Genomic DNA, 65,991 nt, shown 5'->3' on the forward strand with positions numbered 1-65,991 from the left:
CAGATGTGTCTGCAATTGCCAAGTGCCCCTTTCCCTCCTGGGACCTCTCCAGCCACCTTCCCTGGGAAGAGTGAGAGCCTGCTCATGCAGATGCTTTGTTAGAGGTGCAAGTCACAGCAACAGGGAATTGCCAAAGACTGATGCCTCTGGGAAGGGAAACACGTGCCCTGACCCTACTCAGCAGCTCAGACCGTGTTTGGGGCTGGCCGCTGGCCAGAGGTTGCTGCTGTGGTGTCTTCAAAACACTCAGAGAGCCAGGGACTTTCCAGGATCTTGCTGCCTTAGTGGGACACAGACTGGGTAAGGGAGGAATCTGGGCTCTGTGCTGGGACTGCAGAGCTCCCTGGGCTCCTTTGTGAGCACCCAGACCCTGCTGTCTGGGGAAGTTGCACAAGAAAGGGCTGGCAAGGCACTATAATACCAGCATGGCTCTCATTTTCTGCCCTGTGCTGATGCCACCAGTGCTTTGGGATTAGGGAGATGGGTGACAGCACACAGGATGCCTCTGGGAGCTCCTTCCCCATGCTGCCAAGTACCCTGGGGAGATGCACCTGCAGACAACCTGCTACTGCCCAACCTGCTGCCTGCCTCAGGCTCTGCTGCCCGGCACCACAGCAGCCTCTGTGCTGCACAAGCGTGTGGGGATTTGCCTCCCCCCATCTGGGCGCCCCCTGAACGGGATCTCCATGCACGAGGGATGGAGGAAGCCCCAGGAGTGCAGCCCTGGCACACTGCCCCACTGTCCCAGAGGAATGCTGCTCTCCTGGCAGTTGTTGGTGATCCATGACTCCAGCACTGCCTTCTCCCTGCTGAGGGGAGTGAGAGAGTGGGCACCTTACACAGCTCTGCTTTCTGCAGAGCTGCGACTTTGGGCTTCTCCCGGGCTGCTCATGGTCCTTGATGTCTGTTTGTCAGGGTCATTGACAGAAACTGGTGGAAGGTCCTGGTGTTACAGCCCAGCTCTCAGGCAGCAGGGCTCTCAAAGGGGTTTGATCCCCACTATCCTTGGTTAGACCCCATGAGGGCTGCCCATTCCATTGGGGCTCCTAGGACACAGCTGGCATGAGCACTGGGACAGGAGCTGTCCAAGGAGCTGGAGGTCAGCAAAGAGAGGCTATTAGCAGTGAGTGGTGAAGGATGGCAAGGGGGAATTCCTGCTGCTGGGGGTTGTCCAGGGGGGCTGGAGAGGTGCTGGGGCTCTGGAGCAGGGTGAGAGGCAGCCACACCAGACCCATCACAGGAAACTCCAATTAAACAGTGAGGGAAATGTTTTCAACTTGAGGACATATCAACCACTGAAACAGGTGGCCCAAAGCAGTTATGAAACCACCTTGGTCTCTTCCAGACCGTGCTCTGGTGATTACCTGAAAAATGTCTGACTGTCCTTTCCCCATAGCAGGACTGGTGTCACACTAGCTGCTCAGGGCTTGGTCCAGTAACAAAGGCCATCTCATTGAATGGGTTTTATCACCACAGGAATTTCCTGTGGGGTCCTGTTCAGCTCTCTGGGTTCATTTGTATGTGGTCCCCATCTGTCCAGCTATGTCCAGCTGCACAGGGCCGTGTCACGCTGCTGCGGGTTTTCACATCCTTGTCAGCACATTCCTTCAGCTACTCAAGGTCCCCACTCACCCCAGCTTCCCTCAATTTGATATCAGCATCAAAATACGATGGGCTGTGATGTTTTCCCCGGCCCCATTGCAGACTGGCCCTCACACATCCCAGCCCTACAGCTCTATTCAGCTTTGTTCAGCTGGATTCATCCCCAAGGCAGCCAGACACGGATGGGGGCTCAGGGGGAAGGGGTTTGGGCTCACCCTGAGCCACTTCTCACCTACTATTTGTGTTGGTGGTTGGCTTGGAAGCAAATCACCAAATGGGGGAGCAAACCAGGTTGACTTCTTGGTTTCTTTGAAGGCTTGGCCACCTTCCAGGATCCATTTCATGGGAATAAACACCCGACCCTCTGAGAGCAGGTAGTGGCAGGTTGTGAGACTGTGTAGGAAACTGAGCCCACAAACCCATCCAGCTGTGAAGGGAGTTGTGTCTCCAGCACGGCCCCTACCTGGCACCCCCCTGTGATGGGCAGCTGGGAACAAGACAGGATGTGTCTGTAAAGGGGGGCTTGCAGCTTCCAGGAATCCCCCACCCTCTACTCGCGCATCACCCAGCCCTTGGCCGGCTGGTGGGCTGCCTGCCAAGCTGTCCAAAAACGAAAGCAAGGAATGCACAGATAAATAGGAGCAGCCTCAGCACGAGGCAGCAGTGCGTGTCCTGCTCCCAAGCCTTGCCCTGCTCCCAAGCCTTGCCCTGCTCAGCGCCCCTGGCAGCACCATGGCTCTCCGCCCCTTCCTGCTGCTGCTGCTGCTGCTGGCTGCCTCCTTGCTCATTGCCCAGGCTCAAGGTGAGGGGCAGGGAGCCCTCCTGCCTGCCTCTGCTGGGATGGGGTGTGTGGGTCCTCACTGGGGTGTGCGCAGGGTGTGGGGTGGTGTTTGTAGGGCCCTGGGGTGTGCAGGTGTGTGTAGGGCTCTGTGTGTGTGTGTGCCTGTGGCATTGGCTGGCAGGGCTTGCTTGGCTTGGAGTGTGTCTGTGTGCATGTGCCTGGTGAAAAGAGCAGAATGATGTTCAGTACCTTTGCAAGGTGCTCATGTCTGCCTCAGTTTCCCCGCCACCACTCTCAGATGTGGTGTCTCATATTCCTGGGACCAGGTCTGACCTGGGCACTGGGGTTCAGAGCTTCAAACCCACAGGGCACTGGGGTTCACAGCTTCCAACCCCATGTGGTGCCTAGGATCTCCCTGATCCGTGACACCAAACAAGCCCCATGCTGTCAGCTCACATTCTGTGCTGAAGGTGTCCTGACTCACTGGCGATGCCAAATCCCACATGTCCTCCTTGCTCACAGGCATTGGAAGCTCAGCCTTGGACTGCTGCCTGAAGAACAGACCTTTGAAGAAGGAGATCCTTGGTGGGGTGGTGACATCCTACCGCCAACAGGGACCCGAGTCTGGCTGTTACCTCCGTTCTGTTGTGTGAGTACCCTGTGGTGGCCAGGACCGCTTGGAACAGTCTGGCTTCAGACAAACCCTTCCCTGTCCTCCCTCTGCTCCTCCCCCAGAAAATCTTTCTGCTGCTCCCCCAGGCTCATCACCAAGAGGAACAGGAAAATCTGTGCCTCTCCCACTGACGACACTGTCCTGAAGTTGATTCAGCAGCTGGACAAGAGGGCCAAGAATGACAAGAACAGGAAGAAGGGGCAGACCCAGCGTCCCAGGGGCAGACCCAAGAAGCAGAGGCGGCAGCGGGTCTAAGTCAGGCCTGAAGAGGTAGGTGACGGGGGTGAGTAGAGTGAGGGTGCTGCACCCCATTCTAGATCCTTCTCTGTGGGAGGGTGGGGTTCAGCTCCTGGTGCAAAGCCTGGGAGACCTGTCAGAGCCACGGCTGGAGCACAGAGGCATTTAGGGAACAACTCTTTCCTGGTTTGTGCTTGCCTTGAATTTAAATTTGTTTCTGGATCTGCTGGGATAAGGCAATGCTTGGGATGGGCAGGGTAGGTCACAGTAGGGAATGGCCCAGCTGGGGTGGATGATCTGGCTGAGCCCCTCTCCATCTCACCCCCTCCTGCTTGCCTCTGTCAGGACGGACGCCTTCCCCTGGTGACTGACCCACGGCAATGGCAATGGCAATGGCAAGGGATGCACACAAACCACACACCCACCCACCCGCCAGCCCCAGGGCGGGGATGGGGCAGGCTGAGGAGGATTCCCTCTGCCCCACCACCTCTTTGTTGCTGCTATGCCTGACACAGAGATGCCCCAGCACCTGCAGTGCCTGGGCGCTCTCAGCAAAGCAGGCACCCAGGTCTTCACTCGTCCCACGGCCAAGTAAGTGGGGACCTGGGCATGGGAGCTGAGCCATGGCTTCCAGAGGGAAGTGGACATGCTTCCCACTCAATGGGAGTTATTTAGCCTAGCAGGATGGATGCTTTTCCTATGACTTTTTTTTGGGGGATATTATACATTTGTATTTATATTTGAAAACTGTGCTTTCATTCAGTCTTCCTGAAAGGCTTTACTTCTCTCTCTTTACGCTTCACAAAGTAGCCTTTATGCTGCAGGCCGGATTTTCTGGAAGATTTCTCTTATTTTTCTACCAAATAAACCATGGCTGCATTTTATTTTCCTCTCATCTCTTTGCTCCATCTTGGCTTGCAAGGCATGGGGAAGCAGGCAGGTCCTACTTGAGCTGCTGGCTGGGTGCTTCTTTGCAGAGCAATTAATAGCAGCTGAGATGGAGAGTTTTGGGGTAACAGCGTGTCTGGACTGCTCTAATCTTTCAGGTTTTATGGCACACTGTTGCACTGTAGTTTGTATAAAGATAGCCACAATTTGTCCCTTTGGTTTTTTCATTTTCTTTTTTAGGTACAACATTTCCGTGAAATCAGAACTAATTGTTCAATTTAGTGGAATTATACCCTTTTAGCTCCCCTGGCTACAAAATTGCAATGAAATCAGAACAAATTGTTCGGTTTAGTGGAATTTCACCCTCTTCTTTCCCCTGGCTTTTCTTGTGTCACGGTTTCAGACACTAATAAGACAAATGCTTAGTTTTCTGGGGGGGGGGGGGGGGGGGAAGACCCAGCAACCCTCTAATACATATTTACCAAATCTGAAAAGCCCACATAGGGAAAAGCACATGTGAGACAGTGAAGGTGGGGGAATAGCAGATTTTGTAAATTTTACTATAGACATCCTGCAGCTATTTGAGACCAGCTCTATCCCAAACATTTAGTGAGAAGAGTCACTGAGTAGAGGACACCTTTAGGTGAGACTGCAAGTGGAGGTGGGAAAGATCCTTGGGAGAGGGGCTGGCAGGAAAATGGCATCTCCCTGTGCTTGCAATCCTCTCTCCTCTCTCCCTGGCTGAGAAGGAACAAATTAAACTGCTGCGCTAGAGCCACACTGCTTTTGGCTTGCAGAGATTTTGAACGTGGACTTTGGTCAGTAAAGGTCTATTAAATCATATAAATGCAATAATAGGATTTGCAGAGCTTAACAGTATCAGCACGGGCAGTGTGTTTGTTGGAGTAAAGCTTATAGCTGAGTGTTTCTACCAAGTATGTATCTGGCTTGATTGCTTTATTAATAGGGCATTTAGGTTTATCATTTTAAGGCTGTGCAAAGTAACTGTGAAGTCCAAGAGACTGGCCCCGAGCATGGGACAAGCGCTGAGCTGTCTCCTCCTCCACATTGAACACCCGGCCGTCTGCCAGACCGGCTTTTGGACAGGATGTGTGGCAATAAAATGTATTCTTTATAACCAAATTCATTTGTTCTGGCTGTTGTGATGGGCCTTGGTGGGGTGGGAAGGGCTGCATGGCGGGGTGTTCTCCTGCCCCATTAACCATCATCCCCCAGGTCCAGGCTTTTGCAGTGCTCCCATGTGATGCATCCCTGGGGTGCCTGGGCTGGAAGCTGCTGGCACAGGGGAGCAGTGCAAGTCCCCTCTCTTGTAGCTGTGTTTCCCAGCAAGGTGGAGACATTCTGGTTGCTCATCTGTCCCCAGTGAAGGGTTCTGAGGTGCCTCTGAGGTGCCAGAGAACATGGGCACAACACTGGTTTGGACACAGCATCTTTTCTCAGAGCCGAGCCGGTCCCTCTAACTCCGACCCATCCTGAGTGTGCACTGCTTGTTCGAAGCAGGGGCTCTGTGTTCCTTGCTGCTTTGGGATAACAGCAATAAAATAGGTTATTAATGAGGCTATGCTCTGCACTGGGCTTTGCTGGGAGCCTGGGAACTGATACCTGCACACAAGGAGTCAAATGGAGTGCCATGAGAGGGGTGGAGGCAGCCCTGTGTTTGATGAGGACACACTGCATCCAGTGGCCTTGCCTCTGATGAACTCCTTGTGCTGGTTGTGGTGTCAGAGGATTGTGAAATGGTTGCAAAAATTCCCAAGAAATGAGGTCTAGACAGATACATCTGAAACCACAAACAGCTAAGCATGAGAATATGGTAGGAGTGAGCCAGCATGTGAAATGTGCCCTGGTGTCTCTGTGGCTGTGGAAGAAAACACCACACAAGAGGGATTTTTCCCTTTAAATGCCAGGAGGGCATTAGGCTAAAACAGGTTAAAAAATATACCAGTGTTGCTGCTCTGATGTGCCGTAAAACTTACCAAAAAAACAGGGTCTGGAAGGACACAGGAGCTTGTCCCTTGCTCAGGAAGGCACATGTGAGCATGGGCACAGATGCACAAATGCAAGCCCACCTGTGCCTGTGCCTGCACACACACAGGTGTTTGCACTCTCCTTCCAGATTTATTGCTGAATGCTGCTCTCCAGGCAGACAAGGTGGCAGGGTTACTGGGAGCCTCTCCAGGCAGGTGTGAAACAGATGGTCACAGTGCTGCTACAGTGAGATGGCACCAGGAAAACACCTCCAAGGAGATTCCCTGTGAGAAGTAATGAGCTGCAACCTGTAGCACTCAGCGGGCACCAAAATTCCTTCTTCACAAAGGAGCTGAATCCATGGACTCCAGCTGGGACAAGAGACGTGAAGAAGAAGGTCTAAGGTGGTGCAGCAGTGAAGCAGCAGAAAGGAACTCACAGAGCTGTACCCCTGGGCAGGACAAGCCTGATGCTTTGTGCAAAGATAGGGCAGTGCTGATGAAGTATGTGCTGGGGTAGGAGGTGAGCAAGGGATATATAAAAGCTCACCTAGACATAGAATCAGTCTGCAGGGAAGGAAGCAAAGCTGAGCAGAGTTGGGATAGCTCGGCCCCTCTGGAGCAGAAAGGCTCCAGTGATGGCAAAGAGCAGCCGGGCGAGACAGAAAACAAGAGCAGCCAAGGAAGTCTTGAGCCCAGGCCAAATGATTAGCTCAAGTCATTAGCTGTGCAGAGCATGCTCCAGGGCTGTGCCAGCAGCAGAGTGCTCTGGGCTGTGATGCCAGGTGGAGCTCCAGCAAGGCTCACCTGCACACAGGCAGATCAGCTCCATCCCTCCATCCCAGGTCCTGGCCCAGCAGCAGCAGTGGGCAGAGCTGCAGCAGCCAAGTGTGGCCAAGGGCTGCTTCTGGGGCTGCACGGGTGTGAGAGGGGCTTTGGATTCCAAGCAAAGCTTGGAGGTGTTTTTTGGTGTTCTCTCCACCAACACTGCTCTCCTGAGGCCTGTTATGGTCTCGAGAGCAGAGAGGATGTGGGAAAGTGGCTGGTGGCCAAGAGGGACTCTCACCTTTCCTGTCCCAAGGTATTTCCCAGTCCTGGCCATCCCCTGGCATTCATGGTCTCCTAGAGGGCACAGCCCAGGGCTTTCTTTCACCCCATTTGTTGACTATGTGTAACTCCCAAGTGTCCTCCTTTCCCCACCTTCTCTTTTGCTGTCTGAAGACCCTTGGCTTTGGCGTATCCCATGCTGTTATTCCTCCTTCCATTTCCCCAGTACCCAAGGTCCCTCTGCTTGTGTCTCATCCTTGTCTCCCCATTGCAGACCTGCTCCTTGGCTGTGAAAAGCATCTGTCTGCTCTGAGGATGTCCTGTGCTGGGGCCAACGTAAGCCCTGCCCCAGAGCTGCAAGAAACCAAGAACTTCACAGTCTCCCCTGCCTGTTGTCAAAGAGCCCCCAAGGGTTTGCTCTGTCCCATTTTCTTGTAGATCTGTCCACAAGTGCACGGGGTGTGCAGCCTCACTGGGCATCCTTCTCTGCCAAGCCACACAGGGTGTGCCAAGGAAATTCCTGACTGGCTGCTTTTTGTACAGGTCTTTGAGCTGTCCCCAGACATCCCCTCTGAAATCCCTTTTCAGGAAGGGGTTGCAGAGAGGACAGGCAGAATGATGGCAGGGAGTCAGGGATGGGGACATCCCACCTGGCCACTGCCATCTCCGTGCTATTTGCAGGAAGCGCCTGGCTGGGAATCTGCAGCCCAAAGGTGATGCTGAGGGACACGTGTGCTGCAGGGATTTTGGGAGATGTTTGCTTGCCTAGGAATGTAGAGCAAGACACAGCTGAAGGTTTTTTTCGATCTACTGCTCATCATTCATGGTGACCACAACACCAGTGACACTGAAGACAGTGAGTATTAGAGGCAGAGCAGGAATTGGAACCTTTTGAGTTCTTCTGGACCAGATCCTCAGGATCATCTTTGCTTCTTCTGAGCAAAGCTGTGACTTGCTAGTTTTGCCCCCTTATCTCCATTTAATCAGATTGGTTGTGTTCACTCAGCTAAAGGAGATCCAGTGGGGCCCTGAGCCCCATGGCTGCTGTGGCCTCAGTCTCTGCACTGCACCAGGACTGGGAATGTGCTGGGAGCTGTGTGAGGCTGCCACGAGCTGGGTGTTGCAAGCGCAATTGAAGCAGCTGCAGTGCTTTCCCAGTATTTCCAAATGAAATGAACGCAGCCAGCCCAGATCCCACCCCCAGGGACTGGCAGTAGCTGGAATTTGCTGAAATTCCCCCTTTGCCCTTTCCAGCTCTGTAGCTCAGAGGTGGAAGGCAGACCACCACCAGACAGCCTGGGGAATAGCTGTCCTGGCAGCTCCCGTGGCTGCCAGGTCTCCCAGGTCTCCAGGAGGGCAGCAGCATGGTCAGTGCTCCTTGGGGAGAGCCCAGGGTTGAAGGTGATACCCACATGGTCAGTTTACATTTCAATGGGTTGGATTTCCCACAGGGATCATTAGTTCCTTCTGATTTCCACTTAAATTGACAACTGAATTATTGAGGTTTCGGCAGGAGTGAGTGCTCACGGATGCTTCATGCTGCATCCTGTGACGTCCTTGGGGCTGGAGCTCCAGTGCTCCCTAATTGCTCAGGAAGAGGCTTAAATGAGTCAGTGTGAGCAATGCTCTTTCCTCATCCCCACCAAGCCCCCTGCCTGTTTGTGCCTCTGGGGAGCCTAGACCCTGAAGACTCCTGTCTCCCTCCTCTGCACTGCCTCTTCTGGCCCCTGCGGCTCAGTCCTGCCAGGGGGATGGGTGACCTTCCTCATGGCACAGGGATGTGCTTCAGAGATGACCACACTTTTCTTAGAAATCTTACTGACCCCCAGTAAGAGGGGGGAAACCCACCACATTCCCCTTTCACAGTGCAAGTGGAAAGCCCCTTTCCTCACTCTGGTGTTCTTCCTGGGGAGCAGAGGCGTGTGAAGCTGCTGTGCTTTGACCCACTAGGCTCCCTGACAACTATCATGAGGAAGAGCAACCTCCCTTTCCTGCCCATGCTGTTGGCAGGGGCAGCTCAGGGCGTGGGGTTCCCCTGCAGCCAGAGGTGGTAAGAGGTTTAGTCCCACATGGATATATTCCCAGCTCAGCATGCTCCTTTTGGTGTAGAGCCAGTTGGGAGCCAGCAGGAGGTGGGAGAACCTTGTGCCAGGGAAGTGGTGGCTGAGGACACCCCTGCTTGCCATGGGGTGCAGGAGCCAGCAGTGCCTGGAGGAGAGTCCCGCAACTCAAGAGTCCCAGCACCACACACCCAGAACATGCAAGGAGGTAAGGGTTTGTTGCTGGGCAGCCCCCCCAGCACCCCCACCCCCCCAGTGTGTCAGGGTGCTGCTCTTGGGACCCACTCTTTGCAGAGAGATCCACACTGTCAGACCAAGCCCCAGCAAGGAGCTGGCTCTGGGCTGGGAGCAGTTCTGGCCACCAGCTACCAGGAGCTGTCATCCTCCCCGCTGTGACATCTCTCTGGCAGTGTCCTGAGGAGATTAAGCAGAGACCAGGTTGCAGAACCAGCCTACATCCCCAAACCTGCAGGGAGCCCAGGGCTGATGACGCTAATCCTTCACCACCTAAACTCAACTTCTGCTGGTTTGGGAGTGTCAGCAGGTGCTGACTGAAGTTAAGCTGACACATCCTGTTTGTGCTACTCCTGCTGGGGCACAGGAGCAGCCAGAGGCAATGCTTTCCTGATGGAGGAGATGCCCCCGCACATGAGGTTGGCGACAGTGCCAGTGCAGGGATTCAGCACCATGTCTGGTGACATGGCTGGAGTCTCCTCTTGCTTCTTAGCATGGGGTGGGTAAGGGGCAGAGCCTCTCCTACTGTTGAGAGGAGCGTGAAGGACTCCCTGAGGTGCCTGGGTCCCAGCTGTGTGCCTTGTGGCCGGGTGGAAGGGGCTCTGTACACTGCTCTCCACTTAGGTTTGAGAACAGTCCAAAGCTGGAGCAAGGGTAAAAGTGCAAGCATAGAGACTCTGCGGCAGGGTTTGCTTGCCCTTGCTGCAAAATAATTTTCTTTTTGTCAGTGGGAATTTATCTAGGTGCATCTGGTGCCTTTACGTTTGTCCTGTCCCTGGGCCCCTCAGAAAAAGCCCTGCCTCTGGCATCTCCAACTCCCTGCAAGGCAGATGCTGACAGCACTGAGCCTTCCGTCGTCCTTCCCCTTGGGCTGCACAACCCCGGTGATCCCTGCTTCCCACAGGGGACTGAAGCAGCCTGGTTTAAGGGACATCACTGGAGGTGGCACTGGTGCTGGCATGGTGGTGAGTCACCATACCAAGGAGAAGCAGCCCCCGTCCCTGTGCTCCTGTGAAGATTCAAAGCGGGAGCGCTGGTCCTCGCTCTCGGCAGTGCCCACGCAGCGGGTGAGATGCTGGCACCCTGCGCTGTGCACACAGCCTCTGTGGGGGATTTCTGCTCTTGCATGGAGAAAACCTGTTTACAGGAAGCTCTGTAGCTGCCTTTGGCCAAGAACCCATTTTCTGGGACACCTGGAAATCAGGTTGCCATCGTGGTCCTGGAGTGGAGTGGGTTCTCCTCTCTCTGCCAGCTTTGGATGTGCCCCCATGCAGACACTGGGGAGGGCAGGGGGGGAAAGCCAGGCTTCAGCAACCAGCCAGGGAGGCTCTGGGGGGGAGACAAACATCACTCCAGTACCAACATATACCCCAAAATTGAGGTTGAGGCAAGTTCTACCTCCCACAGCATCAGAGGATTGAGACTATGTGATACTTATTGTGAATGTCCCAGAGATGTCTCAGAGAAGAGCCTGGGAAATGTGTGGGGTGATGTTGTCTGATTGATAAATGACACAAAACTCGGATAAGTTTTGTTGGTGCTTTATTAAGGGCCCGGGGAGCTGGGGGACTCACGTCCCTAAAACTTGAGCCTCTAAATTCACATATGGGTGCTTCCCTCTTATACATGCGATTCATAACAAAGTCTCCAAGAAACAGTTCTCCGTTCCCCTTGCCTAGTCACAGACCCCTTGTAATACATTTTTTAGTTCACAAACAAGATCATTAATCTTCTGCTTATCTTATTCTAAGAGCATTGTATGCTGCTTCTAGACAAGTTAGCATTCTTACTTTCCTGCACTAGTTTAAATATTTATTAAATCTCTAAGACTACCTGCTAAGTTACACACAAAACCCAACACACTTTCAACGGCTACAAAACTACTTTTTAACAAACCAGTTCACACACAACTCACTATAATTAAACATTTTGCTAAATTTCATTTCTTTTCCAACAGTGAGAGCCCCCCAAGTGCTATCCCAGGGCTCTGGGGTGCTTTCACAAGGTAAAAGGACCCTGGATCTGCCTGGTCCTTCCCAGCAACATCTATGGCCTGAGTGCTGGCAGAGAAGGCAAAGGAGTTTTTGGCTATAGGATTCCAGAACAGCTGGCTGCAGGGAAAAGCAGCTGCTGGGATATTCGGGAACTGCACAAAGATTAAATCCAGGCTTTTACAATGTCCCAGCCTTCAAAGAAAGTGAAAGTCGTGAAGGATATATAAGCAGTGGGGAGCAGCAGCAGCAGGGCCCAGGGAAGCTGTGCAGAGCTCACCTCTCCTGCCTGGAGCTCCACTGCCTCCAGCCCATCCCCTGCCAGACTCAGCAGCAAAATGCAGCAGCTGCATCTTCTCTGCTTCAGTCTCCTGTTGCTGGGACATGTCCTGGATGGTAAGATGGGACCTCTCAGGCTGCCTTTCCTGGGGAAATTAGAGGATTCTATTTCTTCTCTTTTTTGCATTTCCAGCAAACTTTTAGAGGGACACATGGCTGCCGCTTCCTCTCAGCCCTCCTGCATTCTCTTCTTGTAACCTGTTCACAGGGACTTTGTCCTGCCCAAAGTTCAGACAGGAGCCTGCAGGGCTTTGGGGCTGGGAAGGTGTGTTTGGGAAAGGGCCATGGTGCAACCCTGCCTCCCCTTTTGGGAAAGGGCCATGGTGCAATCCTGCCTCCCAGTGCCCTAGCCCAGCTTGCACGCATTGGGCTGCGATTGTTTTGGTCCCATTCTCCCCAGTACAGCACCGAGGTGACATTCCTGTCGCCCTGTGGTGTAGGATGCCTGGGGGCAGGTGGCAGGGCTGGGAGCAAGAGGGAGGTTGTCTATTAGGGCAGGGCTGATGCTCGAGAGGCTGCTGGTGCTTGATGTGGCATTTGCACAGGTCACAGCTGTCTGGATGGGTGACATCAGAACCTCTACATGTGGTGGGGAGCTGGGGGGTCCAGATGTTCTGTGTTGTTGCATCACACCTTGCTGCTGAGGGTACAGACGTCCATGGGTGCTGCCAGCCTTGTCAGGCGTTAGCAGTGAGTACAGGATTTGCTGGGAGGGTGGCTCTGGATCTCCTTCCCTGCAGAGAAGCACTGTCAGCTATGTCCTTCAGCTGTCACAGGGATGATCCGTGTAGGGTGGGCTGGTGGTGGGGTAGCTGCCAAAGCTGTGATTGCTTCAGTAAATAAATCTGAAATCATCCCCAACCCCTCAGAAATGCGTGTCTGTATTGCAGCACCCTGAAGCAGGGTAAATAAGAACCCCTCTGTCCTGCCTTGCTAGCTGGGGTGCGTTGCCTTCTGCCTGTTTACTCTTCCCCATCTCTTTTGATTTCCGTGGGAAAGAGGCAAAGGGCTCTCAGCACTGGGGTGTGAGCGCAATAAAGCACCCAACAAAGCTGCCTGTGTGCCCGGGCAGGGCGGTGTGTGAGGGCATTCCTGCAGGCACCATCCTGCACAGCCCTGTCACTCCTCTGGGAGATGTGAGAGGTGAGCTGGGCTCACCTGCTTGCTTTGTTCCTCCACCAGTGTACAGCGGCAACAATGTCCTGGACTGCTGCCTGCGGACGAGCGAGGTGCCCATCCCGCGGCGGATCGTCAGGGATTACTGGCTACAGCTGGTGCAGGACGGCTGCGACATCCCTGCTGCCGTGTAAGAGCCCAGGGGCTGCTGGCTGAGGCACCCGTGATGGCCAAGGGATGGGCCTTGCACGGAGACAGGGTGGAAAGCAGAGCAGGATGGCAGAGGGATGTTGAGCGGGATTTGAGGGTGAAGGAATAGGGAGAGCTGTGGAAGAGATCCTGGAGATCCAGAGGCTCAGTGAGAGGAGAGAGCATGGGACAAAAACCAGGGAAGAAATTCATCCACAGGCAGAGATGGGGAGGGCACTGAGGTGGGGAGTGGGTGAGAGTTTGTGCTGCTCTTGGGCATCCATGGAGGGCCTGTCACTGCATCTTGGTTTTTTCCCTCATGGGCCTGGCAGATTCATCACCACAAAGGGCAAGCGGCTCTGTGCACCCCTCCATTCCCCGTGGGTGATTCGTCTCCAGGAGAGGCTGGATGCCAGCTCTGCCAAGAGGGTAAGAACATCCCTGTTCTCAGCCCAGGGAGTGGGTTTATCCACTGCCAGACAGGCTTTTCCCATTGTGACTGGGCTGCTGGGAAGACAAATTATCCAAGGCATGGATAATTTGTCTTGGTCTCCATCCCTCCTGCCTCCAACTGGGACTAATCTACCTTCTTGGTAGTCCCTTTTCACCCCAAATAAATGCAGCCCTGGGATTTTTGTCTATCCAGTGTCACTCTTGCCTGAGCCTGGTGTGTGCCATGGCAAATGCACTGGGAGCAAAATCACTTCTCACTTCTGCCCTGTAAGCTTGGGGTCTGCTGCTTGTGCATCTTCATGAAGAGGGCTTATCATGAGCTTGGTGGTGCTTTACAAGCCCTGACAGGTCCATCACTACCATGGCTTGTCCAGCAGGGGAAGGGACCCTGGGGGAAGCTCATAGCTCAAGGAGCACACCAGTATCAGTTGGGTTTTTCATTTCCCCAGGGCAAACCACAGGGCAAGTAGGTCCTGAAGAAGCCATGGCTTGTCCCAACAGCTGGAGAGGACCATCTCCCAGCTGTGAATCTGATGCTAACAGAGCCAACCTGCTTCCACCTCCAACCTCAGGGCTGACCCTCCCTGAGACTCATGCCAGTGTGTGGGATGGGGCCCACAGATAGACAGAGCCCTCTCTGTCCTGTCCTTTCCCCTCTGCCTCCAATGTGACCCAGCAGCCTGTGTCAGACTGAGCCAGGGGCTGCTGAACTCCATCACCTTTGCAGCCTGGAAGCTGTTTGATGGTCTGGTCTGTGAGCCGAGCTGGGGACTCTCAGACTTCCCATCAGCACAGCAGTTGTCACTTCCAGCTATAGTCTGATCCCTTTGGTTTCCATGGCCAGCCCCAGCCCAGAGTCCTCTTGCATCCCTGGGAAGGGCTGCCAGCACAGAACAGTGTGCGGCTGGAGGGGAGTGATGGAGATGTTCCACAAGGGCCACACATTGCACTGGTCCTTGCCAAGCACGACCCAGATGCCCTCAGAAAACGTGTAGCTGATGTGGTTCCTCTCTCTCTCCTGAATTTCCTGCACTGTTTCCCTCCTGCCCTTCCTTGCAAGGGTAGAAATAGAGCCATTAATGTGGAGCAGGCAGAGATGTGGCTCTTAGCCCTGCTCTCCTTGGGGATATTGCACCCTTTTCAGTCCCTCAGCCTGACACCAGTGTCCAACCCTGCCCCATGCCCGCACCTGGAGGTCGTGCTGCTCTCAGGTTATTTGCTGCTAGATCTGTTCATTGCAACAATTCCATGTGTATGCCTCTTTACTATCTCTTTTTTTAATTGTGCCGTGATTTTGTAAAATAAAAAGAAAAGCCAGCAGGTAGTTGTTGTGTCTCATGTTTGAGCCTGAAAGCCAGCGTGGAGTGTGCGGTGAGCAGGCAGCACTGGGCACAGCAGATGGGCTGCAGGTCTCTCCTGGGAAAACCATGGAAAACAGGCACCCTGCTCTGTGCTGCTCAGCCAGGCTGTGGGTGTGCAGGGATGGGGTAGGAGGGAGTGTGCCAGTGTTGCACCATCCAGCCCCAAACACTTCAATCCTGTCAGTGCAGATGCTGGATTGGATTTCCCCAGCTCTCAGCTTCCACAGGGGCAGAGGACATGGAGGAAGTGCTGCAGGAACGGGAGGTTTGTCCTTGCAGTAAAAGGAAACTGAGGCACAGTGTGGTTGATTCCTCTGGCAGGTCAGTACTTGCTGGCGGCTGGGGTGCAGATGAGTTCGAGGATAAGCTTTTGGGGCTCCTGAAGACACATTTTCCTGGGCACACCTATGGATAAGGCACAGATGGCAGCTCCCCAGCTCCTGCCACTCATCAACAGCAAGCTGAGAGTCTGTGGCCCTCTTGCTCCTGAGCCCCAGGTCTCCTGTGCACTCTGAATAAGGTCTTGCTGTCTCAAAGTGTCCTTTTGTCCCCTTTTGCCCAGGCCATGCGATGTCTGAACAAAGCTGCTCTGTCCAGCTGAAGCTCTGTGTGTCCAACAGGCAGGCACCATCCTCTCCTCACAGGCACTGCTGTGACTGCCTGCATCATCCACTTAGTCAGGTTTGGTGCTAGCCAGCATGCCTGGGCACAGGTTGGGAATGGAATGGCCCAGGACTGTTCCTGAGGGCAAGGGGAACAGCCCTTAGGGGATGGCATCAGTGGCTGGGCTGTCCAAGCACAACCTAATGGCTTTGTGCTGACATCTCTTGAACCCAGGCTTAACCCTGTCCCTTCTTCTCCCCTGGTCACCTGCCTCACTCAGCTGGCGCCTGGTTTCTCTTACAGCTGTTCTCCCCTCTGGGGTGCCCCTCCCTGTTATGTGCACATACAATGCCTGGGCTCAGATGTCTCTGAGTGTGACTCTCAGGGAGCACCAGCTCTGTCCCAGACCATTAACCACAGTGACAGCCCCAGCAATTCAATCCTGGGCAGAAGGAGGAAGAGAAGGAAGGCTGGTATGGGAAGAGGGGCCAAGATAAACAGTGTGAGTGGGAAATGAGGATAACTGGTGCTGGCTTGGACAGAAGCCTTCCTGCTGCTCGCTCAGTGACCTGTGAGGGGGCCGTGGCTGGGGAGGGGGAGGATGCTTGGCATGGATCTGCTCTGAGGCTGAGCTGCTGCAGCTGGAGCAGGTCCCTGCGAAGGGCAGGGACTGCCAGAGGGGCTTAGCCTGGGGTGGATTAGATTCATCCTTGGCTGCAGGCTACCGGGACAAGGAGAACAGTATCCTGGACCAGGGAAAATGAGGGAGAAAGGGCTTACACTGATCTCTTGGATGTTGGGAACAGGTTAATCAATTTCCATGAGAGTTTCAGGGATGTCTTAGCCAAACAGCCCTTAAGAGCATGGTTGCAGAGCCCGGGGTTCTCATCTCTCCTGGGAGCAGTAAATGTGTTCTCCTCAGAGCAGTGCAGCTGCACACCACAGATCCCTGCTAGCTCCTTGCCTGCTGTGGTTCTCAGGTGGATGGTGATCCTCATCCCAGCTCTGGCTGCAGGCTGCTTGCTCTTAGCCTCCCATCCAGGGAGGACAGGAAGAGATGCTGGCCTGGACCAGGTAAGAGTTCCTGGCTCCTGTCCCTCCTCAAGCCTTGCAGCAGCCTCTCCATCCACACCAGAGCCCAACTCCTCTTGGAAATCTGTCAAAAACCAGATTGGTTCAGTGCGTAGTAAACTAGGGAGTGAGTTTCTCTGATTCAAAATGTCAATGATCTCTTTAGAAGGAAGCAGCCACTTTCCTCAGGGAAAGTAGCTAGTCACTGCTGTGTCAAAAACCTTGGTTCCCAGCCCAAAGTAAGTTCCAGTAAGAAAGTCCTCCTGCTTTTCTCTCCCCATGTTTTCCTCGCTCTTTTCCTAACCTGACTGCATCCTCGAAGCAGAACCCATTGCAGTACAATGCAGACATGCCCTCAGCAGCTCAGGAGTCACATGCAGGGATCCCTCTGGCTCTGGAGCATAGGCTGAATCCCCTGTAGCCCTTTATTCAAGCCTGGGGACCTGTATTTCACACGTTGTGGAGCAACAAGGTGCTGCAGCTGCAAAGCTTTCACAAGGAGCTGACAGAACAGCCACTCTCCTGTGCACAAGACAGGAGATAAAGGACAAGGCTGCATCTATGCAAGCAACCTGAGCAGGCACTGGGTTGCTCCCTGGCTGCCAGCACTCTCAGCTGGGATCGTGAGGGCACTCGTGTGTCTGCCTGGGGTGGTGAAAGCAGCCTTGGACGGTGCCCAGGCTGAGTGCAAGGGGCACCAGACACAGCAAGCACAATCTGCTGCAGCCTCAAGGTCTGGCCTGGCACAGACATACCCAGCTGGGAGGTAGGATTGAAGGCTCCATGGCAGGAAACTCCCATTTGCTTCTCTGCCAGCAGGGCACCAAGGGAAATGCTATGTTGGTTTTCCTTGGTGCCATAATATCCTTTCCAGGAAGGGTATTTACTGGGACTGGTTTTGTCCCTTGTCTCAAGGGACCCAAGAGAGGGTGTACAGGGGCTTTTCCTGTCACCAGCATCCCCCACATGCTGCACATGCTGCTCCTGGAGTAACTGGGGAAGGACCAGCTGCATCCTCCCCGCATGGACCTGCAGGCAAGGTGAGTAGCACCACGGGCCAAAGGCTGTTCCCCCTCTCACAGCCTTCACACAGCTTCCTCACCTGACTCCCTGAAGCACAAGAGTTAACAGGAGGTGTGGACATGCCCTGGGCCCATTTGCCAGGGCAGGGGACAGCTGTTCCCTATCCTGGTGGTTTCCACCCCACGGTGCCAAGGCAAGGGGCTGCTCTTCCTTGGCACAGATGCCAGATCTAGCTGGCAGGGGCTCAGGGACCTGTCTGGGTTTATATGAAGAGATGGGATGTGTGGATGGCTGGGAAGGGTGGGAAGCCAGGTGAGGAAAAGCCCCTTTAGTCTTGTTCCATTGTGCTGTTTGCTCTTGCCTAAACAACGTGTGTGGGTGATGGAGAGGATCCAGAACTGGCATCCCTTATCCTCAGGCCCCTGCTTGCTCCCCCTTCATTTCCAGCCTGTCATCACCACTGCTGCTTGTCTGGACACTTCCTGCTGAGATTTGTCCGGTGGGAAGATGCCAGCACTCTTAGCCAGGCTGCATGGTTCCAACAAGGAGCTGGTGCCATTCCTGATATGCTGCTCCTGCAGCCGAACTCTCCCTGGTGGCAATGCCCAGCCTGCACCTCCAAGGTCTGGAGCATGAGACCAGGGTTGTTTGCCCTGCCCTGAGCTCCTGGAGTCAAATTGAGTCCAGAAGATGTCTTATATGGAGACCCTTGTGCCTGGACAGAACTTGACTCAGCTTTGTGTTCCTAGAAGTAGCAGAAACTGCAGGTCATTGCAGTGGGGGCTGAGCCACAAGACAGGCACAGCTCTGCCCAGGGCTCCCTTTGAAAAGGGAGGGAAACCCCTCCTGCCTGCCCTCAGATGCACCCATCTTCTTCAGATGCACAGAAGCACTAAAAACTGGACATAAAGACAAAACCAGGAGGCCAAGTGAAGAGAAGACTTACCCTGCTGAGAGAATGCTCTTGAAAATACCCGTTACCCATCCCTCCTGAACAAGAAGTAGGCAGTGAGAGCAGGCTTAGTGCCATTTCCATGGCCCTCTCCACCTCTTCCTCCTGTTTTCCTGCTTGCTGTGCCTCCAGGTAAGGCTTTTTTCTGCTTTCCAGCTGTGTGCCCAGCCACAGAAGGCTGGTGGAAACCTATCCCCCTTCCTTTCCTCAGTTGCTCTGCAACCACAGGAGAACGGCCTGGATACAGGGCAAAAAGGACTGAGACTGTGAGGAGGGGTCACCACCAGCTCAGATTGCAGGGATGGGGCTTGGAGGGGGCTGGCAAAGATCTGGCTAGCTCTGCTTGGGATGAGAGGGACAGCCATGGGGCAAGCAAAGAAGAGAAGGTTTTGGATGTTCTCATGGATTTGTGAAACTGGTGTGCAGCCTGAGGCTGGCTGGGATGCATTACACCCACAAACATGAGAAATCTTTCCTAGTGCATGGTGAAAAGGGAAAGCCAGCAGATTAAGTAAGGCACACCCAGGGGCTCTTCCTGCAATCTTTCTTTAGATCTAACAAGCACAAACCTTTAATCTTGGTGTCTCACTTTGTCTGCTTGGCCCCGTGCTGCCCAGTTTGTGCCCAGTTTCCTTGGAACCTTCTGCCTTAGTTGTATTTTACTGGTATTGTGGCTATTCTGTGTCTGTCCAACTGTGCTGTGTCAATGCAGATTTGCAAGGTGTGGTGTTTCACAAGCTTCCTGGCTTGGGAGGTTTACCTGCTGCAGCCTTTATTTGTTTCTTGCTCCAAACATATCTCATTCTTCCCCACTTTCCCACAGAAAGCAACATCTTCTCTCTTGCAGATGTCATGGCTGGGAAAGCCCCTTCTCTGCTGAGATGTGCACTGCAAGCCCACAACTCTGTTTACATGGACGCTCCTTAATCCTGTTTAAATTTTCAAGCTGTGACTTTCTGTTATCTGTGGGAGGGACAATTCTCCAGAAATGTGAGCTGCTGAGGTGGTCTTTGGTAAATAAATCAAGGGCTTTCCTTGAAAGTACTGCAATGTATAGTATCCTACCTTTTTATTTAGCTGACACAGCTTTTGGAAAGGCACCACTGTGTGTTTATGGTGATGGATGACAGCCACTGCTCTGCAAAGAGCAAAAGCAGAAGTGCCCTGGATACAGATACAGATTCAGTCTCTTCTCACAGTGCTCGGTTTCATTTCCCACCACTGCACTGTCCTCTGACCCTGACAAGGACAGCTACCCCAGGGAATTCCCAGCGTCAGAGCCAATAGAGCTGCGGGTTTCACTGTGTCCCTGGGGTGAAAGCAGGGATGATGTCTGCTGTGTGGAACCCAGCTGTTTCTGAGGGCTGTGTCTGCCCTGTGCAATGGCTCTTTGCTGAGCCTGTGGGATTAATTTGGCTTCAGGAGGGCAGCAGGTCCTGGAGCTGCTGTCACTCAGCTCAGCCCTTCTCACTTGAGGTGGGCAGGCTCTGTCCTGCTTGCACTGCCTGCCCCCCATCCCACTGCAGACACTTGGAGCAGCAGATATTTTGCAGTTTGACAGAGGATGGTAGGAGGGATGCTCTCTCTACCTTCATCTGGTTCCAGCTAAACTACTCACTGGTCCTGCTGCCAGAAAACCCAACACAGGTGGTTTGTTGCACCTTCTGGCATGCCTGTGTGCTGTAGAGCTGGTGTTTAAAATGGAGTTACTGCAGACTGAAGCAAAAAATCACCACAAAGAACCATTTGTGTCAGCCTCACACAGAGAGGTGTTCAGGTCTCCAGCCCAAATCAGCAGCTGGTGCAGTGCAAATAGGAGAAGTGGGGGTTGTGTTGGGATGAGGAAAAAGGGGTACACGTCCTGCAGCTTGCTGTCACTGCATCTAGCTGCTGTCCCCTTTCCTTTCAGCAGGGGTGGCTGCCTGGTTTATCTCTGAGATTTCTCTAGTGAGGATTATCAACATCACTCATGAGTGGTCCTGTAGGGCTTGAATTATAAAAATCAGTCTCGTTGGGAGGTGTGGTCCCGGATGGGACATCTGGACTCTGGAAAGGTGTGCACCCACTTGGAGCGCTGTGGAGGACAGGGGTGAGTTTGGTCAGAAGTGTGAATGATGTGGCCTCAAACAACAGGCTGAAGGAATTTGATTTAATCTTGCTTCCAGGAATGGATGACATTGTCTCCAAGTGCACAAAGGGACATAGCAAAGAGAAAGTGAAAAGAAGTACTGAGTTCAATTCTGATAAGTCAAGAAACCACAGGGGCCAGATTTGGGGGAAATTCCATTTAGCAGGAGGAGGCAAATGAAGAAATGTTGCATGTCCACTGCTGGAAAGTGCTCTTTTCCAGTGAGACCAGAGCCTGTCAGAAAACTGGGAGCAGTGCTGGCTCTGGCTCAGCACAGGATGGGTTAGACCACCCCAGGCAGTCCTTCCTAACTCTTTTTCCCCCCTGGTTACACTATCCTACCAGGTTCCTAGGGGGTGAGGTGGGCTTCCTCAGCCTCATGCTATTCTTCTGAGGGCTATGTGAAATCCTTCACTTCCCATGATCTTGGGAATCTCTCTGAAAGGTGGAGAAGGGAGGATGGAGTTACACTCTAAAGCCCCCATTTTCTGGCTGGGTGCTTGATGTGAGGCTGCCTGTGGTCACAGGAAACCCTTGCTCCTGGATGCAAATCCAGGATCTGACCTTGTGCCCCGATGATGAAGGGGCATCGGGAGCATGGGGAGAGCTTGCCATGCCAGACTGAAAGAAACAGATCTTGTGTTCTTCCATTAGAAGTGCCTTTGAAGCGGAGCAGGCTGTGCGGTGCTCACAGTGGAGTGTGAACCATCAGCAGTGAAAACCAGCATTCTTGTTGTCACCATCTGGGACACATGCTAGCGTGCTCCTGACGAGGGTCTTGGCAGGCTTGGCTCTGTTTCACCAGCATAATTTGAGTTTGGGCTTGAGGAAAAAAGGAAAGCAACCCAAAGAGATAACAGAAAAGAGCTCTTCAGGGGAACGTGAAGCCAACGAGTTTAGCATCAAACGCCTTTTGAAAGCAGCTGTGCAGCCTCGCTCAGGGATAAACAGAGGCTGGTTTGAAGCTGGAGAGCTAGCTGGCAGAACACACTGTTCCCATCTTGCCAAACACTTCCCAGACCACCTGTCCTTGCAGGGCTGGGCTCCCTGCAGAGCTCTCATGCTGCCACATGCTCTGGTGGAGTGGATGGGTGTATCGCCAGCATCCCGATGCTCAGCCCAGCTTGGAGCGCGGGCACAGCTCAGGCTCTCCTCGGGGGAAAGCCCTTGCAGGGTCCTTCATCTCTCTGAAGAGCTCAGAGAGACTGAGACCATTCCACCTCATGGTACATCCTCACCCTTGTGATGTTTCCAGGATTTGGAGTGGGAGGCAGCTGTGAGAGTTTGGCTGGCAGGAGATGTGTGCTGCCTGGCCCCAGGGCAGTGCCAAGCAGAGGCCATGGTTTGGGCTGGGGCAAGGTCTGAAGCATTGGAGTCAAGGGAGTTCTAATCAAAGCAGGCCCTCAAGTGTCTGCATTCAGTGCTCTAGCAGAATAAGGAAGGACTCAAGCAAAAAAAACCATCTGGAACAAGATCAGAAGCCAGACGCTCTCCTAAACAAAGGAGATGCATGGCCTTGGAGGGGAAAACAGACATGTAAATAGAGACGGAGGGGGCCAACAGAAGGTTGGGTTTCTCTGGATCTCATTTGTCTTCCTTGTGCTGCAGCTGTCTAAAGTACATGCTGGGGGGCTGTGGTGTGCTGGAACATGCTGGGGTCATTCGTCATGGGCTGTGCTGGCAGCTGGGACAAGCCCATGATGAGCAGAACCTTCCAGCTTTCCAGAGGGCTCTGCCTCACTTGCACCACTAGTTTGGAAGCTGCAGTCTTTCTTGTGCTGCAGGCAGGCAAAGGTAGGGAGGGAACAACTTCTTTCAAGAGGGCATTCACCCCTGTGAATGTGACCCTGAGGTGCTTTTTCACAAGGACTCTGGCTGGCCTTCAGGAGGGTCATTGCCCTCTCTGTTTCCAGAACCCCTTCAGTGTACTCTGGGAAGGAATTCCTCCTGGTCCAGATCTTGCCCCTCTCTGACTGTGTCTGGCTGTACTTACACAAAAGCCTCCTGGTCAGTACTTTCTAGTCTGAACAGCCTCAATCTGCTCAGCATTTCTCCTTCTCTTTCTGCTCTCCTGTTCTGGACAGTGTGGGCCAATGTGGAGGGCAGGTAGTTCTGCAGGGATTTGATCCGGAGCTGCTACAATGGGCTTTCTTTGACAGCCAGGAGATGGATTCTGGGCACGACTCTGTTGTGAAAAGAGTCTGCAGCTTCATGCCAAGCTTGCCTGGGCCATCAGGGACAGCACAGGCAAAAAGCAGAACATCAGAATTCCAAACTGAGACTTTTTCTCAGCAGCTTGCAAAAGTTGCTGGAGAAGGCCACAGTGGCTGGGATTTTGAGAGCTTCCCTGAGGAGCAAAGGGGCTGTACTACTCCAAAACAGCATAATCCTTCCCAGTTTTCCTGTGGGATACCCCTGTCCAAGGATTTCCAGGCAGAGGCTTATCAGGAACAGGAAAAATCCATCAAATAAAGTCAAGCTAAAGTCTCCTGAGACAGAACTGCTGAGAGTGCACAGGGGGAGCTAGGGGAGTTTCTGAAGCGTGTAAGATGTACTAGGCTGGTATTCCTAAAGCGGCACAGCAGCAAGGAATGGGAAGTCCCTGGCTGGCTCTTCTGTGCCTGATAAGGCAGACTGGCTCCATGCCCTGCTAAGGAAGGACTTGCTTGTGCATCCTTGCTTACCGGAAACAGAGGGGAGAGTCATCAAGATAACAGTCAGAAGGATGAGAAAAGAAAATGTGTCCCATTCCAAGCACAGTCATTGTGTTAGCCAAACTCCTAAACTTTTGGAAAGGAGCTATCAGAAACTGGGCAGCATTGAAAGCCACTGCGTCCCTGAGCTCCTCTCCCTTCTCACAAAGCTACCCCTGCAGCATTAGAAGCGCACTGATCCCCTGGAATCCTTAAAGGCCTTTTAAAGCCTCCTTCTTCTTCAGGGAGCCTGACCCAGGACCCCCAATCAAATTTGGTCAGAAACACCCTCTGCACAGCCCGCTGCAGCATTGCCAGGGTCCTGAACCCAAAGGCTCCTGTTCCATGTGCATTCCTGGAATGCTCAGGTCAAAGTTTAAAAACAACAGCAGTGCTCTTTTCACACTCTCTGTTAATAACCCACTGAACTCTCAGCAGAGGTGGGGCACAGCCGGGGTTAGACAAGTGCCCCACAGGTAAGTGCATGAGGTTCCCACACAAGGTGCACCTGGGCAAGCTCCTGCACTCAGGATGGCTCTGGATTCCTCTCTGTCTGCTGATTTCTCTCATGGACCTAGTGGTGGTTTCAGCTACCACTGAGACAGAAGAGACGGAAAAGAAGAGAGAGACAGAGTGAGGGAGCCTCTGTCCTGACCCAGCACTGCTGCTCTTGGGTTGTTTCCTTCAGCCCTTGCACTGTGAAATTTCATGTGATGCCTTTCACATCCTTTCATTCTTGTAAGGGGTAAATACTGCCACTCTCCTGAATGATCAGAGGCTCATTAACCTGTTCTCACCTTCCTTGGTGTCTTCTGACAAGCCCCACTGGGGCTGCTCTTTCTAAGCAGAAAGGGGTGAAGTGCTTGCTGAGGCACCCCTCACCCTACAGAGGCCTGGCTGGAATGAGGGGTACCAGCAGAGGTTCTTCCCTGTTGTTCATCCCCAAAAGATCTTTTCCTACCCAGCTTTTCTCACATCCTGAGGAAGTGGCTGCAGACAGAGGAGCTGCAAGTGCTGTCTGGGATGGAGCGTGCTGGTCCTTTGACCTCATGTGCTACGGGAACAGAGCGCTGCTGGTTCTCTGCCCTGCTCGAGCAATGCTTAATCCAATGTCCCTGACACCCTGAAAAATCCCGGCCAGCAGAACAAGGCAGCCGCCCGCTGGGGAGAAGGAAGGCACCACCAGGTCTCTTCTTGTCTTTGTTCAGGCAGGCAAAGTCCAAGGCTGGCTGTGACACGGAGCCAGCCCAGGCTGGGGTGTGTGACAGCACACCTTGGAGGCCCACAGAACCTGGAAGCAGGGATAAAAAAGCCGGAGAGAACTTTGCCTGAGGGCATCCAGGGGCGGTGCAGCGCTCAGGACATGGCGCACGAGTTTGGGCTGGTTTTATGTGAACTCAGAAATGGGACTGATGGGTGCTTCCAGTTCCTTGCAGTAGAGAAACAACACCCTGGACCACATCTGTGCTGACTGTTGACTGAAAAATGCTGACGGGTCACTCCAGCATATTTCAAGTATTTTGTGGTTTGGTTCCTGTTTGTGGGTTTCATTCAGTTTGTTGGTTATTTTGCTTTCTTTTATTGAAAAGGAGAGTGATTTCTGTGGACAGGGGTGCTTGGGGTGAGCATGACAGGACTCAGAGATGGGCACAAAGTAAGAGGCTGCTCTGACAGATGCCTGTCCCTCCTCTAAATTTCTTGCAGCTGCTGTTGCTCCATCCCAAACACAATTTCTGAAGGAACAAGAGGGTTTGTGGTCATGCTGAGGGAAAAATGCCCCTTGTCACCAGCATGGCCCAGGGTGGAGGAGCACCCCCAGCAGAAGAGATTGCTCCCTACCTGTGTCAGAGAGCTTATCAGACAGACATAGCTGCAGCTCTGAGCCCAGGAGCACCTAGGTTTTCGGAGAATGGCACTGCTGAGTTTTGCTCCTCAGTAACAATAGGCTCATCCTTTTCAGAACTAACAGAAAAAGCAAGATGAGGAGCATGCCCTGCCATGGTCTCTGTGTGTCACTCAGTGTGCTCCTCATTCCCTGTGTACAGGAGTGGCAGATAACTCCTCCATTCATTGTATGCCTGTGAGGGCTTTAGGGTCTAGGACAGGTCTGAGTCTCTGGACAGCACCTGTAGGAGTAACAGCTCCTTGAGAGATGCACACAAGGCTGGCACATCCTGCACGTGAGTGCTGATGCTCCTTTTGGTGTGCAGGAACTGAAGCCATAGTGCTGACTGCTGGCAAGGGCCATGGGAAATGCTTCAGCATTCTCTTTACCTCCCTGCTGTCCTGACATCACAGGGAAACACTGACAGTCCTCCAGGCCAGGGGAGCCCTGCTTTGGTCATATGATGCTTGTCTTTGCCAGAGACCCCATCTCAAGGGGTCTGTGAGGTGCTGGGATGGGTCCACAAGCCTTGCTCCCCCATAGCTCCCCTCTCACACAAACACAGAGCAAGGAGAAGGCATCTGCCAAACTCCCCCCAGCACCAGCAGTGGCTGCAGGCAGGCAGTGGGAGCTGGGCACAGGGCACAGCCACACATGCCCATGGCTGGTGGTGAAAGAGCTTGCACAGGACACAGTGAGCATGGGAAGAAACCAAAATCTCCATCCTGGTGGGTCTCTGCTACTCTTTCTCAAGGTTCCATGCTGGTACATGTAAGCTAGTACCAGTTCAGAGCTGACATCACATCAGAGCTCTAGGCACATTCCACCCTGCCATTCGCTGGGTTTATCCCTCCTGGCACCCTCCTGGTGTACTTGGAAGGTGTCACAAGGCTGTGCATGGCCCCCTGTACCCGTGTGAGGACACTGAAAGCCACCTGGTTTGAAGCCAGGGATGGGGTAAGGCTAGGCTGCTCAGCCTGCCCCAGGTGCATGCTACTGAATACTTCCCAGCTAATCAGGGATGTTTTCTAGAGAGCTCCAAGCTGTGCACAGCTAATGTCTCACACCAGTGCCATTTACCTCTGCAGTGAAATAAGCTGCTGATTACACAGCAGCAGATTAAAGGGCTTTCCGTATCTTTATTGGGTACAAGATACAAAAACTTAGCCTAGAAACTGTCTTCAAAGAAAAAAGAAGTGAAGGTAAATCTAAATGATAAAGGCAGGACTTGGCTTCTTTCCCCCTTTTTACAGTCTGCTCAGGTTTGCAGATTACACAGCCCTGTGTACATTTCAGTAAATACTCAAAGTGTTACAGAGAAGGTTCATTTCCTTGCAGAGACTCTTGCAAGCTCCACACCTTGGTCTTATCCTTTCTCTTTTTGCACTGCCAGCGGTAATTTGTCCTCTGCTGCTGATGGATTGTGTGGCTTGGAGAGGTAGTTTGTCTCCTGGCCTGAGCCATGAGTAGAGGAGCAGTGGAGAGTTGTGTTGCCTCCTTGCTGTTCTTGGCAAAGATGAGGAGCACAGGAGACAAACAAGACATCAGCAGCCTACATCCCAGAGATTCCAAGAGGCTGAGCTTCCCTTGGTGTGACAGGAGCAAGACCCCACAGCTGGGGGGGCAGAACCCCCTTCTTGCACCTCATGAGATTTCAGCTGCTGCCCATCTCCCTGACAACTAAGCTCCTTGTCTTTTTGGGGCTTTTCTTACTTTCTACATCCAAGGCATGCTTTGAGGAAGGCTATCAGAATTACTGCACATGGGGAATCACAGTACCAGCCCCATGGACTGTGCTGGAGCCTGTGCAAGGGGAAACTGTGCTTCCCTTTGCAGCTGATGGTCCAGTAGAGAGGGCAGATCCTTTTTGCTTTTTATCTTTGAAGTGACTGCCTTCCTGAAGAAATGAAAGCATGACCTTTCAGGCATCAGTATACTTCTTCTGGCCTACAAATCCCAGTTCTAACACTTTTATAGGTTTCCAGCCCTGCAGAGCATGGAGCACTGTAGAGGTGAACCAGGTCTGTAGATTACCTGTGAGGTCTTCACCAGGGATCCTCAGGCCACAGCTTAGGGACTGCTGCTTTTAGAGGATTGTGGTGCAAAAAGGAAGAGAAAGAGGCTATTTTCTGCAGAACTGGGCCCTGGAGCAGAGCCAAGCTCCTAAGCTGATTGTAATAAGAATAAGCAAACAGCAAAAATCCCGCAGGAAGGGAAGGCCACTAACCCGCTGCAGGATCTGAGACACCAACAGTGTTGACTTCTTCCTCTTTCCTCCAATTGAGGCTTTGGTTTCTGCTGAGTTCCCCTCCTGCTGGGCAGCAGCAGGTTGCCCTCCCAGCAATGGTGGCACACAAATTGTACTGTGCTTCCTTCCATCTGCCCTTCCAGGGGGCCCTGAACTCAGTAGCTCTCTTTAGCCAGGCTACAGGCAGGAGCCTGACCTCCTTGACTGTCCCAGTGCTCTGAAGACAGAGAGATGCCACTGCAGGGCACCAGGGCTGCACAGGTGACAGCAGATGAAGCAAATGTCCTCTTGTGCTGGAACACTCTGAGCATCATTTCCTTCAGGTTTTGGCCGAGGTCAGCTAGCCCGACCCCAAAGCCAGGCAACATTCCCAACCAGAAAGCAGTCCTTGGCAGAGCTGATTTCTTGGTGCAAATGTAGCTGCAGCATCCTTGCTCCTCTCTGTGAGGGCCTGGGTTATTGTGTGATGATTCTGCTGGGGCTCTCAGTGTGCCATGGTGGGTTATTGCCTTTGCCCTGCCACAGGGATCTGGAGGGGCTCATCCCCCAGCTCTGCACCACACAGCAAAAGCATTTCTCCAGCTCCTTCAGCTACCTTGCCTGCTCATGCCTCTCATCCAGCCCCTGCTGGGGCATCTGAACAAGTACAAAGGGGATATCCAGCCCCACAGTCCCCTGCAGTCTCTTTGAGTCTGCCACCAGTGCCCCACATTGTGCCAAAATCCTGGGCAAGGCCACTGGGCCTGGCAGAGAGGTGCAGGTCCTTACTGGGTGCAGCTCTACCAGACTTTCTGAAGCATTGCCAGCTCTGTGCCTAGAGGATTTTCTCACCCGGCAGCATGAGCTGAGGGATATGGATGGTGTCAGCCTGCTGTGGATGGGAGAGAATGTGGCCCCCAGTTTGCTTCAGCCCCTGGTTATCTTGAGACCACTCCTGACAGGGCCCAGCCTCCTCGTCTGAGACGAGGCCTAAAGTAGGACTGGGGGGTGGGAGGGTGGCTGCTGCCCATGGCAGGCTGGCACCAATTAGAGATGCCATGCAGAGGCGGGAAGCATTTGTTTGGTGGAAGCCAGCCCCAGAACTCTGGGCCTAGAGGGAAGAGACAGAATTGCTCCCAGGACTTGGACTGGAAAGCTGGGATCAGGCACACATCAAGGCAAAGATACGACAGCCCCAGATGTGGGGACTTGTCCATTCCTTGGTGTCCTCAAGCCAAGAGGTCAAACCCTCCTGGGCTGGCAAATCTCAGCTTCAGGAGGGAAGCAGCCAAATCTGTGCTTAACTTCTGCTCTGCTGCCTGCAGAGGCTGTGAGTTCCACCAAGGGATGGGAAGCCTCAAAGCCACAGGGGTGCTGCCCCAGAGCCCACACCATGCACGTTGTCCCTGCTCTCCCTGCTGTCCCCAGCCACCAGCATATACCAGCACAAGGGTTGGCAGGGAGCCCAGCTGGAAAGGGCCAGAAGGGCTTTGTACCTGCTTGGCTCATCACGATCATTCCCTGGCCTGCTGCCCTGAGCCTCAGGCTGCTGACCGGCTACCAACAGCTCCCTCAGTTTCTATTTCCCAGACACATTATTCCTTTCATTTTCCAGAGCTTTCTCTGTGACCATAAATAGCCCTGTGAAGGAGTTGCCAGCCCTCGTGGAAGAAGGGTCAATGATCTCTTCCTGAAGGAAGTGGCCAGGACACCTGAAGGAACCAAGTAAATGATAGCAAACAATGTGCCCAGGGGGAAACTGAGGCGGGGGGAGGCAGAGGAAGCTGTGAGGAGCAGGGCTCCACAGTGCTTTGTGGAGGAAATACAGCTGCTGCCATTACTTAATTAATGCTTGGTGAGGGCCTGCCATTGCTGGGGATCCATGGTGCTCCTGTCTGAGCACTGCTGAGCCACAGGCTCACCACAAAACCAGGCCACAGGCTTGCCACAAAACCATACAGCATGCTGTGAACCACCAGGATTCTGTTGGGGGTCTACAAGGAATGTTTTAAGTGAGATGATTTACTGCTTCTCATTTGCTGGCTCGGCACTGGAGATGGCTGCCATCCCCTCCAGCCAACCAGAGGTCTGCACTCCAGAAACAAAGCCTTGTTCTGAAAAAACTGTCTTTGTCCCACAAGTGAAGGCACCCACAGGGTGGACTGAAGATATGCAGGAAGATCTGCATCCAGCATCTTTATCCTTAGCTGGTGTTAGGAGCTGCTGATCCTGCAGTGGCAGGGGTTTCACCCTTCCACAGAATCTCTCCTCCAGGACAGACACAGCTGAGATGACACATTTTTCTCTTGACATTCCCTAATTGGCTTGTTTTGTCCATATTAAACATTTACCATCCACAGTTAGCTCCTTCATTAGCTGTGACACATCATGTTTAACCACACAGCAACATTGCATCAATGCCAGGGCCAGCAGCAAACACTCAGGAAACTTCTGCACAAGGATAATACAGAGACCATGAAAAAATCTGGGTCTGAATTAAAACTTAAGCCTGGAAATACTTCTGAGCTGGCAGAAGACCTCAGACAAGTGTGCACATCTCCACTCACAGCCTTCATCCTTGCCTCCTTTATTTACACACAGCATAATGGCTTGCCTGTGGACCTGGGCACTTGCAGAGAGGAATGAACACTCATTTGGTTCACAAACCACAGTGTAATTAATTCCCAGAAAAGCTCCTGGACTTTACTCTCTGGCTGTGGAAGTTCAAGGTGCTACCCAGGGTTAACCAGGTGTGCTTCTCCGGCATGCCCAGGGTGCTCAGTCCCACCAGCACAGGGCAAGGGTGGCTCTTCCAGGACCAGGGAGAAACCAGGCAGGTGGGAAAGGACAACCATTTCAGAAATAACAGAAAAAGCAAGATGAGGAGTATGCCAGGGTCCCTGCCACCCCCAGCCCCACGCTGAAGAAGCCTCAGGCCCGTCACCCCCACGGCCTTTCCCTGAGCGTTTTCCCAGCCTCCTCTCAGAGGGATGGACGCGATTTCTCCAAAGGCTGTTTTTGAAGGCAATGTTTGCCATCTAGTGGGAAAACACAGTCTGTGTATCTCCCCTGCAGGAGGACGTGGCTCGTGGTTATTTTGGCAGTAGCTGGGGGGCACACGCACCCTTGCCCATAGCCGGGCAATTGCTCCCAGCTGGGAGCTCCGGGGCGGAGGGAAATTGGAATAGGTGCTGCTGGTTCAGCTTCCCCCAGGCGGCTTGCCAGGCTCCTTGTCGCCAGCCATGGATGCCTGCCTGGCTGTGGATCCCTAACCCACCCCTTGGAGAGGATCCTGGCTGTGGATCCCTAGCCCACCCCATGGAGAGGATCCTGGCTGTGGATCCCTAATCCACCCCTTGGAGGGGACCCTGGTTGAGCTGCTGCCCAGTGAAAGTGGGGAGCTGAAAGAAGTGCTCTGCAGTAGGGAAAAAGCACCATGTTCTGGATAAATGGTGCCTTTCAGATCAGCAAACCCCTGGGGATTGGTGCCTGCCAGATTGGCATCCTGCCAGGCATCTCTATTCCAGGTTAGGATCCTCCAGTGGATCTGGGCCCTCCAGGCTGGCATCTCCAGCACTTCACTGGCAATCAGCACCTCCTGAGTCAGCATCCGCTCTGGCAGCAGTGCCTTCCAGGTCAGCTTATTTCTAGTGATCAGAACTTTCCAGGTTAGCTTCCCCCTGGGAATCAGCACCTTTGAGACCTGCAGATCATCCTGGGGATCAACCGTTTTCCCAGGAGGGGATCTCAGACAGATCTTGGACACTTTTGGCACCTTACAGCCTCCAGATCCATCAGCACAGAGGTGACTGTGCTGGTGCCAGTGCCTGGAATTCATGTGGAGCCCAGCTGCTCCCACATCTGGTGGACATCCCAGTGGGGATCAAAGGCTGGGAGTTGCTGGAATGTGATGTGACCCTACCAAGAGCACACGAGACTCCCAGAGACACCTTTAACTGGGGTCCATCATATTCAGGATGCAGACAAAGGCACAGCTGTACAGAGCTCTGTCTGCCCAGTGCCTGCTCCATGGAATCCTGGAGACATGGGCAGCACTGGAGTGCCCCAGCTCCTTCAGAAGTTTCTGCAGAGGTCTGGGCCATGCTGTCCATAACCTCTTGTTTATTGTGCCCATGCTGACAAAGCAGCTGATGTGGCAGTGAAGGAAAGGAAGGAAAAGGTGCAGCTGATGGGAGGAGAGCAGGTAGAGAGGCTGCCCAGGGAAGCTCCCTAAGTGTGTCCTGCTCTGTTTCAGTCCCTGCAGCTGGAGGAAAGATGGAGTTCCTGCCATGGGGAAGGGAGGAGATCATGTCCTCTGAGCAAGTAACCTGGCAGTCCTGAGGAGGGCTAGTGCTCAGAAATGTGTGCATGGGGAGCACACAGCATGTGTCCCCTAGTGACACCACACTCCAGGGCAGAACACAAAACACTGGGAACTTTTCCTTGGACATCAGGACTGTCTCCAGGCTGAAAAAGAGAAAAAAGGAAAAATCTAGCAGGAAAATTGTGAGCTGCTGCTGCTGCTTGGAGCAAGGAGAGCAACCATTTCCCAAGAGCATCACAAGCAGCAGTGCTTGGGCAGAGCTATGCTGCTGGCTGTTGCCTCCCAGCATCTCTGTGGCCAGGCGCTTGGCATTTCCCATCTGTGAAACACCAAAAGCATCCTAGAGGCAGGGAAGGGGCCAGCCCCAGCAAGCAAAAAAAAGAAACAACCCATTTCTGGAGGGAGAAGCTGACAATGCAGCAGCAAGAGGCAGCTCAGGTCTCTCCCTTCTCCACATCTGGCCTGGCAGGTGATGTCTCCTCTTCTGTTTCAGGAAAGAAAAGCAAGGAATGTTCAGGCCTGTGGCAGCTAGAAAGGGAGAGAGGATGAAGAAGTATGGGGAATTGCAGGGATCTCTAATGGGCTCAGTCTTGTATCTCTAGCAAGTTCTCAGGCAGAGGTGTCCACATGGAGGTGAGATGAAAGCCATGGTCATGGTGAACACTCAGCACTTCATTTTAAAAGCATTCATGTTTGGATTCACTGTGTCTGTGGGCATAGTCCCTGCTGTTCCTGCTCTCTCAGTGTCTGGGCAGTGTGAGATGGAAGCAGCTCCTGCGGGGGATGCAATCCCTCTGGAGATGGCCCACATTCTCCCCAGTACTCTCAGGACGTGAACTGGTGACAGTTCAGGCTCTGTCTCCTCATATGATACCATTTATATGAGGACTGGGTGCATAGGTCACACCCAAGACTTGTCCCAAACACAATCCTTGCTCTCTGCCCATGGGCCTCTCATCCCTCTTCACAAGTCAGCCCCTGCAGAGCGAGCCTCTTTGATGCTTGGGATGGTAACTGAGTGTCCAAATACCTATCCATACATTCATCTATAAATTCATCTATCCCTTCCTCCCTCTGAGGAGGAAGGGATAGATATCCCTCCCATATATATATCTGCATGTCTCCTCCCCTCCCTACTGAACCACTGACTGTGTATTTACCCTTTGCTCTCTGCATTGTCTCATGGCACATATGGGTAGATGTATGTTTCATGGCTGTTCTGCTGAAGCTGCCTTTCCTTCTTTCCTTGGCTCTGGATTTGGCACAGAAGTAAGCAGGAGCAGCCATGAGAGGTAAGTTGAGACTGTTTTGCTTCACAGTCCTGTGCAACTCGCCTCCTCCTCTGCAAAATGCGGGCTGATCCTGGCAGCGAGGGAGGGAGAGGAGGAGGCTAATCCTGAGGGCCAGCTCAGAAATTTGGCAGGGCTGGTGGCAGTCAAACAGTCCAGGCAGTGCTGCACAACCGCCCACAACCAGTGCCCTGCTGCAAAGGCTTTTGCCAAAGCTATGGATTTCCAAAACAAGCCCCTGCCTGAGACACGATCCGCTCGCCCTGTGCTGGATGGAGACAATGGATATGGGTGTCTGTGTGTCTCAGTGCTGGGGACCCTCCCTGGTGTGTAGCATTGGCTGATGGAAATTTTTCAAACCAAGTACATCCCAGGCCATGTTCTCCTGCACTTTTTTTTCCTGCTGGGCTTGGGCTGGTCCCTGTTCCATGCCAGGAAGCTGGACCCATCCCTGCTTCATGTGGATGCAGTCCATGGGCTGCTTTGACCTGGCACATTCTCATCATCCCCAGGCCTGGCTTGTACCACCTCCCCTGGCGATCTTGGCATGGCATCCTCCCTGGGGTGGGTGGGATATGGCAGCAAAGGTAAGTTTGGATGTGCCTCTGCCTACTTGGGGCAGGGTGCATCCAGGCAGGGCTCCAGCCTGCAGCAAGAAGGCTCCTGCTCACTCAGCAGCTGTGTGAGCCACCAGGGAGCCCGAGCCCGGAGGAAGTGCCCTGGCCCCACAGTGGGACAGGGAGGTGCCGGCTCTGGGACTGGTCTCATGGTCCCTTCCTGTTTTTCTTCTCCACAGCTTGAAGACAAAGTTGATTTTGGCATCTGGATCCCTCTCCTTTAGTCCAGATTGCTGCTCACCCCAGCCTTCCCCTTGCATCTTCTCAGTCCACTGGAAAGCCCTGTTTGCCCACGTCCAGCACCAGTGCATCCTCCCCTTTGGCAACGGGGAGGTCAGCACCAGGCACCAGGTACATTTATTCCTCAAAGCACAGGATTTTCTGCTTCCTTTGGGTTCCCAAGACCTGTGTGTCACATTTACAAGCTGCTGGGGCAGGGACCTGAGCCATGGGGCATCCCAGCAGGAAGCTGCAGTGCAGGCAGGCAGGACTTTGTGGTGGCATGCAGACCCCTGCCTGCTCTGGGTATCTCAGCTGCCAAATGGCTGGCAGGTCATGACTCCTGACATCAGAGAGGAAAGGGGTCACCCTCCAGGGCCATGGGCAGCAGGATGCAGTGATGAGGACCAGATGTGCCTCTCCTGGTCACCAGAATTGGGTGTCCCTACTGCCTGGCCAGGGAAGCCCCAGCGAAGGAAGGGGACCAGGGCTTGGCACACAGAGACCACAGATCTATGGGTTTCCCAGAGAGCAGCAAAAAACTTCTATTTGGAGCATGCATGGACCTTCTGGAGTTTAAAAACAGGCAGATTACAGGGGCCAGAGCTGTTGTCTCCCATTTTCTGGCTGCTGTGCTGCTACATCTCAAGCAGGCATCAGTCTCCAAACCAGCACCCAATGCTGGGAAATTAGTAAGCTGTTTGCCAACACTGGAGCCACAGCTATGGGATGGACATCGCCTATGTCCTACAGCATCTCTGGACAACCACTGCCTTGATCCCTTCCACAGTGGCAGAGGAGTGGGACCTGGTGGTGATAAGAGGAGATTTCCAGTGGTGAAGGCTGCCCATGCCATGCTGGGGACTGAGCAGAGACAAGGGTGACTGTGTGACACATCAGAACGGGTGTTGGTTGGGCTGGGTGCTGGGGACCAGAGCACAGCAGATGATGGCAGTGTGATACAGCTGGAGCTGACAAGCCATGGGATGCACCTGGGAGAGGTGATGTGGCTGCTGAACCTGGAAGTCCAGGCAAGATCTGGCTCCTTACACATTCCCAACTTGGTGACCTGCCTTACCTGGCCTGTGGAGAGCTCTGCTCTGGCGCAGGGACAGTGCCATGCCAGCAGCACACTGCAGTTGGAGGGCTGACCCCCATCTCCCTCACTCAGTGTCTGTGCTCATGAGGGACAGTGAGGGGCTGCAACCCCACAAAGCCAAGCATGGGGAGCCCTCACGGCCCCACAACCAGGGCACCCAGTGAGAGCAGCAGGCAGCCTGTGGCACACAACATGTTGCAAAAGACACAGCCTGCCTCAGCTCCCTCCAACACAGCCCACATAAGGACCCTTTGAGGCTGCCCCAGTCCAGGCTCCCTCTGCACCGTGGGTCCAGAGGCAGCCCCAGGACCCAGGTGGGTCCCCATCCTGCACTGGCTCTGCTTCCCCTGCTCCACACTTTGCTGCTGTCTGAATTTCCCCCAGCTCCATCTGGATCTCGTTGGGCTGCTGGCACGGAGCACTGGGGTCTGGAGGTGCCAACATATGGAAAACATTAGAGGGGCTGGGTCGAGGTGCAGCAAGGGGGCCACATGCAGAGCAAGGGGGCTGTGCAGAGGGTCCTGTCTCGGCTGTCATGCTGGTGAGGGCAGGGGAGATGTCCCACCTAGCTGCCTGTCTGCATCCCCTTCTGGCACTTAGCCTCAGCATGGGTCTCTCTCAGCCCCTGCAGGCACCTGGGGACAGGGCTGAACAGTTTGGGAGGCAGCCCTGCTGCCTGTGCACCTCCTGCAAGCACCATTCCCAAGCTGGCACTCACCCCCACTTTGGCCCAGCATCACCTGCACAGGGGTTTTGCCTGGACAGTGCCAATGATAGCATTGGCATATCCCCTTTATTGGCATCTCTGCTCCGTCCAGCCACAGCACGGGGGTTGGGGCAGAGGGAAGGGGCAGGGGGTGTTCTCTTCTGCCTGCTGGCGGCAAGTGGGGGGTGACAGGCAGGGAGCAGCACCCCACTGATGCCTGGCACCCCCGGAGCCTACACCCACGGTCCCCCTCAGCACTGGGCAGTGCAGTGAGGCTGGCTCAGTCTCTTATCCCCATTGGTTTAGCAGCGCTCTGAGGTGGAGCTGGCCTGTCACCCTGAGCCTGAAGTGACTCCAGCTGGCTCCTGGTGGGCTCAGGCAGTCCAATGCTCCCGAGAGCAGAGCCTCTCTCCTTGGGATCCATCCTGCAACCCCGGGGTGCTGGGGGCTCCGGCAATGTCCACAGCTGTGGGGTGACCCGGCAGGCGTGGGGTCCTTGGAGGCCAGCAGTGGCATCAAGTCCCACGCGTGGGCAAGCGGGTGCAGGGAGCAGGGATCGTCCAGGGCTCACTACAGGATCTGAGCTTCTGCCGAGAGAGAGGACAGGGGGTCAAGGGGGACACTGGAGACACTGACCTGCCCCATGCCCTGTGTTCCCTGCCCCACATTTCCCCCCCATTCCCCATCCTGCACCCCGACTCACTTGGTAGTGCCTTCAAGTGGGTGGCAGCAACCAAAAAGCTGGGTTTGGTCTTGTCTTTGCTGTGTTTCCTCACCCGGAGCCTAGGGATGAGAGCATTGGTGGCTGAAGACCCCAAGCAGCCTCCCTGAGCATCAGGACTGCCCAGATTCCCAGGGATCCTGCTCTGTTTCCATCCAGCTGTGCCCAGCTGTGCCCAGCTCGGCTTAACCTCTCCAGTGGGTCAGGTCCAGGGCTACAGCAGCAACTGGTCACCAGAGGGGATTGGGATGGGAACAGGGACTGACAGCAGAGCCAGAGCAGGGAGATCCCAGGGTGGTGGGATGAGAGGGAACGTGGGGACAGGATTCCCAGGGAGCAAAGGCACATGGAGGGACATCTGTGCTGACTCTGGAGTGTGAGACTCTCCAGCAGGAGCCTTTGGGAGGATATTAGAAGGAGCAGCATCTTGAGGGGATTCAGAGAAATGTCCCTTGGATCTGGGGTCGTTGGAAAGAGCCCAGGCAGGCTGGGCAGAAATGGGTTTGCTGGGAAGAGGCACTGGTGAGGCACAGGGGCAAGGGGAGCATAAACCACCCCACAGGGCATCACTAGGTGTGTTTTAGCAGGGACCCCAGAGTAGGGCTGGGGGATCACAGGACACTCATGCTGAGGGTTCAGGATGGGATGGGGACAGCAATCATACAGCCCCTCCTTCTCCAAAGCCAGCCTACCAGATGAGGATGGTGATGACAAGAACAGCAGCCAGGATGAAGAAGGCAAAGATCCCAAGGGACACCAGGACGGCCATCTTCTCCAAGGGGTCACTGCCATCTGGAACAGAGAGACTGTCACAGCTGAGGGATGTCACAGTCCCAGCACCTGGGGGGACCCTATGGCAAACACCTGGACACTCCCACAGCCCAGCACACATGGGCATGGGGCAAGACACCCTTCCCACTGCTCTCAGCACCACACATGGCCTTTCTGCCCACCCCCCCTAGCTCTACTCACTGATGGGCTCAGGGTTGGGAGCCTGGGAGGGCTCCTCAGCCAGGCTCTCCAGTCTGGCATATGTAGTGGTTTCTTCTCTTGCTGTGGAGGCCAGGTCTGGAAGGACAGAAGGGATGGAAACACTCACCAAAAGCATTTGCAGCACCACAGGGACCCACAGAGAGGGGTGTGAAAGGGTGTCTTTGTGCCCCAGAGGTCCCACGAGCCCAAGGGTGCTAATGGTGCTTTGGAAGCCCCTCTCTATCCCAAGCCTGTGGGGGTAACCCCCAAATGACATCAGCACAGCTCTAGACTGACATGAGCTGGGAGATTTGGGCAGTTTTGTCCTCCTGCAGCTCTGCCTCCCAACCTAAAGTGGCCCTGGAGTTGAGACTCACTCTGGTTTATATTTCAGGAATGAGTGCCATGGGGAAGGGATCGAAGAGGGGAAGTTCAGAGTTCTGGAGGGATTTTGGGAGGGATGGCACAATGTGGTTGGCAGCCTGTCCCTCTCTCACCTCTGACTGGCGTTGCCCGGGCCTCAGCACTCCACTCGCTCCAATTCCCCGCATCCAGGAAATCTTTGGCACTGACTTGCACCACGTGCTCCAGCCCGGCGAAGGCATCTGTGATAACCTCAGACAGATTCACCGTCTCTACCTGTGCCAGGCAGAGGGGAATTGTGGGGCAGGCAGGGGCACCTCTCCCTGGCCCCATGCACTCCCTGCTCCTGCGCTGGCCCTGCCTTCCCTTGCACACTCACCACGGACCAGGAACGGTGGATGACGGGTCGGTACTGGAGCCGAAACCTCAGCTGGAAGTGGGGCTCCTTTGGCCAGGAGGAAGGGTACTTCCAGCTCACGTGGAGCCGCCGTGGGGCCAGAGGGATGGGCTCCACCACCAAGCCCTCTGGAGGGTCTGGCTTAACTATGTGGGAAAGGACAGGAAGCCTTTGTCACCCCACACTGCCGTGCACAGGGTTCCCTGCTGTCCCCCACAGGTAACTGCCCAGGGATGGACAAACAGTGGGATGGATGGATGGATGGATGGATGGATGGATGGATGGATGGATGGATGGATGGGTGGATGGGGACTCACTGATGGCCTGCATGGTGACATCAAGGAGGCGGTAGCTGAAGCCCAGGGGGTTCACCTCGGTGATGTTCAGGCGGTAGGAGCTCCAGAACTCTGACCTGTGCACGGTGCAGGTACCAGGGCGGGACGGATCCTGCACGCACAGCCCCACGTGCCCGTTCTTGTTCCTGCAGACAGGGAGGCACGCTGGTGACATGTCCTACCCTCCCACCATGCAGAGTTCCCAAATGCTGCCAAGGAGGTGCCATGGAAGACCCTCATGCCAGGACCCTGTGTGGAGGAGGCAGCCTGCCACAGACATGTTTTATGAAAAATCCTTTCCTTAGGATTTTTTTTCTCCTGAGAAGCTCAGAGACCTCAGGAACAAAATGTAAACAATGGTTATCTGCTGCTGTGGAATGCAACAGGTGCATCTGTGATTGGTCTCATGTAGTTGTTTCTAATTAATAGCCAATCACAGTCAGCTGGCTTGGACTCTCTGTCCGAGACACAAGCTTTTGTTATCATTACTTCTTTTTCTATTCTTAGCTAGCCTTCTGATGAAATCCTTTCTTCTCTTCTTTTAGTATAGTTTTAATACAATATATATAATAAAATAATAAATCAAGCCTTCTGAAACATAGAGTCCGATCCTCATCTCTTCCCTCATCCTGACACCCCTGTGAACATGGTCACATTAGCCCCTCAGGCTCAGCTGCACTCATCCTTCCAGAGTCCGGCATATCCCTCTGAGTGTGACAGAAGGGATCCTCATCCCAGCTCCATGCTCTGTCTGGGAAGGTCCCTCCCTGAGGCAAACCCTTCTCCCTGAGGCAAACCCTTCTCCCAGACTCCCAGTGTAGCTGGGAAGTAGCTGGCTCCCTTTGGGGGACCCCCAGCTGTTGCTTTAGGGTCCCTGCTGAAGACAGCAGCAGAGTCTTTGGGATGGGGGCCAGTCCCCAGGGAGCAGGAGCAGGGTGGGAGTCAATCCTACCTCCGCTTTTCTTCGCCTGTCAGGGATTTCTTCCTGCCATGGAGACAGATGGAAAAGCAGATGATTAGGATGAGGGGGCAGCACAAAGTGAGCCCCACCATGACCCAGAGGAGGGACAGGAGTCCACACTGCAAAGCAGCCCCACACTCCCACGCTGGTACACACATGTGACAGAATGGGGGAAAGAGCCAGAACCATGTCCAGCTCTTCCAGGGAACAGCCTGGCAACAGGAGCTGGTGATCCCAGGAAAAAGAAATGGGACACCCTTCCCTGCCTGGGATTTCATCACACAGAAGCAAAGGCACTGATAAAAGCAGCTCCCCAGAGCCTGGCTTCACCCTCCCCCTAAAGCCTGCCAAATCCCATGCTTCCACTCCCCCTCCCTGTGGAGCCCCTGATGCTCCACTCAGCCCCCTCCCCACCAAGCCCTCGGCTCCTGCAGCTTTCAGCAGGGCTGTGCTTTATGAGCTCCATTGGACTTCAAAGCCGCCCGCTAATTTGGCTTGCAGGGATAATTAGAAGCAGCAATGCTGTCAGGGCTCCTTTCATCCTAAAACATGCCGGAGTGTGGAGGCTTGCAGATGACCTGCTTCTCTTTCATTGCCCCTCTGGTGCTGGCAGAGCTGTCAGCAGGGAGGGAACCTGCCAGTGCCAGTCCCCCAGTGCTGCTGAGACCCCCACTGAAAGCAAGCAAAGGCTTGGTGCTCTGCTCACCCCAAAACAGGACATGCTCTGGGGTGCAGCACAGTCCTTGGGGCAGGAGGTGAACCCAGGGCATGTGTGGGATGGCCAGATGGATCTGGTGGTTATCCTTGGCTGTGACCCAGAGCTCACACCATAACAAGCCCATTCCATGCTCTGCGGGGACACTTCACCTGTATGTGGTGATATATCTGGTGGGAAGGAAGGTCTCCACACTGGAGGTCCAGGAGCAAGAGAAATTCTCATAGTCAGATGCTCTGCATGACACAAAGGGAACTCCAGGCAGGTCTGGGGTCCAGGGAAAACAGCAGTCAGTGAGGAGTCCCCCATCACACAGCCCATCCAGCACACAGTGCCAACACCGAGCCCCCTTCTGGCAATGCCCTGGCAGGGCTGCAGGCACCACGCTCCCCTGGAGCAGCCCAGCTCCCAGGCATGCTACTCACGCCCCAGTCGCAGGGACACGGAGTGCAGCAGGCTGCCGTCCTCGCCGTGGCAGCTGTACGTGCCCCCGAGGGCCGGGCTGGCGCTGGGCAGCACCAGCGATCCCTGCTGGATCACCGAGCCCTCCGGCAGCGCCGCGGCGCCCGCTCGCCTCCACCGCACTGCTGAGCTGGGGAGGAGAGACCAGGCAGGCTCAGCGAGAGGACAGGGATGCCCAGCCCACCTTGTAAACCATCCCACTGGATAGACCGCTTGATGTGCATGGAAAAGACTTACCTGGCACGGGCACCAGGGCATGACAGGGTCACGTCTGTCCCCAGCTGTCCATACTGCACACCTGGAGAGACACACATCCCCAGATGGGTGTTAGCACTCCATACCACCCCACAACAGGCCTGGGGGGCAGCTGGGGAGCCCCTGGGGGTGTATCCCACAGTGGGCACTGGCTATGGGGTCTGGCTTTGTGCAGGTACCACCACAGGGTAAGGACTCGTCCCACTTGGGACTGGGCAATGAGCAGAAACAGAGGTTGGCCGTCACTGTAGGATGTAGGGCTGTGTTTCACACAGTCCTGGTAGGTCTGCTCCTGTCTGGGGGAAATGGGGTGCCCTCAGGGGCCTCATGGGACGTGGGGAGGGGTGCTGTATGGGGGTGCTTGGTGGGGGTCTCACCTTCCTCTCCCCAGTCTTCAGGGATAGCAAAGGAGGCTGATGCCAGGGCTGCTGCGAGGAACACCATCACCCTGCCCAGGCTTGGGATGGAACTGTGCATCTGCAGGAGGCAGACAAGGGGAGGAGAGAGTGTTATTCCCGGCAATGGGGCAGCTGGTACAGTCCACAGCCCACAGCATTCCTGCAGGGCCTTGGATCCTACATTTCCCTCTCATCTCACCCCATCCTGCTGGGGACAGAACAGGGACTGAATCCTGGGACCCCAGCTGGGACATCTGGCAGTGTCTGTGCCACAGTCACAGCTGGTTCCTGGCTGCTGAGCAGTCCCCATGCCTGGGGCAGGGATGCAGGGGGCAAACACTGACCAGGAGCTTAGGGCTGTGTGGGTTAGGGGGATTAAGGGTTCTTTGCCGTTGCAATCCTGTGCTGGGAGCTTTGGCTGGCTCCCAACCCCAGGATGGTCCGGAGACCTGTGCATGTGCAGCTGGGGTGGGATGGGACCAAGGAGAAATTCTGGCCTGTATTTACATGGCAGGTGACAGCAATCAGATCTAAAGAGGCTCACAGAGCTGGGGAGAGCAGGGCTGTGACAGCTCAGGTTGTACCAAGTCTCCCATCACTCACTGCCCATGCCTGCACCCCCCGTGAGGCTGGTCCAGGTAAGGCTCCATGTGGGGGAGAACAGGGCTGAAATCCCTTCCTCACACTCAGTGATCAGCAGTGAGAGGGGCAGGGGATGCAGGGTCAGGGATGTGCGCCCTTTCCATGCCAACCTACACCTCTGTGGGCACATCAGCCAGCGCCATCCTGGGCAACACAGCCAGTACTGCCCTGTCCTGCCCCACCACCATCACCCTGTCCACCACAGCCAGCAGTGCTCTGTGACATCCACCCCATCCAGCAGTCTTTCTGTGCCAGCCAGAACTACCTAAAGCATCCAGAACCACCTGCAGAGTCCTGCATCAGCAGGACATATCAGCCAGTGTCATCCTGTCCATCCCAGCCCCATCTGTCTGTGCCAACAAGCATCACCCCAGGGCATCCACCCTGGCCAGCATCACACTGTCTCTACCAGGAGTGCCACACAGTCTCTGTCAGTCAGAAATGAATGATTTCTCCCCTGCCCACCCTCACAACCGGACATGCCGGTTTATTTACACCCACTCTGCTCCCAGCTGCAGGCAGGGGCTCAGGGCACATAAGGCAAGGAGCTCCCTGCCAGCCCCAAGAGCAGGCATAAATCTGCAGGCATAAATCTGTAGGCATAAATCTGTGTCCCCCTGGGTTGAACAGCTGAGGGAGTGGAGGGAGGGATGATCCAGCCCAGCAAAGACACCCCAGAGCAGCAGCCAGCTCCCCTCCTGTGGCTGAGTGTCCATGGCCACAGACCAAACCGCCTGGCGAAGGAAGCAAGAGCTACAAGGCAATCTGCTGCAGGGGGGAAGGCGTATGGCACCCCACATCAACCCTGCTCTGAGCATGCCAGGCAGCCTCAAACACAAGCCCCAAATGTAAATAATTTCATGAGACTGTCATAAGCTTTTCCTACCAAACCACCCAAGAAATGTTCCCAAGAAATATCAGTCAAAAAGTCTCTGCCAAAACTATGCTGGTAAGTAACTGGGAACATTTGGCCTGAAAGTAAAATATTTTGGTGATGGAAAAAAAAGGAAAAAAAAAGAAGAAGACGAAAATGAGTGTATTTTTTCTTAAAAGCAGAGACCAAAAATAACTCCAGAAACCACGTGGGCTAGAGTGAAGGAATAGTTCAGGGGGGAGGAGGAAGGGGAGTGGGTGTATGTGTGTGTGTCAGGAAAAAGGGAGAGTATGTTAATATACAGAGAGAAAAATAGCTTTAAAATAAAATAATTTCTTCTCATGACCACCCTGGTTTTTCATTCAAACACTGCAGAGGGTATCCAGCCCCTCTCCATAATGACCCTGGTGGTTAAGTCTGGTCAGGGACCACTAACCCAGACCCCCACCCTAGTGGTCCCTAACCCTAAACCTAACCCTAAGACTGCTCATCCTGATGGCCAGTCCTCATCTTCCACCTTTCATCACCCTTTGTGCAGAGCTCCCCATCCTCAGACCGGCACCCCAGGAGCTCCCCTGCCTCAGAGGGGCCCCCCTGCCAGCACAGTGTGAGAAGGCAGCACCAAGCCCCTCCAGACACGCTGACTCAGTAAATGACCCACATGAGCAGTGCCAAAAACTATCCCCGGGGACACAGAATCACTGCAGAGAGAAGGAGCAAGCCCTTTCTTGCCTGCCCAAAGGCCAAAAACAAAAGGGGAAAGAGCCACAGAGCCCTCGTGTGCCCCAGGTGCAGAAGCAGGGCAGGGGGCCAGGTGCTACAAGACAGCCTGGCCAGAAAGGATCCCCTTATTTTCTGCCACCAAACTCCCTGGCCAAGGGATAAACAGGCGTGCAAATGAACACAAGTGTGCGATTGGCCAAGCCTACTTTCCTTGGAGGCTCCACACCCCCACAGACGGGCACACAGGCAAAGAAAACATCCCTTGATGCTTGCACTAGCAGTGACACATTCTGGGGACACAGAGTCCCGGCACAGTGGTCCTGGAGCCGAGCCGGGACAGAGGGAACAATCAGAGCTTTTCTTCCTCCCCTCATGCTAATCCTGGCCAGAGAGACGCCTGCTGCCAGCCCAGGCTGGGTGACATCCCATCCCCTTGCCACAGCCAGGGCAGAGGGACCCGGCTCAGCCTAGGGGTGTGGTTTGGTCCTGCTGGGAAGGGCAGCAGTGCTGGACCCTGCTCCCCCAGCACAGGATGCTCCTGTCACTGGCATGGCCAGGGTGACTAGGTCGCTCTGGCACCCGTAGGTGTGAGCCAGAAATGCAAGGTTTCACTCTCCATACCCCCCGATCCTGCTGTTCTGCTGGGCACCACCTGAGCTCATGCAAAAGTTTTTGGCCAGTGGTGGGGAGCAATCCTGACATAAGCCCCTTCCTGCTTGCAAACTGAAGTGTTGAAAGCCAAAACCTCCCTCAAAACCATGGCCATGTGCACCGGCACCAATGCCCACGTTGGGTGTGACAGCTCCGTCGGCACAGCTGATCTGTGCCATGCCCTGCTGTGGCCTGGCAAAGCCCAGCACAGATTCCTGGGGGAAGCCAACTTTCCATTGTGTTCAGGGCTTTGAAACACATTGGGTTTTGTTTTCTTAGGTTTTTGCTGTTGTTTTTCTTTTCCTTTTTTTTTTTTTTTTTGCTTCATTTGAAGTTGCTCTTCAAAGCAAGTGGGCTGCACACAGAGCTGGGGTGATGGGGACAGGGACAGAAGCAGATGACACTGTGCCTCAAGGCTGCACATGGCAGCATGAAGACTTGGGATGCTCCCCACTAAGCACAGAAAGCTGGGGTGCCTCTTAACCTCTTCCTAGGGTGTTAGGAGCTGCAACAGAGATATGGAAATAACTCAAGAGCACTTGGCAGTTCTGCCTACCCTGTGCCAGGCCTTGATGGGAGTCACCCACCTGCAAAAAGCAATGGGCAGAGGCCCAAAGCTGGCTCTAATGCCCCAGAGATGGCACCACTCTGAGCATCCCTGGAGCTGGGGAAGCATCCCTGGCCCCGTGCTACAAACTCTCCTGTATGCCAGTGATTGCTGTAGGAAGAACATCCTATGCTGAAATGCAGAATGCTGCAGGAGTTCCTCTCTCCTTGTTTCCCTGTGGGGAAATGTGCCTCTGGAGCTGTGCCTTGCTAATCCCTCTGCACCTGACAGGCCTGCAGAAGCACCATGCCTCACTGAGGAGCCATGGCATGGTCTGAGCAGGTCCCTGTGGCTGCTGCTCTGCCCAGGGCCCTGGAATCACCCCATCCCTGCAGCACTGTTGATTCCACCATCACTGCATGAGCGTGCGCCTGTGCAATCCCAGTGCACTGGAATTACCCCAGTTAAACCAGTAAAACCAGTAGGAGTCTTTCCCTGTAAGGCCAGTGCAGTCCCATGAGACCTGTGTTTGAACATAGGACTAAACCCAAAACAGTCCTGATGCAGGACTTAACTCAGGGCAACTCAAATATTGGATTATACCCCACAGCCCAGAAGGAGAATTAAATTCCACCCAGCCCAGGGGGACAATTAAATCCAGTGCAGTCTAAATGTGTGGTTGAATTCAGCCCAGCCCAGGACTGGGGCTGAACCCAGCTCAGCCAAAATGCGAGGCTCAAACATGTGGTTATGCCATGCTAATGTGGCATTAAATTCGGCACAGATCAGGAGTGGAGCTGACCCACAGATCAGCTCAAACACAGGGTTAACCTCAGCAAAGCCCAGTCATGGGGTCACACAGTTCAAATGTGGGGCGAAACCAAATGCAACCCTGGCATAAGGTTTAGCCCAGCTCAGCCCAAACACAGAGATAACCCCAATATTGTCCAGTTATCTTCACAGCCAGATACAACACACATCTCCATGCAACCACACCAACCCCTTGGTGATACCCAGCTGACCCCAGCCCCGCTGGTGTCCAAAGCCAAGCCCAAACCCCTCCATAACTCAAGGGTCACCTCTGTCCTCTGTGGAGCCAGCAGTCCCTCGTGCTTGGGGCTGGGGGGGCCTACACACCTCAGCCTGCCAGCAGCCCCATGGAGGTCAGGCTCTGCTCCTACCCCAGCCAGGAAACTCTCACCCCAACGCCCTGATTTCCGCTCTCCCCTGCTCCATCCTGCAGGAAGAGCTCTCTGGCTCCTGGTTGTAACTGGAGGCATCGGCAAGGGCCAGAACAGCGAGGGCTCTGTTAGCAGCCAGCAGCCCTGACACTGTGCCAGCTGGCAGTGCTTGTGTTCCGAGGGGGGAGAGAAGGGGCACCCCCCTCTCCACCCCATCCCCACACTCCTCTCTCCAAAGCCACGTGCCAGAGGCATTCCTAAAAATAATCTCGCGGCTGTAAAGACACCTACCAGCGCTGTAGCTGCAGTGCTGGTGGGTTTCTTTACAGCTTGGAGATTATTTTTAGGGTGAAGGCATGGAAGTTGGTGGGAGGGGGTGCTGCATCCCCAGTGTCCTTGGCACATGGTTACAGGACAGGGATGGGCACAGTGCTGGATCTGGGGACAGGGGTGGGACCTGCCAGCAGAGAGCTGGGCCACCCTGTGATTACAGCAGGGTGGGAAAGGCTTTTCCTGTCCCAGGAACATTTTGGGATTTGGGACATTTTTCTGCTCCTGGGCTCAGCCCAGGCTGGCAGAGAATTAAGTGAGCACACAGCTCCCAGAACGGCGGAGCAGCCGGGCACCAGCCTGCATTCTGCTCCCCCGGGACCATCTGCACCTCCCAGAACAAAGCTCCCCCACAAGCTGGCCCTGGAGCTGACACAAGAGCGCATGCACCCATAAATGCAGGGGACCGACACACATGCACATACCTGTGAACACCCCAGGCACACCCAGCTCCCTCTGATGCTCCTCATGAACTCCAGCCTGGGGCTGGGAACTCTGATCAGGAGCAGGGCCCCACAGCATCCCCCATAGGCCATGCTCCCCCTTCTCTCCCCCTCTACAAAGCTGGCTGGAGCCCAGGAGCCATCAGGCTCAGCTCCATCCCCGAGGCATGAAGGCGCATGGGTCAGCCAAAACGCAGCAGGGCCAAAATAAACAGCTCACCTTACACAAATGCTCCCCCAGCTAGCAATTTGCTGTCACTCCTTTTGCAAAACAAAATCCCTTTTGGGCAAGAGAAGGATTTCAGGAGTCATTAAGGGCCACCTGGGCAGCCATATAAAGCCATCAGCAAGGGGTGGTCCAAATAAAGCCACCAGCAAAGGGTGTCCCATTAACCTCCTGTACACCACCAGCAGTGTGGGTGAGGGGCAGGGGGATGGAAATTGCAGAGCCCCAACAATGTGCGATGTGGGGATAATGGTGCCAGTCTCTTTCTCCTGGTGGGATAACCATGACCTGTCTTCTCCAAGCTTGGAGTCAATCCTACCCGCTTTCATAAAATCATTGAATAATTAAGGTTGGAACAGACCTCTAAGGTCATCAAATTTGCCGCATGGAGGTGGCTCAGAGGTGGCAGCTGGTTGTGAGGCACATGGCAGGAACAGAGGCTGGGAAAACTCCTCACTGGGGGCAGCATCCATGCCCCCACATCACACTTCTTCCCAAGCCAACTAGATGGCAGTGCCCAAGCCAAAATGAGATGGAAACGTGGCAAAACGTGGAAAGAAGGGGAGAACATGGGGGCTGCTGTACAGGGCCAGGGGATGGGGGCTGAGCCTTGCCTAAGTTGAGAAGGTTGGAAAAACACCGTCGGGCTCATTTTTTGCTAGGGGAAAAAAGCCCAGCCAAGTTCTGAAAGATTAAGTGTGATTGTATCCAACAGGGGGAAAGCAGAGCCATGCAGTGAGTGTGCTGACACATCTCCTTCCCCAGCGCTGGAGAGAAGCCCCAGCCCCACTCGGGGCCAGCTCTGTTTACAGGCTCCTATTGTCTCTATTTTTTCATTTGGATTTTCCCCCTCCAACGTTCTAGTTCAGGGTAAACAAAAGCAAGCAGCCTCTCACTCCAAACATTTCAGCCATCCCAAACTTTCTCCGGAGGGGGGCTGCCCATGGAATTTTCCTCATCCAAAAGAATTTCGAAATGTTCCCGTTGCAGCCTGCTCTGACTGGAGGCCAGGACAGCTCTAAAATTCTTCATGAAATGTTTGAGCTGCCCTGTGCACTGCCACAGCTCCGGCTGTGCCCCAAAGCTCCCCCCATGCACAGAGAGATCCTCTGGCCTGGCCAGAGGGGAAGAGAGGCACATTCCAGCCTGTGCAATTCCCCAGCTCATCCCAACCACCCGAAGTGAGGCAGCAGGCCTTGCTGAGGCTGGATCCCACCTTTCTATTTTAAGCTGCCACTTCAGTTCTTATTGCTCCGAGTCAGCAGCGCCGCTGCAAAGTACTTTGGAGCGCTGAGGGGTGTGTGGCAATGCACCCCAAGAAAACACAGTAGTACCCTTGGCAGGCAGAAGGGAGAGGGTGCACGGGTGCCAGAGCTCCTCCTGGGAGTGGTCAGTGGCACCTCGAGCACCAGGAGAGCCTTTTGCAGTGGTGATGCCTCTTTGGTGCTGCTGGTGACCCAGGGCAGGTGGAGAAGGAAGGGATGGTGTGCTGATACATCCCCGAGGATGCAGTAGGGGCACGGCACTGTGCCATGCACACCCCTGTTAGACAGTGTGTGGAAGGGAGGAAAAAATGTACTCCAGGATGAGCCAAGTGCTGGGTGCCCCCTGAGTGTGCTGCTCCTTGGCACACATTGTCCTGTCAGGGTATGCACCCTGGCCCCAGAGGGGGTGAACCAGAGACCCCCAACAGCTCTCTTGGCTTGGGCTAAGTACAGATATGAAGTGAAGCCCACGAGACCCTGGCATAAGGGTGCCAGCACTGCTCTGCCTGCTGGTAATGGGGGCACTGGAGGTAGATCCTGAAACAACTGGAAGGGGAAGAGCCCAGCTAAAACATCCCACAAAAAGCCAACAGTTGCAGGAAGTACCTAAAGCTCAGCCCAGCATGGATTTGAATGTCAATGCAAGCCACTGGAGTGGCCTGGCATGCTGATGTCCCTGGTCTGCTGTCCAGAATAGTCCCTGAACGGGTTTCACGGGCTAGATAGCCCTGTAGTCCAAAACATAACCCGACATGCTGGGGCACCCCCACATCCTCCCTCCCTGGGCACATGCAGATTTTAGGGACTGCAACCTCTTGATGAACATGCTGTTCTTCACCCCAGGGAAGGCAAAACATTGCTGGTACCTCCTGCATCTCCCACCCACAGCATCACACCCTGGTGGGCACAGAGCCCTGTGCCACCACAGCAGCACTGGCAGGGGAGAGATACCTCAGCTCCACGCTGGGCTGGAATCTTGCTGTGGGACAGGGCTCTGCCGGGTGCCCCCGCTGCCTCTGCACCATCTCCCTGCGCCGCCTCGCTGGGTTCTCCTCCTCCACGGAGGCTGCTCAGGGGTTTGGTGTGGGAGCGGTCCTACCCCCCCCCCCAGCAGCCCCCTCCCCTATAAAGGGGCCAGGCAGCGGCTGTGTGGGGAGCAGAGCCCCCGACACAGCAGATGGGGTCTGTAAAGTGAGGCTCCCCCAGGTGTGTTTGCCTTGGCCGGGGCTCAAGCCCGTCCAATTAGAGCTATAGAAAACATATCTTACCAAAAAAAAAAAAAAGAGGGGGGGAAAAATAATCCTCTCCCCTGCGCTGGGGCCCAGGGTTTGGCTGGGGTTTCTCGACAGGCCAGGCGCAGGCGATGCAGGCTCTGCTGGCAGCAGCCCGGGGAGGGCGGGATGTTTGTGGATATTAAAATGCAGTCGTAAAGTAGAAGAAAAGGGCAGCCTTGTTTCAGAACGAGTCTCCAAGGCTTTCCCCTCTCCCGTCATGCTCGGCACCTGGCCGGCAGCACGAGCAGCTCCCCCTTCCCACAGCCCCCCCAGCTCACCCAGGGCTGAGGTGCTGTCAGTGAGACCCCATCCCTCACGGACTGAAACTCATTGTCTCCAGGAGGGAGAAGATTTGGGAGGGTTCCCCTCTAATGCTGACCCATATTGGGTCAACATTACAGCTGTGCTTCTGTAGAAACCACCCCTGCACATCCCTTCCTTGTCACCCCCACAACTCTCTTCTTTCCTTGTCCACTGCCCTGCCTGCACGGAGCCAAGGCTGGCAGGCTCCAGCTGCTTGGCAGCAGCCATATGGCAGTCCCATGGTACTCCACTGGTTGGCCTCTCCCTGCCTCCCTGCTGGAAGTAAAATAAGCTGGATGGTCTTTGAGCCCAGACTTCAAATTATTCGCAGGCACCCAACACCCTGTGCCCACACAAAATAAGGAGGACATGGCAGGGTCCCATGGGGCTCCTCCCATTCCCAGAGATCCCACACACCTCTGGAGAAGCCCTCTCCTTGGACTATCTCCCCAAATCCATCCCTGAAGCAGAATGCTGCCTCTCCACAGCATCACTTCTCTCTCCATGCTGCCATGTCCAGCTCTGGAAAGTCACAGCAGGAGGCTGGGAAGCAGTTGCAGGCATCAGCTCAGCGATGGAGGGTGGCTCCATCCCGGCCCACCTGCTCAGCTGGAGATGCCCAGCGCACATCTGGTTTCACCACTGCCTTCTGCCGCCCTTCCCAGCTTGGTAAGGAGGGGACTTTGTGCTGGGAGCCTGGAAGGGACCCCTCCCCCATCCATCCCCGCCCCTATCCCTCTCCCTTTGCCTGTCCGGGCTTTCCAAGCGCCTGCCCCGCGGGGTCCCGAGGCACATGGCATCCCCAGGCACGGCCCAAGTGAGTAAGGCCCCGGCAAGCGAACCGGGTGCCGGCGGGGCGAGCAGGGCCTGTCCCTTGGCCGCGCTCCCTCCCCGCGGTGGTGAAATCACGTCTGGAGAAAGCCCGGGGAGCGAGGCGCCGGCCCCCCCGCCGCTTCCCAGCGAGGATGCTCGCTCCCCGCCCGCCCCGCTCTGCAAACCCCACCGCAGCCCAGCAAAGGGGTGCTCCCGGCAGGCAGCACAGCCTCATACCTCATCTCCTCCTCCTCCTCGCTCCGGATCCCATAGCAGCATCCCAGCTGGGGAAGTGGCTGTGAGAAGTGGAAACGCAGCAGCGAGCCCCAGATGCTCGTAAAAGCGCTGCCGGGGAGTGGGCAGGAACCTCTAATCTCCCTGTAAACCCGCCAGAGGCTGGGGGGCAATCGGGGATGGAGGGGATGGAGGGGATGGAAGGGGTGGAGGGGCTGGAGGGGATGGAGGGGGTGGAGAGGGTGGAAGGGATGGAGGGGATGGCGGGGGGGGAGAGGATGGAGGGGATGGAGGGGATGGCGGGGGTGGAGGGGGTGCCCCTCTAGCCGACACAGCACCCCCTCCGCGGCAGAGCCAGCTGGCTCATGGAAGGAGCTGGCGCCTCGGGCTGCCTGGGAGCGGCAGAGGGGACAGAGAGGGACGGGCCACCAGCGCTCGGCCTCGACCTGTCACACGGCACGTGCCGGCTGCGACGGGGGGTGACTCATGCGGCTCCGGGAGCGCCTCCGCCGGCACGGGAGCGTGGCTCCGGGTTAGGGTTTAATGATCTGCCTTCCTCCGCAGCCCATGCTCTCCGCTCCCTGAACCGCCACAGGGACCCCGGGAATGCCGTCCATCCCCCCTGCCTAGCCGGGGCTGCTGGCATGGAGCGAGCAGGGCTGCGGCGGGGAGCTGGCTGGGAGCACGCCGAGGCTGCAGCTGGGGGCTATAAAAAGCACGGCTGTGGTATGCAGCGAGGCACTGAGAGGGGAGTAAAATAAAATCAGGTGGTGGAAGAGCCGGGTGCTTGCTTCTGCACCAAGTCTGGCGGCGGTGCTGCTCCCCATCGCCCCTTCCCTGCTCCCTGCCCGGCTGGCTCCCGGTGAGGCTGGGGCAGAGCCGGGAACTGGGACTTGGCAAAGGCTGGGAGATGCAGGGTTGGGCTGGCGGGGAGCGGAGGGGCTCAAGGCTGGGGAAACAATCGCTGGCTCTCGTTCACGGGCTCCTTCCCAGGATGGAAGCATTGCAGCCACCCCTGGTCCAGCTCAGAGACTCCTGATCCAAGCCCTCAGTCCTCTGGCAGCTCGCACCAGAGGATTAACCGTGCGCTGATGGACGCCAGAGCTGCCTTTGCCAGGAGGGAGCCCCAGCATCCCCCTGCACCCGGATCCTCGTGGGGACCTCATCCAGAGGGGACAGTAACGCCACAAGCTGGGTACAGAGAGGACTCCCCTCAGGCTGGCCAGAGCTCCCTGCCCATGGACGCGCCATGTTTGCACAAGTCTGAACAGGGGAAGGTCAGATTAATTTTAAACCTGAATAAACAAGGAGAGAAGGCAATGCCAGAGCTCGCCCTTCTCGGTAGGGATGCCCAGCAGCAGAGCACAGCACCCGCAGCACAGCTCTGCCCTGCCCAGGGGTTCACATCCCCCTGAGAGAGCTGGAACAGACCCACAGCCAGGGGCCTCCCTTTTCCACAAGGAGCTCCCAGCTGAGTCAGTGTTGGCAGCAGGGAGAGCGGCTCCTGCCTGATTCTGCAAGATTCCTCTGGTCTCCACAGGAAAGCATCCACCCTGGGACCCCCATCCCACTGGGAACAGCACCAGGGCTCGCCTGTTCCCTGGCCACAATGCACAATGTGGTCTTGGGAATGAACAAGGAGGAGAAAAGAAAATAGTAAAATTGTTTGTAGGACAAGAGGAAAATGAAAAAAAAAGAAGTTTGTGTTTTTCATGCCAAAAGGAAAATGAAAACCAAAACATTTTGTTCTAAATGATAGGCCTTGTTTAGTTTTCAGTGGTTTTACTTTTTAAAAAAAGGTTTGAGTTAAATCGAGCTAAATTTGTCTTCCAAACATTACCTTGGGGCAGGGAATAAAATAAATTGACAAAAAAAAAAAAAAAAGAAAGAAAGAATAAATCAAAACATCTCATTTGGAAAATGTCAAGAGCAAAATGCGACGGCTTTTCCAGCCTGGGAGAACCACAGCCGGGCGCTGAACCCAGCCTCAGTTCACAACTTGGGACGGCTCCCCCCAGAGCAACTTTTTTTCCCGGAAAATAAAGCAACTACTGTGCCAACTGATGGCTGGCATGGCTTGTGCCCTGATGCCTGTGTCCCATCAGGGATGCCCCCACTGCCCATGCTGGTCCCCAGGACCTGCTGGAGCGTGGAGAGGCCCTGTTTCAATCAGCAGCCATGCGCATGAGCCGAATCTGAGCTGCGCTGCTCTCCAAAACTCCTCTTTAAATGTCTTTTCTATTAGGTCAGCATTCCTGCGTCGCCCAGGGAAGGTGGTTACGGCCGGCAGCCCGGCACACAGGCTCCTCCGTGCTCGCTGCTGGCTCCCCGACAGCAAGCAGCCTGCCCACGCTATTAAATTACTGAGAAAAATGGATCGTTTCACCAAAAATTAGGTGCAGGAACCTCTCACACAGTGGCAAGGCGAGCTGGTAATTGGAAATTCATAGAACTGGCCGCAAATGCTGCCTCTGGCTCTGCTCCACCCTCCTCTGGTTGTGGTGAGGGATGGCAGAGAGGCATTTGCTGCCATCCCTGAAATGCTGTGCTGATGGAGATGCAGCAGCCACATCACCAGCAGCAATGTGAGGTCTCCCACATATCTTTGTAGGGTTAAATGCTGCTGCACAGTCCTTCTGCCCTTGATAGGTGGGGAAAATAGGTGATAAAACCTCTCAGAGACCTTTCCAGGCACTGGAGAAAGAAAGTTCTCCATGCAGAGCTCACCAACAAGCACCCTAGTGGGGACATATCTCATGGGGACAAAGTTTGGGGATGCAGCAGGACATGCTGCCCCAGCACCATCCTATTCTTAGAGCAGCACCCCAGGACTGCTTCCCCACAGACCTTGCCTTGCTCAAGTCCTTCATCTCTCCATCACCAGGCACAGTGTAAGCACCACTGCTGCTCCATCTGAGCTTGGGCATCCCACCATCCTCCTGGACCACTCTGAGCCCAAGCCTCCGTGCCTTGAGAGCTCAGAGCTCTTCATGGCATCTCCAGGGCAAACCAGACCGCTTCAGGAGCTGTCAGAGAACCCTGTGCATATCTGCAAAAAGCTGGGAAGCAGGAATGTGGATGAACAGCAGATCAAGAGCTGTGTCAACAAGATACTCTGAGAGATCAGTCCCTCACACTGACTGCTCCCTGTGCCAGCACAGGAAATGGAGGCACTCGTCTTCCTTGCTATGTGCACTGTTTTTTGTATGCTGGGGTGCAAGGACTGTGGGCACAGTCCCAGCTGGAGAGGGGAAATGGAGCTAGGCACAGGATCAGGGAGGCCAGAGAAAACGGATGCCTCCCCTGGCACAGCCATGCTCCAGCCATGGAGCTGCAAAACTCAAAGCCAGGATGGGGTGGAGCAGCCTCAAGGGGGCCATGAAACAGCCCAGCGGGAGCCTTGCAGGAGCTGAAACAATCAAAAGCAGCCAAAGCACTGAGGAACCCCCGGGGTTGCGTGTTGGCCCTTGCAAGACAAGGATGGAGCAATAGCTGGTTGGGTCCACCAGCTCCTCCTAAGCCTTGAGGCCCTCAGGCAAAACTCATGGAAAGCAAAGACTCCTGCAGAACTTCCCAGCAGCCGGGGGCTGGCCCTGGCCCTGTGAGGAAGTCTGGAGAGGTTCCAGCTGGCCCGGGCACCCTGCGTGACAGCGGCTTGTGAAAAACCACTCTGGGCCACTGGGCTGGGTGGTCCCTGGGGACCTTTGCAGGGCTGTTGCAGCACAGCTGTTGTGAGCTCTGTCACAACACTGGCACGGCACTGGGCTGGACCACAACAAGGACCCTTCATGACAGCCCTTTCTGGTTTTCCCTATCCATTTTTGCAGGAAGGTAATGGCTGAACTGTGCCTTTCATGATGTTACTGAATTCAAAAGGGACCGATGCCCATGCCAACCTTCATCAAAAAGGGACTGGTGATGTGCCTTTGGGACTATTGGTCTGGCTAGGATGAAAGCCCTCTGTCCCAAAGGAAGGGGATGGTGAAAGCACAGGAAGGCAAAGGAAACAGCTGGACAGGCAGAGCCACGCCAGCCCGGGGGCTCCAGGGATGCCATGCCAGCCCTACTGCCCCCATGTGCTCTTCTGTGAGCACATCCACGCCCCTCAGGCTGCCAGCAGCATGGCAGGCAGCAGCCCTGAGCCCTGTCTGGAGCTCCCCAAGGTGGGATGACACTTAGCTTCAGCTGAGCACAACACTCCTCAAAGTTAATGGGTCAGAAGATCCTCCCCAAACAGCTGCAGAGAGGATGGTCCACCAAAGCTGGAAGCTTCTTCCTTCCCTTCTTCCCCTCAATGTGTCATGAGCGCTGGCTCCTCAACAAGGGTTGGCATGCCTTGTTTTCACTTTGGGAGGTGAAATAAACCAGAAGATGCCCAAATGATTTTATTTCCACCATAAGGATTTCATTAGATGGCGGAACCCTGAACTTTCCCACCTCTCCCTATACGGCAATCTCTGCGGGTCCATAACATTTTTCATTAGGCAGTTTCTATTTTGGCTCTCTCTGTACTGAGAGGAATGGACCAGAGCTGAGCAGCCTCTGGGGAGTCCCAGGCTGATTTCCAAAGTGCTTTCAGCATCCTCCCTTCTCCTGGCCAATGCAGTCTTGCTTGCATGCAGGCCACCGCCACCTGCACGGGACAGCCCCATGTCCAACCTGTCAGATCTCCTGAGATCTGTCCAGCCTTCTTGTCCTCTTCAAAAGCATCTTTAGGAAACATGTATGAGCAGGTGGATGTGATCTTCCCCTGCCCAGACTCTTCCAAAATTCCTCAAGAGCCTTTTCAGCAATGATCAATGCCCGCTGCAGCAAGCCCAAGCTGTGCTGGTCAGATGTGACCAATGTAACCTCAGTGAGCAGCCCTGGTAATACAGAGGCAAATCATGTCTTGGCAGATTTCTTGTCATTTTTTTCCTGGATGCTCCCAACTCAAACACCAGAGCAGAAGGAGTTTTTTTTTGCCATGTCCCAGAGTTGTACCATTAGAGGGAAGGAATTGCACCTTCCAGCCCAGCCCAGCCATCCACCTGTACTGGAGAGCTTGGCAGATGCTCCAGGGATTGCAGGTGCTGTGACCTTCAAAAAGCCCAAAGCTCACCCTGTTCCACTGCCATGCCAGGGTGACTCAGAGACCTGGGAAGCAGTGAAACTTGAGAGACAATTCCTAATTACACACTGATCCCTGCAAACCTGCTACTAATCTCCAGAGGAATTTTCCTTTTTCCATGGAAATGGTCCATGGGAATCTGGCTGTTGGAGAAGACTCTACCACAACTGCAAGGCATCTTCCCTTCCCCACCTTCATAACCTGGATGGGAGAAGAAAACCATCCCTGGGAGGTGCAGAGAGATTTGCTGGTAGAAACTCAGGTCATAAGGTCATGGCATCCCTGGCCGGAGAGATTTAGTGATTTTCACACATGCGATGCTGTGGTAACCACAGGAACACTTAAAAAAACCAATAACTCTCTAAACATCCCAGCAAGCCAACTCAGACATCCCAGGGCTAATCCCTTATGCTGGCATTGTATCAGCATCCCAAATGCTGCTGAAGATCCTGTGTGCTGCCTATAGGGAAGAGCTCTCATACCATCCAAACTTGCGCTTGGCTGTATCTTGGGCAGGGGCAGAGCCACCCTCTTTCATGCCTAAGCAAGAGGAGGGGAAACAAGCTGTGAGAGATGGAGAAATTTTCCAAAGGGAGGAAAAGCAGAGGCACAAGCCGGCACCTGCCCCTCCTGCGGGAAGCATCTCACAAGGGGTTTTCCTCCAGAGCCAAACCCGCGGGAGAAGGGGAGGCAAGAATCCCTTGGCTTGCTTAGCCTAATGAGGAAGCTATAAATATAGCAGGGTAAACACTGGAGAGGGAGAAGAGGTCTTGAACTAAAAGCACAATGTTGGCACAAACCCACAGGGGAATAAGCTCTCCAGGAACACATTCGGCAGGAAACCAGAGGGAGGTTGAGGCCTGTGTGAGCAGGAAGAGCCTGGAGTTGCCTTTGAACAAGAGCAGGGTGGAAATAAAGGGTTTAAACTGAGTGCTCAGCTAGTTCATGGCAGGTGAGGATGTCACGCACTGCGGCCATCCGTGAGGGTTTCCCCACTCAGGATGGTCCAGGTGAGCTCTGTGAGAGGGGCGGGAGAGGCAGGACGCCTTCATGTGTGGGCTGCAGCTGTGGGGCCACCTCGGTGCCCACCCAGCATGACAGCTTCTGATAAGCCCAGCAGCTGCAAAGGGGAACTGCTGCTGCTGCTGCGATGAGAACGGCGCAGAGACTCAGTGCACTGTGAGTCATTCATTCATCCCTCACAAACAGGGCCTGCACTGGCCAAGCATCCTCCTCCCCCCACCGCCGGGACAGCTTGCTGGGACAGGGAAAAAGTGGCTTATTAGATATAATCAAGTCAAGTTTTCCCCTCCCTGTGAGATTCCTCTTCCTGGAATAGGAAGCACAAGACCAGAGCTGCTTTTCTTCCACCTTCCTGGCTCTGCCATTAGCTGCACCCTCCAGGGAGCCCTCCCCACCACCCCACTGAACCCCACATACCCTGTTCACCCACTGCTGGTGACATCCAACCCTGAGAACAGCCCTGCTGTCACCAGTTTGACCCTGTCCCCCAGCTCCAGTCCCATTTTTGCTGCCATGCTTGGTTTGCAGCTCTCTGGAGAGCACATATTGCCCCTTTGTTTCTGCCCAAAAAGTGTCAGGTTGGTGAGGCAGAGGGTGTATAGCTGATGAGGAGGCATTGTGGCCATATCTCATCCTTGTCCCTATCACAGGAGGTCCTCCACCAGCTCCCAGCTCCCTCTGAAGACCCTTTCCCTGTGCCAGGCTGGGATGAAGTGTGCCTCATGTCAAGGCACACGCCATAACCTAGCTGTGACCTGCCCTCCTGTAAACAGGTAGAGTGCAAACACGCCACCTCCTCCTGCAAACACAACAGCCAGACATGGGGCAGCCACCTCCTGGCACACAAGGAGCTTGGGCAGCCCCAGAAGTCTCAGCTCTGGCTATGCCACACAGTCCAACACCATTTTGTGTGCATGAAAACACATTGGTGAGCTGCTGCAGCGCCGGGCTTCTTCCCATCCATGGGGACCAGGCACAAGGTAACCTCAGGCCCCATCACAGTGGGGTCAGAGTTGCTGACAGAGATGTCCAAGCCAAGCTCAACGCCTTGGACACCTCTGACAGCCTTCACCAGCCCAGAGGCAGAGCTGGTGGGGACCTGGTGGGTGACACAGCCTGTCGGTGAGGGTGGTGGTGGGCACAGCCCAGTGCTGGCCACTCATGGGGCTGGCACGGACAGAGAAGCTGGGATTGACACAGCATCCCGGGGCAAGGAGGGACAAGGCAGGCAGAGCCCTGCCAGCGCCCGCGCATGGGAAAGCGCCTCTCTCAGCGCCTCTGCTAATTGGGAGCAGCTTTTCCCTGGACCCCCCAGGAGAAGAGGGGGCCCTGCCAGGGGGGAGGCTTTGCCTGGCATTCCAGAAAACTCCCTTCAGACACAGTAGGGGTGTCCAAATCGGGAATGGTAGGGGGTGGTCTGTGGAGGCTGGGGAAGGGGCTCAAACATGCCAGTCCAGGAACATCAAACCCCGAGCATCTCCGGGCAAGGCGGAGGCGCGGAGGGCGGAGAAGGGGGAGCAGCACTGGGAACTCACAAGCAGCCGGGAGGGCAAGTCTCTGGCAGCTGCTTTGCGAGGGGGCACAGACACGCAGACATCCACACACACACCCGCACAACTTTCTCCAGCCGGGCAGCAAACAGCTCCGGGAGCTGCCTGACCGCAGCCGCGCGTCCCTCACCGCGAAGTCGGGGCGGCGGCGGCCCCTCGTTCCCCTCGGCGGCTGGGGACCGGGGAGCGCTCCCTACCTTCCTGCGTGGCGCCGCGGCTATGTGTCCATGGCGCTGTCGGAGCGGGAGCGGAGCGGGAGCGGGAGCGGGGCGCCCGCACCGGGCTGGCTGGGGCCGGTAGCGCAGGCGGTGCGAAGCCGCCGGGGCTGCCGCCGCCGCTCCATTGGAGCAGGGCTCTGCCAATCTGCCGCCACCACCCCGGGACGCTTCCTGCCTGTGAGCCGCCCCCCGGGACCGGGAGGGATCCGAATCCCGCGCCCACCGCTTGCCCAGGATTCGCGGTGCTCCCCCCCCCCGTGTCAGTCCGGCCGGAGCGCTGGGATGGGGATCCCACCGTGGCGCACTGGTGTGCGGTGCCCTCCGGGGCACGAGTCTCCCCCCGAGGCTCAGGAACGCCCTCGAGGATGCACAGCCCTCCCCGGTGCTCTCGGGGGTCAGCATTCACCAACCGTGCCTGCCCCCATCCCTGCATCCCGGCGGAGTGGAAGCAGGCAGGTTCTGCTGTGACTCAGTTTCCCTTGCCCCTGGGCTGGCCATTTCTTTGGGGTTTATTATTGTGGTGGTTTGTTTGATGGGGAGCATGCAGGGTGAAATCTGGCCCTGGGGTTTGTGTCCCTGAGTTGAAGAAAAGGCTCGTTCCTCCTCACAGCTTGTGGTGTGTGCTTGCATCCCTTTTTTGCAGGACACGTCCACCACCCAAGCTGCTTTCCCTTGGAAATTGGTTTGGTTTGCCATTTTATTGTAGTGAAAATTCTTAAGAAGAAAAAGATTTGTTGGAAGTGTGCAACAGGAAGCCAGCTGGTGAAGACCCACTGGGAGCTTTCCTCTCTGGCAGCACCTGAGGCCAGGTCTCCTTTGGGGTTTCCCCATCTGATGCCATCAAGGCTGGCACTGCTGGAGCCCTGGGACGCACCCAGTGTTTCCCTCCCCACATTGTCTCTGCCTGTGCAGAGATATTGGCCACATATTCCAGGTGTGTGCAGCACCCATGCAGCACTTCCCCTGCAAAAACAGGGCTGGCAGAAGTGAACAGGGTCACAGGGTCCTTCTGCAACCTTACAGTGACAAACTGATCCTTGCCATATCCAGGTACATCCCTGAGCCCCCGAACCTCGAGTAACAAAAGACTACTTGCTGTTTTCCAATCCTATCTCTTCAACACCACAAAAACACACCCATGAGCTATCCCACCTCCTGAGCATCGATATGATAACAAACTAGTGTTTCCTTCATCCCAGCTCAACCCCACCATATCAGACTTTGGGAGAGGTGGAGGCTGTGTGTGGGGTGAGCAGTTCCTGTACTGGCTCCTGGCTGCACTGTGAGTGCTGAGCTCAGCAATGGCTGAGGCTTGGTGCCCACATCACCCAGGGCATAGCCCAATGTGGCGCATCTGCTTGTGGCTGAGGCTGCTGCCTCACCAGCCACACGTGGGCAGCTCCATCCCACCTGCACTACGAGAGCTGGGGATGTGCCAAGGCTGGGGATGTCCCTCCTTGAGTCACCTCACGTGGCCTTCAGGCGCTTTGCAGGTGGGCTCTGGTTCCACCAGCCTGCTCACATCTTCCCTCAGCTGGTGGCTCATGTGGATTTCGGGAGCCTGGGGGTATAGGAGGGGCTGGTCCTGGGCAGAGAGAGGTTTCCTCCATCCAGCTCCGAACTTTCCCCTTCCCATCTCCCGATACTGCTCTGCTCTCTGCATCCTGCGCGAGCCGAGGGACACTGAGCATCCTCCAGGACCGGCCAGCTCCTGTGGAAGGAGCGGAGTTGGACGGGCTGCAGCAGGCATTTGGCCCTGGTTGCTGCCCCGGGAGCAGCCCCCGAGCTTTGCCCCGTGCCTGCTCGTGGTGCTGGAGGCCCAGCGGGAGCCGGGCTGCTCGGCGCCACCGCTGGCCGGCCGCCACACGCTGCTTTCCCTGCCGCTGCAGCGCTGCAGAGCCGAGCCCAGCATCTGGGGAAACCCCAGCTCTGCCGGGCCCGGGCCACCCTTGGGAGTGGGAATCTGAGAGCAGAACCTGATCCGGAGGGGCGTCTGTGCAGGGGACTGGAGCTGGCACTGTCCGTGGCGTGCTGGGAGCAGGGATGTAGTGGGGATCTGGACTGTTGTTGAGCTACCAGCTCTGAGCAGAGCTAGAGACCTGCAGTCTTGGGTGAAGTAGGAGGAGGTTTGACAGCGATGTGGGGTCTGATGGATGAGCAGGGCACTTGATGGGGCTGCATGCACCTGAGGGTCCTTGTAGTGGCATGTCCCTGGCACGGGGCAGCTCTGACATTGCAGCTCCTCCTCTGCTCCATCCTCAGGCTCAGATGAGGATCATTGGCTCCACACACCTCCCTACTGCTTCCTTCTGCTATGGCAAAAGGACATGTTCAGGCTGCCTGCAGCATCCTGTCCTACAGCTGGTCTCCTTCTCAGCACCCCGAAAGGACAGAATTTAGGGACCATAGAGTCTCTTTCCCTTTCCTCTTGAGCAGAGAGGAAGCTGACAGCTCTTGTCCAGGCAGATCAAGGCTTGGACATGTGAGCAGACATCTGGGGGTTGAATTACACTACCACAAACCCACGCAGGACAAGCTGAACTGGGCCATCACATAAGAGCTGTGTGCTGCCCTCCCTCCCTGTCGGCAGCTTTGTGTGCCTTGCTGCTGCTGCTGTGTGCTCAGGGATGTCCTGAGATCTTTGCCAGAAGGAAGCTGGTCACATCCATGAGCTGGGCTCCCATGTGCTAGGCTGGGTGAGGAGATTGAGAGGTTTGGGATCATGAGCTCAAGACCTGGAGCTGGGCCAGACTTGAAGTGAGAGGTGTCATGCTGATGTGCAGGTGCCCTGTTATGGTGATGTGCTGAGGGATGGGGCGCTGGTCCTCAGCCCTGCTGGCTGAGTTAGCACTCACTGGATTTCTGCCTGTGTGATGTGAGGGGAGCAGATGCATGGATGGAAGAGGACTATGGGGACTGGAGATGAGTACATCGGAAATCTGGGGTGTCCTCTCATGGTTTCTGTGCAGAGGGGACTGCCACAGGGTGTGTCTCCTCTTGAGCGGGCCTGGCTGATTCTGTGAAGCTTCTCCTAGTACCTATTTAAGAACTGCCTGTCTGAGGATCCTCTACAACCCTGCAGCCTGGGCAAGGATGGGGCACACAGATACTGTAACCCAACCCCAGTGACTGTCCCTGACATCCCAGAGACACAGGTGATCGTTCCAGAGGTGCAGGTGCCTGCTGGATGAAGGCATCTTGGGGCAATGGGGCTGTGCCCTTCAGCACCAGTGTATTTGCCTTGTGTGGGACTTGCCCTGTGAAGCCTCCTGCTCAGTGGCTTTGCTCTGGCTGGCTTGGCATGTGTCCAGGCTCTGGCTGACGTGCTGTGGGCATGGCCCTGTCTGAAGTGCAGGCTTGTTGTGTGTTTACCCTGGCCAGCCTGAGGTGTACAGGAAACCAGAAAGCTCTGCTCCCTGGCTGTCACTTTATTTATTATGGTCACAGCTTGGGCTGCCCACATTGTGAAATGAAGGCAGCAAAAACCCCAAGTGCTGCAGTGCTTGCCCTGCCAGCCCTGCTCTGCTCTGATTCACACCATCAGAACCATCACACTATCCTGGAGCTGGGAGCAATCCTGTCCTGGAGTAAAAGGCAGGAGGCTCAGTGCTGTGCAAAGATCATCCTGTTTGAGATAGGGTGGCTTCTCCCAGATATGTCCAGACACACTGTTAAGTATTATATTTCTCTATTTTCCTGGTGCCTCTAGCCTCAGGACCTTCGTCTTCTCATGACCCTGTGCCATAGACAAATTGCTGATGGATGCCCAAACCAATGCCACATCACAGTCAGTACCTGTGCCAACACCTGGATGTCCCAGTCTGGCTACATCTTCTCTGGCTCTTCACTTCCACTCTGCAAAACAGCAGTGAGCATTGCCCGAGGTCTGCACTGCTGCTGCTTCAGGGACTTTCATCCACCTCACCTTGAAAGGAGGAGTGGGGAGCACAGCCCAGCTGCCACTGCAGTGCTCAGAGCCCGGGCTCACTCTTTGGACCCCAGTTTTTTGTTGCCTGTGGCCCTCAGCTTCACAGAGCCTGTTCCACCCCTGCTGCTGTGGCAGGCCCTCACCCCAGAGAGGACACCACAGCAGTGACTATGGCTGCTTTAAGGGTGGAGTTTAAGGTTTGGAGGCTGCTGAGGGCTGGGAATACCTCCATGTGGGGCTGGGGACAGATGCCTTTCTGGGGACTTGGGCCACCCCAGCTGCTCCCACCACTGTGCACTGCAAGCAGCTGGGAGGCAGCGTGGGAAGCACTGCATGCTGAGAGACACGGGCGAGCTCTCAGCTGAGGAGGGAAGCACAGAGAGGTGCCTTACACTCATGGCTGTTTACAGGGCCTGCCCTCCTGCCAGGGCCTGACGGGCAGCAGCAAGGGCTGGGCTGGCGTTTTGGGAGTGCAGTCCAAAACCACCAGGGAACATGAAACAAAACCTCCCCAGCCCTCAGAGGGCTCCTGGTCCCCACAGGGTCACATGGCTGGCTGGATTGCATTGCTATTAAAGGGAGAAAGTGCTAGTGAGCTGATAAACAGGAGAAAGCCAGCCAGCTCCTGTAACCATGGACAGCTTGGCAGCCCTTCTCCCAGAACAGGCAGCTGGGTGCTGGAGCCCGCTAAACAAGGCTCAACACTTGGTCTGAAATCATTGACACAGCGTTTTGAGTCACAGAGAGTTAAATCTATGGAGGGGAGAGAGACATTTGCCTTTTGAGGATGATTTTAAGAGTTTGATATTAGTTTTGTTGTATTTAGGCATCTTAAATTTCTAAGACGTGTTTTTTTACCAAAATAAAATCGAGGCAGACATTCACTGAAGGACCATGGCAATATTTGAGTATGACTTTTTGAAGGCATTAAATTTACAGGATGAGATAGCAAGCAAAAACCAGCCCAAAGAACATGAGAATTTGTTTACAAAGGAAAAACGGGAATGTTCCGGAGGGTGGATTTTTCTCCTGGTCTGCACAGCATCTCCCTGGTGCCAGCCCTCAGCATGTGGATGCTGCCCATGGAGCCGCCTCCCGGGCACCACACAAGGAGACCCTGCCATGGGCAAGCTTGGCTGCTTCCCACAGCCCTCAGCGACAGTGTGCAGGCTATCTTTTGGTTGTTCAGAGCCAGGAGTACACCAGTCACGTTCCTGCTCCTCAGTCTCACGGCAGAATAACTCTTCATCTCTCCAGCAAATCCCAGCAGAGCTGAGATGCTGCTGATCCTGCTGATGCAGCCGTTCCTGGTACCTGCTGACATCTGTGAATCTGGGCAGGATGGGGTTTCTCCTTAAGCACTGCCCCTGGAGGCTACTCCTGGTTTGTGGCTCACAGGGATGGGAAAGGTGTTGATCTTTCATACAAAAAGTCCCATTTCTCCTGCCCTCCACAAGCCCAGATCCACGCCTATGGAATGGGGGTAGCACGGAACAGAGCTGGGAAATAGGGATAAGACGGGGATACTGAGAACCCGGAGAGGAAAACCCTCTGCCCTGCAGGATCCCGGCTCCATCAGCACGCAGTGGTTTTGCTGAAGGAGGAGGCTCACCTCGGGACGGGCACGGGGCTGCTGTGTGCGCATCCCGGCGGGATCGGCCGCCCCCGGGCTGGGCTGCGGGGGAGAGGGAGCAGCGCCCGGCCAGGCTGGGGATGCGGGAATTCCTCCCAGCCGCGCTGCTCGGGCTGCGGCTGCCCTCTCCCGACTGCCGAGCGGGGCCGGGCTCCGCATCCCGGGCAGCGCCCGCCTCCTCCGGGCTCCCGCACTGCTGCAGACAGCCGGATCGCAAATCTCTGCCCCCTTTACCCGCCCCACAGGACCTTCCGTACCCAGCTGTCGGAACTCAGCGCATCCCTCCGGGTGTCCAGAGCTGCCGAGGACCCCGCCAGGGGGCTCGGAGACCCTGGCACACAGCCCAGAGAACCTGCGCGTTTGATTTTGACCCCTGGAGCAAGTTGCCAACTTTGTATGAGGACCTGAAACTCACAGAAGTTTAAATAGTATAATAATAAAATCATCACACCTTGAAAATACAAATTTTAGCATTTTTGGTATGGGGGTTATGAGGACAAGATGGAGGAACTTGGGCGTGTCTAGCCTTTCTTCTTCTTCTTCTTGGTCTCCATTTTCTGCGGTGATGTTGGCACTTTGGGATTGGTTTAGAATAGAGGTGCACTGTCTAACATAGGTGATGGGTATTGGGAATTAAGTGTAAATATGTTATACGTAGTTTGTATAAAAAGACAACACCACCGCAGGGGCAGTCAGAGTGCTCATGGCTGCCTTGCTGAGCAGATCTTGGCTGGGCAGAAAGAAAATTTTATAGATAAGAATTAATAAACAACCTCAGGACCGAAAACTGAAGAGTCCAGACTCGTTCTTCCGACACGCAGGCCAGAACAGAGACACCCTGCACATCTCGGGGCAGCAATTATCAACCAAAAACCCGAGACCCAGCAACTCTGACCCATCAAACTGGAGCTTCCCTGGGCGTTGTGTGACCCCACTTTTTCTGCTGTGGCAGGGGCGGGGGCAGCATCAGGATTCAAATGGCCAAACGCTGCTCCTTGCACTTGATGAAAAGAGTGCTGGGATATCTAATGGCAGGGATCTTATAGAATTACAGAATGGTTTAGGATGAAAGGGACTTTAAAGATGACCTTATTGCAGCACCCCCCTGCCCTGGGCAAGGTCACCTTTCACTAGGCCAGGGGCTCAAAGCTCATCCAGCCTGGCCTTGAACACTTCCAAGGGTGGGACATCCACAGCTTCACTGGGCAACCTGTGCCAGTGCCTCACCACCCTCACAGTAAAAAGATTTCTTTCTAACATCTGATATGAATCTTTCTTTTAGCTTAAAATCATTCCTCTTACCCTATTACTATCTGCCTTTGTGAAAATTCTCTCTTTTTAAAGGCCAAGCTCCCTTTAAGCAGTGATGGCTTGTTCTGCAGAAGATGGCAGGTGCATCTCTCCTCCGTGCTCCAGGTCTACTGGTTCCCTGGAGCTCAGGGGCCCAGTACTGCTCAGGGGTACATGGAACCCTGAAACAGTCAGAACACTGCAGATATCTGTTGGGAGTTTTTTACTCTGAGCAAAAATCCCCCAAAAACCTCTGAAAAGCCAAAGTTTTGGAAGTGAAAAATCAGGAAAAGTACAGTGCAAAGGGCAGTGGTTCTGTGTGGACTGTGTCAGGTGTAATTATTGTCCCAGAAACTTAA

General features: G+C 55.0%; 2 protein-coding genes across 2 annotated transcripts; one reads left to right on the top strand and one right to left on the bottom strand.

The window, feature by feature from the left end:
* Window positions 1–2,246: 2,246 nt before the first annotated feature.
* On the top strand, window positions 2,247–5,324 carry LOC132086279 (C-C motif chemokine 16-like). The gene is made up of 4 exons (XM_059491825.1): window positions 2,247–2,404; window positions 2,906–3,032; window positions 3,143–3,326; window positions 3,639–5,324. Exons 1-3 carry the CDS (start codon window positions 2,335–2,337, stop codon window positions 3,309–3,311), a joined length of 366 nt encoding a protein of 121 aa, XP_059347808.1. The 5' UTR covers window positions 2,247–2,334; the 3' UTR covers window positions 3,312–3,326; window positions 3,639–5,324.
* A 30,552-nt stretch (window positions 5,325–35,876) lies between these two features.
* On the bottom strand, window positions 35,877–58,858 carry IL11RA (interleukin 11 receptor subunit alpha). The gene is made up of 13 exons (XM_059492539.1): window positions 58,761–58,858; window positions 41,354–41,453; window positions 40,959–41,019; window positions 40,685–40,851; window positions 40,412–40,526; window positions 39,536–39,568; window positions 38,566–38,729; window positions 38,231–38,394; window positions 37,986–38,127; window positions 37,489–37,584; window positions 37,209–37,308; window positions 36,499–36,578; window positions 35,877–36,382 (listed from the first exon to the last, which is right to left on the bottom strand). Exons 2-13 carry the CDS (start codon window positions 41,451–41,453, stop codon window positions 36,366–36,368), a joined length of 1,239 nt encoding a protein of 412 aa, XP_059348522.1. The 5' UTR covers window positions 58,761–58,858; the 3' UTR covers window positions 35,877–36,365.
* Window positions 58,859–65,991: the final 7,133 nt, after the last annotated feature.

The sequence above is a fragment of the Ammospiza nelsoni genome, chromosome Z, assembly GCF_027579445.1.
Source record: "Ammospiza nelsoni isolate bAmmNel1 chromosome Z, bAmmNel1.pri, whole genome shotgun sequence".
Lineage (NCBI taxonomy): Eukaryota > Metazoa > Chordata > Aves > Passeriformes > Passerellidae > Ammospiza > Ammospiza nelsoni.

Excerpts from the sequence above, each read along its gene's own strand:
- LOC132086279 (XM_059491825.1), top strand. The coding sequence starts at position 2,335 with ATGGCTCTCCGCCCCTTCCTGCTGCTGCTGCTGCTGCTGGCTGCCTCC. Across the intron at positions 2,405-2,905 it reads GCTCATTGCCCAGGCTCAAG|GCATTGGAAGCTCAGCCTTG; the intron begins GTGAGGGGCAGG and ends CCTTGCTCACAG. Across the intron at positions 3,033-3,142 it reads TGTTACCTCCGTTCTGTTGT|GCTCATCACCAAGAGGAACA; the intron begins GTGAGTACCCTG and ends CTGCTCCCCCAG.
- IL11RA (XM_059492539.1), bottom strand. The coding sequence starts at position 41,453 with ATGCACAGTTCCATCCCAAGCCTGGGCAGGGTGATGGTGTTCCTCGCA. Across the intron at positions 38,395-38,565 it reads TGTCACCATGCAGGCCATCA|TTAAGCCAGACCCTCCAGAG; the intron begins GTGAGTCCCCAT and ends TTTCCCACATAG. Across the intron at positions 37,585-37,985 it reads CCGGGCAACGCCAGTCAGAG|ACCTGGCCTCCACAGCAAGA; the intron begins GTGAGAGAGGGA and ends CTGTCCTTCCAG.